Source organism: Chiloscyllium plagiosum, unplaced genomic scaffold (genome assembly GCF_037043375.1).
Source record: "Chiloscyllium plagiosum isolate Xiang-an unplaced genomic scaffold, Cpla_swu_hap1 HiC_scaffold_31, whole genome shotgun sequence".
Classification (NCBI taxonomy): Eukaryota; Metazoa; Chordata; class Chondrichthyes; order Orectolobiformes; family Hemiscylliidae; genus Chiloscyllium; species Chiloscyllium plagiosum.
In genome coordinates, this window is record NW_028270169.1 from 3,576,846 (window position 1) to 3,646,893 (window position 70,048).

Sequence of the window (70,048 nt, forward strand, 5' to 3'; positions counted from 1 at the left end):
ACCCGTGGAAACAGGGGATACCTGTAATTCCCAGAGGCATATCCTGGGTGCACCATGTACAATTCTCCATATTGTGGTGTGGCACATTGATCCCATTCCATTACGAGGTCACCAAATTCAGGAGGATGTAGTTGGAGAAATAACTCCACAGAGGCCAGTTTCCCATCACCTGGTCACCCTTTATTTATCCATGGAGACTCCTTGACACTGATCCAGCTCCGTCAGAGCCAGCTCTCAGAGAACACAGAACGTGGACACTCATGTTTATATCTGTCAGCCAGGGCTCCTGATTGGAAACAGGTTAACAGCCCCAATCGGGGAACTCATATTCTATGAGGTCTATCTGGCTGACCTCGTTACAATCACTGCATCCCTCCGCCCTGAATCCCAGGACATAGACTGGTCCTTTCTTTTGTAGATCCTCCTGCTGTGTTTTAGCACCAGGTCAGCCTCTGATACGGGGCGGTGCATGTAAGGCACAGGAGCTGGCCTGTTACACCTGGAGTGTCTCAGAAGGAATTCGTTCTCCTCTTCAGGTGGCAAAGGCATCGAAGCGGCAACATCCACTGTGTCCATCTCAGATTCCGAGGTATCCTCAACGCTTGACAGAAAGGGAAAACCCATAGGTTCCAGGACAGTTGGAAAGGCTGTCGCGGAGCCGGACACATTTTTCTCCCTCACCGTTTCCAAGTTTCCAGCTTTCATATGGTCCACGTGCTTGTTAAGGACCGTCACACCAACCTGAAGTTTACACATCACCAGACATGACCTTGCGTTGACCATGCCTCATACCTATGTAAGACCACTCTCATGATTCCTGCACCGAACTTTGTCCCCTGAAGAAACTGTCTCTCTTGCTGAGTGGTGTCTTGTGTCCAGCAATGATGTTCCTGATGCCATTTCACCGTCTGCCCCCCCTCCCAGGTCTGGGAAGATCAGATATAACCTGGTACAGAGTCTTCCCTCGACTTCCTACTCTGCTGGAGCTATCTTTGTAGTTGCATGCGGGCTAGTCTGATAATCAAATAGGAACCGGGAGAGATTTGTATCTAGTGAAGCTGTAACCTTCAAAGTTTGGACTGCACTTTCTGCCAGATCATTGGATGATAGATGGTATGGAGCTGTCCTTAAATGACGAATAACATTTGACTATAGGAAATACCCAAATTCCCAGCTGATAAACAATGGCCCACTATCTGTGACCAACACTTCTGGGAGTCTGTATATTGCAAAAGATGCATACAACTTTTCTATCGTCATCCCCGTATTTGAAGAATGAACTCTCTGCATATCCAGCCACTATGAGTGGGTGTCTACAATGACGAAGAACATTGAGTCCATGATACTCAACGTGTAACAGAATCTAGGATTAACCCAGCCATTCCCATGAATATGGGGGAGCTGCTAGCATAGTTTTTCTCCTTGTTAGTACTCTGGGCACTACCCCACCAACACAGCCATGTCTGCATTCATACCTGGCCACCAGATATAACTTCTCGCCAATGTTTTCATTTTGGAAACCCTTAGATGACCCTGGGGGAGCTCAGCCAGTACCTTTGCCAGGATCTTTGCTCGAGCCAATCACTCTTCCTCCCCATAATAACATGCCATTCTCTACTGTGATCTGGTCTTTCTGGGTCCAAAAAGGGTTTCAGTTCTGGTTGTGATGGCCCTTTGGTTTCCCCCATCACCATGCAGGACCAGATCTTTGTGCATACGTGGTCTGATATTGAAAGCTAGTGTGCTTCCAATTAAACCTGTTGGACTATAACCTGGTGTTGTGTGATTTTTAACTTAGTCTGATATTGGAAGGATGTCAGAAAATTTAAAATCATCACGGAATCTTCCAGTGGTGTATCTATCAGTGGGAGGTGGCTGGATACATCCACATACATACCTGACCTCCCAGATGGTGTTCCAAGTTGTAATTACACACATTTAGTATTAGAGCCCACTGTTGAATTCAGCTTGAAGCTATGGGCAGCACTGCCTTGTCCTCTTTAATTGAATTGAATTGAATTTATTGTCACATGTACTGAGGCACAGTGAAAAGCTTTGTCTTGCAGCAATACAGGCAGATCACAGAGTTAAATAGCACAGATAAGTAAATAATAGGTAAACAGCGGCAAAAACAAGAAAAGATACGGGCGAATGTTAAGAATTTGTGAGTCCATTCAGTATTCTAATAACAGTAGGGTAGAAACTGCATGTGTTCAGGTTTCTGTACCTTCTCCCCGATGGTAGAGGCTGTAGAAAAACATTGCCAGGGTGGGATGGATCTTTGAGAATGCTGGCGGCCTTTCCTTGACAGTGAGCCTGGTAGATGGATTCTATAGGTGGGAGGTTGGCCTTTGTGACTATCCGGGCCGAGTTCACCACTCTCTGTAACCGTCTCCGATCTTGAAAGGTACAGTTGCCATACCAGGTAGTGATACATCCAGACAGAATGCTCTCGATGGCGCACCTATAAAAGTCGGCAAGGGTATTCACCGTCATGGCAAATTTCCTCATCTGCCTGAGGAAGAAGAGACATTGTTGGGCCTTTGTAACCAGTGCGTCCACATGAAGAGTCCAAGAAAGCTTGTTGTGGATGACCACTCCCAGGAGCTTGACACTCTCCATGCTGTTAATGTGTAGGGGGGCATGAGTAACATCCCACCGAACGTCAATAATGAGTTCCTTGGTTTTGCTAGCATTGAGGGCTAGGCTGTTCTCAGTGCACCATTTTTCCAGGTCTTCCACCTCCCATCTGCAGTCTGCTTCATCGCCATCTGAGATTCGACTGACTATGGTGGTAAAGATTTGACCAAGTTCTCGAAGTGCTCCTTATTAGACTTTCCTTTTATTATCATGTCATTTACATAAATGGTGACCTGTGGTAGACTTGTAAGATGCTCTCCATCATCCGCTGAAAATTGCACAGGCTGACAAAACCCCAGTAGCAGTCTCATGTCTATTGGTACAAGCCCTTATGGGTATTAATTGGAACTTACTTCTGGGAAGCCTCATCTAATCACAATTGCAACTATGTCCAGCTTCATGAAAGACAGCTTTGCATATAAATCCTCTAAGTGAGGGATTGAGTGCCTATCCACCTGCGAAAAGTTGTTCACTCTTTGTTTAAAATCCACACAAGGGCAAACCAAACAATTGGTAAGACTCAGGGCTGCCCACTCCACAAACTGGGCTGGTTTGATGATTCCTTCACTTTCCAGTCTCCTGGTTTCTGCCTCTACTTTTCCGCATTAGGCAAATGGCACTGGGCAGGCCTTGCAGAATCATGGAATTGTTTCTTGGTCAATATGTAAGGTGGCCTTCACTCCTTTGAGAGTCCCTTGACCTTTCTGAGAAATTTCTGGATATTTAATTAGGACTTTACTCAGGCGAAATATTCATTGACTATCTCACCTACCTCCTGAGATTCAAGACAAAGAAAACGTCGCTGATCTTTAAGTGATCCTACTCTCTTTCTAGTTGCTCTCTTGCCCTTAATGAAGTTGTAGAATCTCTTTGAATTATCCATACCCATATTTGCTGAGGCTATCTCATATCCTCTCTTTGCTTCCTGATCTCCCTCTTAAGAATGCCCTTTGTACTGTTCAAGAGATTCATTTGAACTCAATTGTCAGGCATTGCTGGCTGGGCAGCATTTATTGCCCATCCCTAGTTGCCCTTGAGAAGGTGGTGGTGAGCTGCCTTCTTGAATCAGGTTGATCCATAATGCCATTAGGGTGGGAGTTCCAGGATTTGGACCCAACAACATTAAAGGACCAATGATATATTCTCAAATCAGGATGGTGAGTGGCTTGGAGAGGAACTTGAAGGTGGTGATGTTCCCATTTATCTGCTGCCCTTATACTTCTAGATGTAAGTGGTTGTGGGTTTGGAAGGTGCTGTCTGAGGATCTTTGGTGAATTTCTGCAGTGCATCTTGTGGATGGTATACACTGTTGCTACTGACCGTCAGTGGTGGAGGGAGTGGATGCTTATGGACGTGGTGCCAATCAAGCAGGGCCTGCTTTGTCCTGGATGGTGTCGAGCTTCTTGAGTGTTGTTGGAGCTGCACCCATACAGGCAAATGGGCAATATTCCATCATACTCCTGACTTTTCCCTTGTAGATAGTGGACAGGCTGTGGGGAGTCAGGAAGTGAGTTACTCGCTGCAATATTCCTAGCCTGTGACCTGCTGTTGTACCAATAGTGTTTATGTGGTGAGTCGAGTTAAGTTTCTGGTCAATGATAACCCCTAGGATGTTGATAGTAAGGGAGTCAGTGATGGTAACACCATGGAATGTCAGGGGCCAGTGGTTAGATACTTTCTTATTGATGATGGCCATAGCCCGGCATTTCTGTGGCACAAATGTTACTTGTTATTTGTCAGTCTAAGTCTGGATATTGACCAGATCTTGTTGCATTTGAATATGCACTGCTTCAGTATCTGAGGAGTTAGGAATGGTACTGAACATTGTGCAGTCATCAACCAACATCCAACTTGTAATCTTGTGATGGAAGGAATGTCATTGATGAAGCAGCTGAAGATGGTTGAGCCTAGAACACTACCCTGAGGAACTCCTGCAGAGTTGTCCTGGAGCTGAGATGAGTGACCTCCAACAACCACAACCATCTTCCTCTGTGACAGAAAGTGAGGACTGCAGATGCTGGAGAAATCAGAGTCGAAAGTCTGACGCTGGGAAAGTTCAGCAGGTCAGGCAGCATCTGGGCAGCAAGAGAATCGATATTTTGGGCATAAGCCTTTCATCACATTCCTGATGAGTTTGCCCCCTATACCCATTGATTCCAGTTTTGCCAGGGCTCCTTAATGTCACACTCAGTTGAATGCAGCCTTGATGTCAAGAGCTGTCACTCTCACCTCCCCACTGGAATTCAGCTCTTATGTCCATGTTTGAACCAAGGCTGTAATCATAGAATCCCTACAGTGTGAAAGCAAGCCCTTTGGCCCATCAAATCCACACTAACCCTCCAAAGAGCATCCTTCCCAAACCCAGGCACCTACCCTATCCCCGTAAACCTGCACTTCCCATTGGAAAACCACCAAACTTACACATCTCTGGACACTATCAGCAATTTAGAATAGCCAATCCACCTGACCTGCATATCTTTGGTCTGTGGGAGGAAACCGGAGCACCCAGAGGGAAACCCATGCAGACATGGGGAGAACATACAAACTCCACACAATAACCCCAGGGTAGAATTGAACCTGGGTCCCTGGCGCAGTAGTGGTAACCACTGAGCCACTGTCCTGCCCAGTTGTTTACATCTAATACATGATTCCTTTTTATTTTTGATGAGAACTTCAATCTCTTTATTCATCCACTATTTTCTAATCCTACCTTACCTTACTTTGCACTCTAACAGGAACATAATGACTCTGATCAGCTACCTGGAGTGTAATTTTTTTTAATGTTTACAATAATTGAGCTTTATGATACGGAAACAAATGATCGGGAGCACGAGCAGATTGAGTTCAGAGGAGAGGTCACCCTAGTAGAAGAACAGATTTTACTTTGCAGAAGACTCCAAGCTGGGAGAATTAGAAAGAAACCTCCAGGAGATCAGAGCTGAAAATCAGTCTCAATTTGTTTTAGCAGTCTAAGGAGGAGGGCTGATAGAGTCAATTAATTAGTCTGTACTTCTGTGTGTCTGGGACAGACGACTGAATCATATCTGATGAATATGCATAAATCAATTGAATAAGAAATTTTAAAGTGAAAGTCCTTTCTTGGAGTTGTGTGTCTGGAGTTTAGAAGGTTGAAGGGGTATCTCAGAGAAACATATAAAATCCTGATGGGACTGAACAGGCTAGATGCAGGAAGAATGTTCCCAATGTTGGGAAAATCCAGAACTGGGGTTCACAGTCTAAGAGCAAGGGGTAAGCCATTCAGGACTGAGATGGGGAAGAACGTCATCACTCAGAGAGTTGTGAAACTGTGCAATTCTCTGCCACAGGAAGTTGTTCAGGGTCAGTTCATTAGGTATATTCAAGAGGGAATTGGACATGGTGCTTGCAGCTAAAGAGATCAAGAGGTATAGGGAGAAAGCAGGAGTGGGATACTGAGATTGCATGATCAGCCAGAATCATATTGAATTGTGGTGCAGACTCAAAGGGCTGAGTGGCCTACTCCTGCATCTACCTTCAATGTTTTTAAAAGATACTGCTGAATTTTAACTTGTCCTGTGTTAACATCTGCTGGGATCATAACTCCTCCCAATTACCAGCCAATTTATAGACTGTTGAAGGTCATTGTCTCTATTTATTAAATCTAATCCTTCTGATGATTCAATTGTTTTGGACACTGGAATATATATCAAAGATTTTCATGGCTTTGTTGTAAGAAGGTGAAGTCTCATCCACCCTTTGGTCAACACATCATCTGCAATGGTTCTGATTACATACGTTAAGAGTACTAACCTTATCGTACTAGTCTTTTCTGTGTAACCACAAACCTTTTCCATACTTGGCAAATGTTTTCTCCAGTTGTCTGTCTGCTGACTGCACACTTTTATTATCAGGACTGGTTCTGGTAGATGCTTCCATTCCTGTGTATACTCAAAGCTCGACTGCAATCCAGGGATCTTATCCTGCTGCCAGACCACTGGTGAGTAGAGCACTTTCATTACATTGTTCTCTCTTTGATCTAGTCAAACATTTCGCTATGATTTTTCATGATTGCAGTCTTTTTAAAATTTCTTTGTGCTTTCAGATTCTTTTCTGTAACACTTTAGTTTCATATGTTGCCACCTTATTGCCAACATATTTCATCTTTTGTAAGTGTAATGGAAGTCTTGTTACTCTTCAATAATTCAGCAATACTCGAAAAAGCAGAACTAAAAAGGTAATAATCTCTGGATTACTGCCTGAGCCACGAGCTAATTGGCACAGAGTCAGTAAGATTAAACAGGTAAATGCGTGGCTCAAAGATCAGTGTGGGAGAAATGGGTTTGAATTCATGGGACATTGGCACCAGTACTGGGGAAGAAGGGACCTGTTCTGATGGGACAGTCTTCATCTGAAGATTCATTCAGAGTCCTAGCCAATCACATAACTAGGGCTGTAGGCAGGGATTCAAACTAAATGGGCGGGGGGGGAGCGTGCAGTTATATGGGAAATTCGAAAACCCAAATTAAAGGACGAGGTAAGAGTGCAGAACTCAGGAGAGGTTATTAAAATCTCCAGCACAGACACAAATAGGACAGAGTGTGTGGAAAGGGTGAGAATCAAACTTCAAGCACACTGGACAACGTTAGTGGGCGGCACGGTGGCACAGTGGTTAGCACTGTTGCCTCACAGCGCCAGAGACCCGGGTTCAATTCCCGCCTCAGGCAATTGACTGTGTGGAGTTTGCACGTTCTCCCCGTGTCTGCGTGGGTTTCCCCTGCGTGCTCCGGTTTCCTCCCACAGTCCAAAGATGTGCAGGTCAGGTGAATTGGCCATGCTAAATTGCCCATAGTGTTAGGTAAGGGGTAAATGTAGGGGTATGGGTGAGTTGCACTTCGGCGGGTCGGTGTGGACTTGTTGGGCCGAAGGGCCTGTTTCCACACTGTAATGTAATCTAATCTAATCTAAAACCAATATCACTGAGAAGAGGGACAGTTAATACAGGACTGAAGGTGTTATATCTGAATGCACCCACTATAAGGAATAAGGTAAATGAGCTTGTGGCGTAGATTGAAGTTGGCAGGAATGACATGGTGGGCATCAGGGAGACATGGCTGCAAGGGCATCAGGATTGGGAGCTAAGTATTCAAGGATATACATCCTATTGAACAGATAGGCAGGTGGGCAGAGGTGGTGCAGTTACCTTATTGGAAAGAAATGAAATTAAATCAAAAGTAAGAAACGAAGTAGGGTCAGATGGTGTAGAATCTGTGTGGGTAGAATTGAGGAACCGCAATGGTAAAAAAACCATAGTTGGAGTTTTGTACAGACCTCCAAATAGTAGTCAGGAGCTGGGGTGCAAGATACACCAGGACATAGCAAAAGATGTGTAGGAAAGGCAAAGTTACAGTGATCATGGGGGATTTCAATATGCAGGTGGACTGGTAGTGGATTGTAAGAAAGGGAATTGTGGAATGTCTACGTGATAGCTTTTTGGAGCAGCTTGTGGTGGAGCCCACGAGAGAACAGGCAATACTGGATTTTGTGTTGTGCAATAGAACAATGCGTAGAACAGAACAGCACTGTACAGACCCTTCGGCCCTCGATGTTGTGCTAGCCTTCTATCTACTCTAAGATCAGACTAACCTACATACCCTTCATTTGTACTAACTTCTATGTGCCTATCCAAGAGTTGCTTAAATGTCCTTAATGTTTCTGATTCTACTATCACTGATGGCAGTGCATTCCACGCACCCACATAAAGAACCTACCTCTGACATCTCCCCTATACATTCCTCCAGTCACCTTAAAATTATGCCATCTTGTGATAGCCATTTCCACCATGGGAAAATGTCTCTGGCTATCCACTCTATCTGTGCCTCTCATCATCTTGTACACCTCTATCAAGTCACCTCTCATCCTTCTTCACTCCAATGAGAAAAGCCGTAGTTCCCTCAATCTTTCTTTAGAAGACAGACTCTCCAGTCCAGGCAGCATCCTGGTAAATCCCCTCTGCACCCTCTCTACAGCTTCCACATCTTTCCTATAATGAGGCAACCAGAAATGAACGCAATATTCCAAGTGTGATCTAACCAGGGCTCTACAGAGCTGCAGCATAACCACATAGCTCTTAAACTCAATCCCCCTGTTCATGAAAGCCAACACATCAAACGCCTTCTTAACAACCCTATCAACTTGGGTGGCAACTCTGAGGGATGAATGGACATGGACCCCAAAATCCCTCTAGGGTCTGCCTTTAACCCTATATTCTGTATTCAAATCCGACCTTCCAAAGTGAATGACTTCATACTTTTCCAAATTGCGGTGGACTTGATAAGGGAGCTTAAGGTGAAGGAACCCTTAGGAGGCAGTGATTATAATATGATTGAACTTACTCTGCAATTTGAAAGGGAGAAGATAGAATCAGTGATAACAGTATTACAGATGAATAAATACAACTACAGAGGCATAATGGAGGAACTAGAAGAATTGACTGGGATAGAGGCCGAGCAGGAAAGACAGTGGCAGGAAATTCTGGGAGTAATTCAGAAAACACAGCAGAGATTCATTCTGAGGGAAAGGAAGCATGGTACAGAGAGGATGAGGCAACCATGGCTGACTATAGAAGTCAGGGATAGCATAAAAGCAAAAGAGAAAACATATAATGTGGCAGAGAGCAGTGGGAAACCAGAGGATTGGGAAGCTTACAAAGACCAACAGAGGGCAACAAAGGAGATAAGGAGGGAGAAGATTAAACATGGGCATAAGCTAGCCAGTAATACAAAGGAAGACTGTAAGAGTTTCTTTAGATATATAAAGGGCAAAAGAGAGGCAAAAGTCGACATTGGGCTGCTGGAAAATGATGCTGGAGAGATAAGCATTGAGGAACAAGGAAATGGCTGAGGAACTGAATAATTACTTCACATCAGTCTTCACAGTGGAAGACATGAGTAATATCCCAAAATTCAAGACAGTGAGAGGGCAGAGCTGACTGTGGTGACCATCACCAAGGAGAAGGTGCTAGAAAAACTGAATGGCCTGCAGGTGGATAAATCACTAGACCAGATGGATTCAATCCCAGAGTTCTAAGGGAGATAGCTGAAGAAATAGTAGAGGCATTAGTGGTGATCTTTTAGGAAGAGAACTGGAATTTCCTGTTTAAAAAGTGAGTAAGGCAAAAGTCAGAAAATTACAGACCGATTTCCCTAACCTCGGTCATGGGTAAGATCTTGGAATCCATTGTGAAGCATGAGATTTCTAATTACTTGCAAGTGCATGGTAAAATAGGGCAAAGTCAGCATGGTTTCATCAAGAGGAGTCATGCCTGATAAATCTGATTGAATTCTTTGAGGGAAGTAACAAACAGGTTAGACCAAGGAGAGCCAATGGATGTTCTCTACCTGGACTTCAGAAGGCCTTTGACGAGGTGTCACACAGAAGGCCCGTGGTGTCAGAGGCAAGATGCTAGCATGGATAGAAGCTTGGCTGTCTGGCAGAAAGCAGAGAGTGGAGTCATAAAGTCATAGAGATGTACAGCATGGAAACAGACCCTTCGGTCAAACCTGTCCATGCCGACCAGATATCCCAACCCAATCTAGTCCCACCTGCCAGCACCCGGCCCATATCCTTCCAAACCCTTCATATTCATATACCCATCTAAATGCCTCTTAAATGTTGCAATTGTACCTGCCTCCACCACATCCTCTGGCAGTTCATTCCATACACGTACCACCCTCTGTGTGAAAAAGTTGCCCCTTAGGTCTCTTTTATATCTTTCTCCTCTCACCCTAAACCTATACCCTCTAGTTCTGCACTCTCCGATCCCAGGGAAAAGACTTTGTCTATTTATCCTATCCATGCCCCTCATAATTTTGTAAACCTCTATAAAGTCACCCCTCAGCCTCCGACGCTCCAGGGAAAACAGCCCCAGCCTGTTCAGCCTCTCCCTGTAGCTCAAATCCTCCAACCCTGGCAACATCCTTGTAAATCTTTTCTGAACCCTTTCAAATTTCACAACATCTTTCCGATAGGAAGGAGACCAGAATTGCACACAATATTCCAACAGTAGCCTAACCAATGTCCTGTATAGCTGCAACATGACCTCCCAACTCCTGTACTCAATACTCTGACCAATAAAGGAAAGCATGCCAAACGCCTTCTTCACTATCCTATCTAGCTGCGACTCCACATTCAAGGAGCTATGAACCTGCATTCCAAGTTCTCTTTGTTCAGCAACACTCCCTAGGACCTTACCATTAAGTGTATAAGTCCTGCTCTGATTTGCTTTCCCAAAATGCAGCACCTCACATTTATCTGAATTAACTCCATCTGCCGCTTCTTAGCCCATTGGCCCATCTGGTCCAGATCCTGTTGTAGTCTGAGGTAACCCTCTTCACTGTCCACTACACCTCCAATTTTGGTGTCATCTGCAAACTTACTAACTATACCTCCTATGTTCACGTTCAAATCATTTACATAATTGATGAAAAGCAGTGGACCCAGCACCGATCCTTGTGGCACTCCACTGATCACAGGCCTCCAGTCTGAAAAACAACCCTTCACCACCACCCTCTCTCTTCTACCTTCGACCCAGTTCTGTATCCAAATGGCTAGTTCTCCCTGTATTCCATGAGATCTAACCTTGCTTATCAGTTTCCCATGGGGAACCTTGTCGAATGCCTTACTGAAGTCCATATAGATCACATCTACTGCTCTGACCTCATCAATCTTCTTTGTTACTTCTTCAAAAAACTCAATCAAGTTTGTGAGACATGATTTCCCACGCACAAAGCAATGTTGACTATCCCTAATCAGTCCTTGCCTTTCCAAATACATGAGGAGAAAGTGAGGTCTGCAGATGCTGGAGATCAGAGCTGAAAATGTGCTGCTGGAAAAGCGCAGCAGGTCAGGCAGCATCCAGGGAATAGGAGAATCGACGTTTCGGGCATAAGCCCTTCTGCTCATTCCTGAAGAAGGGCATATGCCCGAAACGTCGATTCTCCTGTTCCCTGGATGCTGCCTGACCTGCTGCGCTTTTCCAGCAACACATTTCCAAATACATGTACAAGGATCTTTCTCGGAATGGCAGCCGGTGACAAGTGGTGTTCCACAAGGCTCAGTGTTGGGACCACAACTTTTCCTTTTATACATTAATGATCTGGATGAAGGAACTGACGGCATTCTGGCTAAGTTTGCAGATGATACAAAGATAGGTAGAGGGACAGATAGCATTGAGGAAGCAGTGAGGCTGCAGAAGGATTTGGACAGGTTAGGAGAATGGGCAAGTGTGAGGTCATGCACTTTGGCAGGAGGAATAGAGGCATGGACTATTTTCTAAATGGGGAGAAAATTCAAAAATCTGAAGTGCAAAGAGACTTGGGAGTTCAAGTCCAGGATTCTCTCAAGGTAAACTTGGAGGTTGAGTCAGTAGTTAGGAAGGCAAATGCAATGATGGCATTTATTTTGAGAGGACTTGAATATAAAAGCAGGGATGTACGTCTGAGGCTCTATAAGGCTCTGGTCAGACCACATTTGGAGTATTATGTGCAGTTTTGTGCCCCATATCTCAGGAAGGATGTACTGACCCTGGAGCGTATTCACAGGAGGTTCACGAGAATGGTCCCAGGAATGAAAAGCTTAACATATCAGGAATGTTTGAGGACTCTGAGTCTACATTCAATGGAGTTTAGAAGGATGAGGGGGAATCTGGTTGAAAAATATGGAATACTGAATGGCCTGGACAGAGGAGATTTTGGGAAGGTGTTTCCATTGGTAGGAGAGACAAGGATCCAAGGGCACAGCCTTAGAGTAGAGGGAAGGTCTTTTAGAATGGAGATAAGGAGAAACTTCTTCAGCCAGAGAGTGGGGAATCTATGGAATTCATTGCCACAGAAGGCTGTGGGGTCACTGAGTATATTTAAGACTGAGAGAGATAGGTTCTTGAAAGCAAGGGTTACGAGGAGAAAGTGGGAGAATGGGGTTAAGAAACTTATCAACCATGATTGAAGGTGGAGCAGACTTGATGGGCTGAATGGCCCTATTTCTGCTCCTATGTCTTATGGTCTTATGAGTACATTTTTAAAAAACCTTTATTTATATGAAGACTTTGATCTACACTAATTCTAAGTGTCTCCTCGATGAGATGTGTTTAGGATAGTAATGCAATCTATACAAACGTGCCTGTTGGCTTGCCATAGTACTGACTAGACGGGGCTTTTGCACAAAACGTGGATTTTGCTGCTACTCGGATGCTGCCTGAACTGCTGTGCTCTTCCAGCACCACTAATCCAAAATCTGGTTTCCAGCATCTGCAGTCATTGCTTTTACCTTGTACATAGTACTGACTAGGTTCTGCTACCTTGCACTCATTTCCATAAAATCATAGTGCAGGCCAAACTATTGTTTTCTGAGCTTTAAACATTGTAGGAGCTGAGATTGAGCACTGAAGAACTATTAAAAAGCACAGCTATTGACAGAGATACAGGAATGTTCAAAGCTATGAAAGCTGCTTCAAACTGAAAGAAACTGTAAAAGATCAAAATAAAAAGGCCACAGCTGAAACTGTAAAAGACCAAGAAAATAGGCTCCAACTTTTCCTGTCTGAACTCTGATCAAAATAGATTAGATTCCCGACAGCATGGAAACAGGCCATTCTGCCCAACAAATCCACACTGACCATCCGAAGAGTAACTCACCCAGCCCCATTCCCCTATCCTATATTTACCCCTGACTAATGCACCTAACACTATGGGCAATTTAGCATGGCCAATTCACCTGACCCGCACATCTTTGGATTGTGGAGGAAACTGGAGCACCCGGAGGAAACCCACGCAGACACGGGGAGAATGTGCAAACTCCACATAGACAGTCACCCAATTCGGGAATTGAACGCAGGTCCCTGGTGCTATGAGGCAGTAGTGCTAACCACTGAACCACCATGCAAATAAATGCAGCAGAACGAGCAATAGAAGTCTCAACCAGAATGGATCAAGGGGAATCAGTAGACATGTTGTATTTAGACTTTGAGAAGGCATTCATCAAGCTTCCTCACTAAAGGTTAATTCATTAGAGCCCATGGCGATGGAGGTGGTATTTTGTCATGGATAGAGAATTGGCTAATTAGCATGAAACAGTGAGTGGGAATAAGGGATCCTTTTTCAGGTTAGCAGCCTGTGGCCAGTGGAGTGTCACAGGGATCAGTGCTGAGGCTGCAATTTTTATTATATATTTATGACTTGGAGGAAGGAAGTGAATGTGCTATAGCCTAATTTTTAGACAATATGAAGATAGCTTGAAAGACAGGTTGTGAAAGAGATACAGCCAGTTCACAGAGAGATTGTAAGATCTTGATAGGTTAAGGTGATGGGCAAATGTTGGAAAATGTGAAGTTGTTCATTTTAAAAGCAGAACAAAAGAACAGAATAATACTTAAATGGAGAAAAACTGTAGAAAGCTGCAACACAAAGAGACTAGGGGATACTTGTGGATAAAACAGAAAACTAGTACACAGATGCAGCAGGTAATCAGAAATGTTAATAGAAGATGCAATTTCTTTCCCACTCAAACTGATCCAGCTCCCTCTTGAAGGCAGAGAGTCTGCTCCCAGGGTACCAGCTGGCAACACATTCCAGTGATTCATTACTCACTGGGAAATGATAATTCTCCTAACATATTCTTGGTTCTACGTAATCTCATCCCTTGACCTCCTAAATCTGTCAAACTGAATCAAATTCTACCATGTTAAATACTGATATGGTACTGATGTACACCCTGCAAGTGTGCAGCCAGATGTTATGCCAGTAGTATGGATTTATAAAATTACCCCTTTTACCAGTTGCTGTGGATGACTGTATGAGAAGTCTCTGAAAACATTGTATCAGATAGCTTTACGTAGGATTTCATTGTACGTTTTCCCAGTGTTAAAGAGTGTAACATTGCTTAATAGATATTTACAGGCCAAGAGAAATTGAGAGACAATGTCTCAATATCAAGAAGCATAAATCAGAAATAAAACATAGATTGATCTTTTGGTGTGATTTTTGCCTTCAATAGAGTCCTTTCACCTGATGCAGTGGGTGTGCATATCATAGTACTGAAGAATGAAACAGGCAATGACTACATCTACTTATTATCTACAAGCATTACATTCCTCAGGAATTTATGAGACAGGCCTAATGTTGAACTATAAGATTACAACAGTGAACCATGCTTCTAATGAATTGTCATGCTTCAAGTGATCCCAAGTAAGGTGGAATATGAGATCTGTATACTTCAGGCCACAGGCTACACATGCCATCTTGAATACATCTCTTAAAGACATACTGGCATACTCACTGTGTTACATAATATTCCATCCTCTTTCTTGCCCAAAATTACAAACTTATCCCAAAGAAAGATACATGTTTGTACATAGGCAAGTATTGTCAAATTGATAATTGTACAACAGATACAAAGTTTATATTAGTTTATTTCAAATTTCAATAAACTGCTTTGGAAATTAACAAATTTGCCTTGATCTGGAGAGGAATGCATTTGTCTCTATTGCATTTGACAACTTGGTTGCCTTATTGTTGATTGTTGTGAACCAACATCACCATATCGTTTCATTTCTGGACTGTTCTTCCTCACTCCCTTGTACATGATGCAACAATGTGCATCTAAGGGGCATCAGTTCATCATAGAGTCCCTACAGTGCAGAACGAGGTCATTCTGCCACACTATCCCTCCAAGAGCATCCCACCCCATCCTCATATTTACAATGGCTAATCCACCTTGATTGCACATCTGTGGACCCAACAGGGAAATTTAGCATGGCCAATCCACCTAACCTCCACATCTTTGGGCAGTGGGAGGAAATGAGAACACCTGGCAGAAATCCACACAAACACAGGGAGAACATGCAAACTTCATGCAGTCACCTGAGGTTGGAATTGAACCCAGGACCCTGGCACTGTGCAGTAGCAGTGCTAACCACTGCGCTGTTACGCCATCCTTTGTTTCTCCTTGTGTTCTTTCAATTCCACCACCAAAGAAAGCAACAGTAAGCAGTCTTGGGCCAGTGGGTTCCAGCCTCTGCGCCTACATATCTGTGAGGTCCCAAACATTCCGATCCCTTTCCTGTGAATACCATCGGCTTCATGCTACTCTAGGTCCCCACCCAACCTGGACATATTAACCTACACTTACTTAGCTTCCCTTCAATCAGCCTCTGGTATAGGAGGTGACAAATGCCCCTCCCCCAAATAGTTTCTGTGCACAGACTCTGGTCCTTCACCTTGAGCAATCAACCAGTTTGCCAGGGACAAGTCATGCCAACACCCTTAACTGGTGAATGTATATCTCCCTGACCATCTAAGCTCCATCTGTGCCACACACCCCGACTGTCTTAGGGAGACATAAGACTGGCCATAATCCACTGCTGTAGAGCAGAAGTACAGATCCTCTGACTTTATGTGATTAGATTAGATTACTTACAGTGTGGAAACAGGCCCTTCGGCCCAACAAGTCCACACCAACCCGCCGAAGTGCATCCACCCAGACCCATTCCCCTACATTTACCCCTGCACCTAGCACTACGGGCAATTTAATGTGTCCAATTCACCTAACCTGCACATTTTTGGACAGTGGCAGGAAACTGGAGCACCCGGAGGAAACCCACACAGACACGGGGAGAACGTGCAAACTCCACACAGTCAGTGTGGAGTTGAACCCTGGTCTCTGGCACTGTGAGGCAGCAGTGCTAACCACTGTGTCACCGTGCCGCCCAAGTGAGCAAGTGCTAAGAGAGCAAGTGAGCAGCCCTGAGATACAGAGATGGGTCTATATTCCTGCATGCAAAGCATCCTTGCAGCAGCTTTCAATACTGCATGTCAGTACACCCAGCAGCTTTTTTCAATACTGGATGTCAGTACACCCAGCAATGAATGAGGTAAGTTGTGGTGTTAATAAGGCATTTGACAAGCTATAAAGTGCCTTAACTGGCAACTCACCACTGCCTAGCAAGAAACCTTGAGATTCAGCAATTGTGTAAGAGAATCCGGGAGTTGTTCCTGATGTCAAGACATATCTAAGAATCAGAGAGTCATAGAGTGCAGCAGAGAAACCACCCCTTTGGTCCAACTTGTTCATGTTGACCAGGTATCCCAACCTAATCCAGTCTCACTTGCCAGCATTTGGCCCATAACCCTCCAAACCCTTCCTATTCATATACCCATCCAGATGCCTTTTAAATGTTATAATTGTACCAGCCTCCACCACTTCCTCTGGCAGCTCATTCCATACATGCACAACCCTCTACATGAAATGTTGTCTCTTAACCCCTTTTAAATTTTTCCCCGATGCCCTCTAGTTCTGGACTCCCACACCCCAGGGAAAAGGCCTTGTCTGTTAATCATATCCATATCCCTCATGATTTTATAAGTCTCTATAAGGTCACCTTTCAGCCACCGATGCGCCAGGGAAAACAGCCCCAGTCAATTCAGCCTCTCCCTATAGCTCAAATCCTCCAACCCTGGCAACATCCTTGTAAATCTTTTCTGAACCCTTTCATGTTTCACAACATCCTTTTGATAGGAGGGAGACCAGAATTGCACGCAATATTCCAAAAGTGGCCTAACCAATTTCCTGTACAGTTGCAACATGACCTCCCAACTCCTGTACTCAATACTCTGACCAATAAAGGAAAGCATAACAAACACCTTCTTCACTGTCCTGTCTACCTGTGACTCCACTTTCAATGAACTGTGAACCTACACTCCAAGAACATTTTGTTCAGCAACACTCCCTAGGACTTTACCATTACGTGTCTAAGTCCTGCTCTGATTTGCCTTTCGCAAATGCAGTATCTCACACTTATCTAAATTAAACTGCATCTGCCACTCCTCAGCCCATGGCCCATTTGATCAAGATCTCATTGTACTCTATGGTAAACTTCTTCACTGTCCACTCCACTACCCTTCCAATTTTGGTGTCATCTGCAAATGTAGTAACTATACCTTCTATATTCACGTCCAAATCATGTATATAAATTACGAAAAGCAGTGGACCCAGCACTGATCCTTGTGGCACACCATTGGTAACAGGCCTCCAGTCTGAAAAGCAACTCTCCACCAACACCCTCTGTCTTCTATCTTCAAGCCAGTTCTATATCCAAGTGATATAGTGTGCTTCCAATTAAACCTGTTGGACTATAACCTGGTGTTGTGTGATTTTTAACTTTGTACACCCCAGTCCAACACCGGCATCTCCAAATTATATCCAAGTGGCTAGTTTTCTCTGTATTCCATGAGATCTAACCTTGCTAACCAGTCTACCATGAGGAACCTTGTCAAATGGCTTACTGAAGTCCATATAGGTCATGTCCACAGCTCTGCCTTCATCAAACCTCTTTGTTACTTCTTCAAAAAATTCAATCAAGTTTGTGAGACATGATTTCCCATACACAAAGCCATGTTGACTATCCCTAATCAATCCTTGCCTTTCCAAATGTATTTAAATCCTGTCTCTCAAGATTCCCTCCAACAATATGCAAAGTGATTCATTTTGGAAAGTTGAATTTAAATACTGAATACAGTGTGGAGGAACAGCGGGATCTTGGTGTCCACGAACATAGATCCCTCAAAGTTGTCACTGAAATTGATAGGGTTGTTAAGAAGGTGTGTGGTGTTTTGGCTTTCATTAGCAAGGGAATTGAGTTTAAGAGCCATGAGGTTTTGCTGCAGCTCTATAAAACCTTAGTGAGATCACACTTGGAATACTGTGTCCCGTTCTGGTCGCCTCATTATACGAAGGATGTAGAGAGAGTGCAGAAGAGATTTACCAGGAGAGCTAGTCTTATGAAGAGAGGTTGAGTGAGCTAGGGCTTTTCACACTGGAGTGAAGGAGAAATAGAGGTGACTTGACAGACATGTACAAGATAATGAGAGGCATAGGTAGAGCAGATATCCAGAGACTTTTCCCCAGGGCAGAAATGGTTGTCATGAGGGGTCATAATTTTAAGGTGATTGGAGGAAGGTTTTGGGGAAATGTCAGAGGTAGGTTCTTTATGCAGTGAGTGGTGGGTATGTGGAATGCACGGCCAGCGGTGGTAATAGAGTAGATAGAGACATTTAAACGACTGCTGGACAAGCACATGGACGGCAGTAAATTGAGGGGTGTGTAGGTTAGATAGACCTTAGATTGAGATATACACTCAGCACAACATCATGGGCCAGAGGTCCTGTACTGTTCTATGTTCTGACTTGCCCACCACCAATGTCAGGCTAAACAGTCTATATTTCCCTGGCTTTTCTTCACCAACTTTCTTAAATAGTGGCATCACATAAGCCAACTTCCAATCTTCTGGCACCTCACCTGTGACTATCAATGATACAAATATCTCAGTAAGCTGGCCAGGAATCACTTCCCTAGCTTCCCACAGAGTTTTAGGTTAGACCTGATCAGGTCCTGAGGATTTATCCACTTTCATGTGTTCTAAGACATCCAGCATCTCCTCCTCTGTAATATGGACATTTTTCAAGATGTCACCATCTATTTCCCACATTCTTTATCTTCCATGTCCTTCTCCACAGTAAACATTGATGCCAAAATACTTGTTCAGTATCTTCCCCCATCTCCTGCGGTTCCACACAAAGGTCGCCTTGCTGATCTTTGAGGGGTCCTATTCTCTCCCTAGTTACCCTTATGTCCTTAATGTATTTATAAAATCCCTTTTGATTCTCCTTAACCCTATTTGCCAAAACTATCTCATGTCCCCTTTTTGCTCTCCTGATTTCCCTCTTAAGCATACTCCTACTTCCTTTATACTCTTCTAAGGATTTATTCAATCTCTACTGTCTATACTTGACGTATGCTTCCTCCCTTTTCTTAACCAAACCCTCAATTTCTCTAGTCATTCAACATTCCCTACACTTACCAGTCTTGCCTTTCACCCTAATATTGTCTCTGGAGTCTGGTTTTCTCATTTCTGAAGGCTTCCCATTTTCCAGCCATCCCTTTACCTGCGAGCATCCACCCCCAATCAGTTTTTGAAAGTTCTTGCCTAATATTGTCAAAATTAGCCTTCCTCCAATTTAAGACTTTTTAGATCCGATCTGTCCTTTTCTATCACTATTTTAAATCTTATTTCCCAAGAGTAGGTCAAGTTTTGCACCTTCTCTCATAGGAACATCTACATACTGAATCAAAAATTTTTCTTGTACACACTTAACAAATTCCAACACGTATCACTTTGAATTGATATAGCCCATTTGGGGTTACAAACACAGAAACTTCTTTCATTTTCTCTGATAAAGGTACCTGCCAATAACCACACAGTAAGTCCAACTTTGTGATGTAACTGGCTTGTCCAGCTTTCTGTATAGAGTCCTCCAATCTTGGTATGGGGTATGAGTCCGATTTCATTACAGCGTTGACCTTTCGATAGTCCACACAAAATTATTGAGTCCCTTCAGGTTTGGGAACTAACATGATCAGCAAACTCCACTGGTTCTGACTCAGTTTAATGATATCTTCGTGGCACATCACATCCACTTTCTTCTGGACCTGTGTGGCTTTGAAAGGATTAAATCTGTAGGGATGGTTTCTTTTCAGAGCAGCATTCCCCACTTGCACCTCAGGCACAATAATATTAGTCCTCCCCAATTTATTCCTCCATATGTCCTCATACTGCTGCAACAAAAAAATTCAAATGAGTTCTTTCCTCCTGCAACAGATAGTTCACTAACCTATCCCACTCCTCAAGGGCTTCCTCATTATTTAGCGTATTTTGAGGAACCTCAAAGTCTACAACATCTGGATTTGATTCCTCACTCTGCAGGGCAGTAACTAACACCTGTTTCTCCAACTCCCTGTCTCTTTTATGGTAAGCTTTCAGCATATTCAAAGACATGCCCGATACAGGTTTTTCGATCCAGCATCTTTACCAGATAGTTTACCTGACTCAATGTTTTCTCAGCTGAAAATGTGTTGCTGGAAAAGCGCAGCAGGTCAGGCAGAATCCAGGGAACAGGAGAATCGACGTTTCGGGCATAAGCCCTTCTTCAGGAATGAGGAAAGTGTGTCCAGCAGGCTAAGATAAAAGGTAGGGAGGAGGGACTTGGGGGAGGGGCGTCGGAAATGTGATAGGTGGAAAGAGGTCAAGGTGAGGGTGATAGGTCAGACTGGGGTGGGGGCGGAGAGGTCAGGAAGAACCTGACCTCTTCTTCCTGACCTCTCCGCCCCCACCCCAGTCTGATCTATCACCCTCACCTTGACCTCTTTCCACCTATCACATTTCCGACGCCCCTCCCCCAAGTCCCTCCTCCCTACCTTTTATCTTAGCCTGCTGGACAAACTTTCCTCATTCCTGAAGAGGAATGTCGATTCTCCTGTTCCCTGGATGCTGCCTGACCTGCTGCGCTTTTCCAGCAACACATTTTCAGCTCTGATCTCCAGCATCTGCAGTCCTCACTTTCTCCTCAATGTTTTCTCAATTTGATAGGGACCACTAAACCTGGCTTTGAAGGGATCTCCTTCCACTAGTAATAATACTAATACATCATCCCCACGGGAAAACGTCTGAATTTTAGACTTTTTATCTTCCACCTGCTTCATTCTATGCTGTGCCTTCTTCAGGTACTGTTTAGGTAACTCACCAGCCTGATGTAATTTCTCCCTTATCTCCGATACATAATCCAAGTTTGAGATCTCTGATTTCGGTCCAATCGATTTTTCTTTGATTAATTTCAAAGGCCCTCTACAATTCATGCCCAAATATTAACTCAAAAGGAGTGAACTGAGTAGAATCATTTGGGGCATCTCAAATGTCAAACAACATTAATGGAATACCTTTAACCTAATCATGACAGTATGCTCTTAACATGGTCTTCAGGGTCTGATGCCTCCTTTCCAAAGCTCCCTGGGATACAGGATGGTATGCACTTGATTTAAAGTGCTGTATACCTAAGCTATCCATGACTCCCTAAAACAGCCTAGCAGAAAAATTAGACCCCTGGAATGACTGAATCTCTTTGGGTAGCCCATATCGGGTAAGGAAAGCTACTAACTCCGCTACCACCCTTTTTGCCTTGATACTCTGTAATGGAATTGCCTCCAGACATCTGGTAGACGCATCGAGTATGGTTAGCAAATTTGGTTCCCACTTTTAGTTCTTGGGGACCAACAATCAATCATAACCCTTGTGAAAGGTTCTTCGAATGCAATTTCCCGTAATAGTAGGAAATTGAGATACAAATTTGTAAGGACATTTCCATTATCTGAAAGAATAATAGGGTGGTTATGGGAGGGGATTTTGACTTTCCAAACATAGACTGGGACTGTCATACTGTTAAGGGTTTAGATGGAGAGGAATTTGTTAAGCGTGCACAAGAAAATTTTCTGATTCAGTATGTGGATGTACCTACTAGAGAAGGTGCAAAACTTGACCTACTTTTGGGAAATAAGGCAGGGCAGGTGACTGAGGTGTCAGTGGGGGAGCACTTTGGGGCCAGCGACCATAATTCTATTCGTTTTAAAATAGTGATGGAAAAGAATTGACCAGATCTAAAAGTTGAAGTTCTAAATTGGAGAAAGGCTAATTTTGATGGTATCATACAAGAACTTTCAAAAACCGATTGGGTGCAATCACCTGATGAAGGAGCGTCGCTCCGAAAGCTAGTGTGCTTCCAATTAAACCTGTTGGACTATAACCTGGTGTTGTGTGATTTTTAACTTTGTACACCCCAGTCCAACACCGGCATCTCCGAATCAGGGAACTAAAATTGCCTCAGAAGGCTTAAAAGGCCGTGTGTTTGAAGTGAGTCTAGCTGATTTGCAGAATGATGAAGTGGCCTTCCGCAAATTTAAGTTGATCGTAGAGGACGTTCAGGACAAAAACTGTCTGACCAACTTCCATGGCATGGACTTAACACGTGATAAGATGTGCTCTATGGTTAAAAAATGGCAGACTATGATTGAAGCCCACATTGGTGTCAAAACCACAGATGGATACTTGCTTCGCCTGTTTTGTGTCGGGTTCACTAAGAAGCACAGCAACCAGATTCGTAAAACCTCCTATGCTCAACACCAGCAAGTTCGTACAATCTGTAAAAAGATGGTGGAGATCATGACTCGTGAAGTGCAAACCAATGACCTTAAGGAGATTGTCAACAAGCTGATCCCAGACAGCATTGGTAAGGACATTGAAAAAGCTTGTCAGTCCATTTACCCTCTTAACGACGTTTATGTGCGAAAAGTCAAAATGTTAAAGAAGCCCAAGTTTGAATTGGGCAAACTGATGGAACTGCATGGTGAAGGAGGAAGTGGCTCAGGCAAACTATCAGGTGAAGGAACTGGTGCTAAAGTGGATCGAGCTGATGGATATGAACCCCCGGTTCAAGAAACTGTCTAAATATGTATAATAAAACATTTCTTTGACCATAAAAAAAAGGTAAGGTCCTCAGGAGTGTTGCTGAAAAAGCAGACCTTGGAGTGCAGGTTCATAGCTCCTTGATAGTAGCGTCGCAGGTATTTAGGATAGTGAATAAGCATTTGGTATGCTTTCCTTTATTGGACAGAACATTGAGTACAGGAGTTGGGAAGTCATGTTGCGGCTGTACAGGACATTGGTAGGCCACTTTTGGAATGTTGCATGCAATTCTGGTCTCCTTCCTATCGGAAGAATATTGTGCAACTTGAAAGGGTTCAGAAAAGATTTACAAGGATGCTGCCAAGGTTGGAGCATTTGAGCTGTAGGGAGAAGCTGAATGGGCTGGGGCTGTTTTCTCTGGAGCATCGGAGGCTGAATAGTGACCTTACAGAGGTTTACAAAATCATGAGGGGCATGGATAGGATAAATAGACAAAGTCGTTTCCCTGGGGTGGGGCAGTCCAGAACTAGAGGGCATAGGTTTAGGATGAGACTGGAAAGATATAAAAGAGACCTAAGGGGCAACTTTTTCACGCAGACAGTGGTGCATGTATGGAATGAGCTGCCAGAGAAAGTGGTGGAGGCTGGTACAATTACAACATTTAAAAGGCATCTGGATGGGTATATGAATAGAAAGGATTTGGAGGAAAATGAGCCAGGTGTTGGTAGGTGGGACTAGATTAGATTAGGATATCTGGTCGGCATGGGCGAGTTGGACCGAATGGTCTGTTTCTCTGCTGTACATTTCTATGACTCTATGAGTGATTGCTGGGCCCCCTACTGAGATATTTGAATCATTGATAGCCACAGGTGAGGCGCAGGAAGACTGGAAGTTGGCTAATGTTATGCCATTATTTTCAAAAAGTGGTAAGTAAAATCCAGGGAACTATAGACCGGTGAGCCTGACATTGGTGGTGGACAAGTTGTTGGAAGTAATCCTGAGGGACAGGATTTGCATGTATTTGGAAAGGCAAGGACTGATTAGGGATAGTCAATGTGGCTTTGTGCGTGGGAAAGGGTGTCTCACCAGCTTGACTGAGTTTTTTTGAAGTAACGGATACAATTAGTGAGGGCAGAGTGGGGGATGTGATCTATATGGACCCCAGTAAGGCATTCAACAAGGTTCCTCATGGAAGACTGTTTAGATCACATGGAGTATGGGGAGAATAGCCAATTAGATACAGAACTGACTCAAAAGTAGAACATACAGGGTGCAGTTGACACCAAAATTGGTGAGGGAGTCCAAAATTAGAAGGGATAGGTTTAGGGCGAGAGAGGCAAGATATAAAAAGATCCTAAGGGATAACTTTTTTATGCAAAGGGTGGTGCATGTATGGAATGAGTGGCCAGAGGAAGTGGTGGAGGCTGGTATGATTACAAGATTTAAAAGGCTTCTGGATGGGTATATGAATAGGAAGGATTTTGAGGGATATGGACCAAATGCTTGCAAATGGGACTAGATTTATATAGTGGTTTTTGTGGATAAGGCAGATGAACTTAGGGCTTGGATTGGTGCCTGGGAGTATGACATTATTGCAATCACAGAGACTTGGTTGAAGGAAGGGCATGAATGACAACTAAATGTTCCAGAATATAGACGCTTCAGACAGGAAAGGGTGGGAAGTAAAAGGGGGAGAGGAGTCGCATTGCTGGTCAGGGATGATATCACAGCTATGCTAAAGGAAGACACTATGGAGGGCTTGAGTAGTGAGGCATTATGGGTGGAGCTGTGAAATAAGAAGGGTGCAGTTACACTGTTGGGGCTGTATTACAGGCATCCCTACAGTAAACAGGACGTAGAAGAACAAATAGGTAAACAGATTATGGAAAGATGTTGAGGCAACAGGGTGGTGGTGATGGGAGATTTCAATTTTCCCAACGTTGACTGGGATACACTTAGTGTCAGAGTTCTGGATGAGGCAGAATTTATAAGAAGTGTCCAGGAGAGTTTTCTAGAGCAGTATGTCAATAGTCTGACAAGGGAAAGGGCCATATTAGACCTGGTGTTGGGGAATGAGCCAGGCCAGGTAGTAGAAGTTGCAGTGGGGGATTTCTTTGGGAACAGTGACCACAATTCTGTTAGTTTTAGAATACTCATAGATGAAGATAAGAGTGATCCTAAGGAAAGAGTAGTAAACTGGGCCAAGGCCAATTATATCAAAATTAGGCAGGAACTGGGAAATGTGGATTGGGGGCAGCTACTTAAAGGGAGGTCCACATTGATTTGTGGGAGGCTTTCAAAGATAGGTTAGATAGTGCAGGCGAGGCATGTCCTATTGAAAGCAAAGGATAGGAAAGGCAAGATTTGTGAACCGTGGATGACAGGAGAAATCATATGACTAGCCAAGAGGAGAGGGGAAGTATACATAAGGTCCAGGCAGCTAAGAACAGAACAGGCCCTGGAGAATTATCGGAAGATTAAATAAGGAATCAAACGGGTTAAAAGCGGTCATGAAATAGCTTTGGAAGGCAGAATTAAGGAGAATCCCAAAGCCTTTTATTCTTCTACAAGAAGCAAGTGGGTAACTAGAGAAAGGATTGGTCCACTAAAGGATGAGGAAGAAAGGAAGACTGTGTGTCGAACCTGAGAGAATGGGTGAGATTCTGAATAAATACTTTGCATCAGTGTTCACTGAGGAGAGGGACATGATGAATATTGAGATTAGAGATAGAAGATGGATCCCGTTGACATAAGTAGGGAATATGTGTTGAGTAGTCTAGAGGTTATTAAGGTGGACAAATCCCCAGGACCAGATGGGATCTATCCCGGGTTGTTGAGAGAGGTGACAGAGGAAATAGCTGGGGCCCTGACAGATATTTTTGTAGCATCCTTAAACACAGATGAGGTGCCGGAGGACTGGAGGGTTGCTCATGTTGTCCCCCTGTACAAGAAGGGTAGTAGGGATATTCTGAGTAACTACAGACCAGTGAGCCTGATGTCGGTGGTGAGAAAGTTGCTGGAGAAGGTACAGAGGGATGAAATCTATTTATATTTGGAAAAGAATGGGCTTATCAGTGAAAGGCAACATGGTTTTGTGAGGGGGAGATTGTGCCTTACTAACTTAATACAGTTCTTTGAGGAAGTGACCAAGTTGATAGATGAAGGAAGGGCTGTAGATGTCATATACATGGACTTTAGTGAGGTGTTTGATAAGGTTTCCATGGTAAACTAATGGAGAAAGTGAAGTCACATGGTGTGCAGGATGGATAAAGAAAATTTTGAGCAACAGGAGACAGAGAGTAGTAGTTGAAAGGAGTTTCTCAAAATGGAGAAAGGTGACCAGTGGTGTTCCACAGGGATCAGTGCTGGGGCCACTGTTGTTTGTGATATACATAAATGATCTGGAAGAGGGCACTGTTGGTATGATCAGCAAGTTTGCAGATGACATGAAGATTGGGGGAGTAGCAGAAAGCATAAGGGATTGTCAAAGAATACAGGAGAACATAGGTAGATTGGAAAGTTGGGCAGAGAAGTGGCAGGTGGAGTTCAATCCAAGCAAATGTGAGGTGATGCATTTTGGCAAGTCTGTGGGCGGCACGGTAGCACAGTGGTTAGCACTGCTGCCTCACAGCGCCTGAGACCCGGGTTCAATTCCCGCCTCAGGCGACTGTGTGGAGTTTGCACGTTCTCTCCGTGTCTGCGTGGGTTTCCTCCGGGTGCTCCGGTTTCCTCCCACATTCCAAAGATGTGCAGGTCAGGTGAATTGGCCATGCTAAATTGCCCGTAGTGTTAGGTAAGGGGTAAATGTAGGGGTATGGGTGGGTTGTGCTTCGGCGGGTCGGTGTGGACTTGTTGGGCCGAAGGGCCTGTTTCCACACTGTAAGTAATCTAATCTAATCTAATCTAATCTAATTCTACAGCGAATTATACAGTAAACGGAAGAGCCTTGGGAAAAGTTGATGAGCAGAGAGATCTGGGAGTTCAGGTCCATTGTACCCTGAAGATTGCTGTACAGGTGGATAGAGTGGCCAAGAAGGCATATTGTATGCTTACCTTCATCGGACAGGGTATTGAGTATAAGAGCTGGCAGGTAATGTTAAAATTGTACATGGCATTGGTTCAGCTGCATTTAGAATACTGTTTACAGTTCTGGTCGCCACATTACCAAAAGGATGTGGACGCTTTGGAGAGGGTGCAGAGAAGGTTTCCGAGGATGTTGCCTGGTATGGAAGGTGCTAGCTGTGAAGACGGGCTGAGTAGGTTAGGATTGTTGTCATTAGAAAAAAGGAGATTGAGGTCTACAAAATCATGAAGGATATAGACAGGGTAGATAAAGGTAAGCTTTTTTCCCAGGGTGAAGGATTCAATAATGAGAGGTCACGCTTTCAAGGTGAGAGGTGAAAAGTTAAAGTGGATACACGCAGCAAGTACTTTACACAGAGGGTGGTAGGTGCTTAGAATGCGTTGCCAGCAGAGGTAGTGAAAGCAGGCATGGTAGATTCATTTAAGATGTGTCTGGACAGATGCATGAATAGGTGGGGAGCAGAGGGATACAGATGCTTAGGAATTGGGCGACAGGTTTAGACAGTGGATTTGGATCAGCTCAGGCTTGGCGGGTCGAAGGGCCTGTTCCTGGGCTGTAAATTTTCTTTGTTCTTTGCTTGATATCTTGTCGGCTTGGGCGAGTTGGACCAAAGGGTCTGTATCCATGCTGTATATCTGTATGGCTAGTTCAGAGATAAGTACACTATTTGGATTGGCACTGGGCTCTGTAGAACAGAATACTTTAATGTTCAGTTGGTATCAAGTGTTCTGATCTCTGTCTTGCAACAGAGAAAGAAAAGCAGTTAAATTTCTGTCGCACTTTTCAGGGCATTCTAAAGTACTTTACAGCCAATTCAACTGCTGTAAATGTAGGAAATGTAATGATTAATTTGTACATCGCAAGCTCCCACAAAAGTGAGCTAAGTCCCACCATAACGCTTCTCACCTAACCAGTATAACTCTGTTCCCTTATTTTCAAATACAAATGTAGATTTTGCAAAAATGTATTTATGCTGTTCCCCTTGACCTATGATTGTGAGATCCACGTACCTATCGATTTCTGGAGAACAACTGAAACCAACATTGTCCTGTTGGCAGTGCTACTTTATTCATTTGCTGAGAAGTGTCATTGGTTGAAGTACTGAATTAAAATAAAGAGTGCAGATACCACCCTCTACTGGATCTCACTGTTAACATAAAGTTGTTCTTAAGAGGACAGGGTGAGGGAAGGTGAAATTAAAGTCACACAGCATGGAAGTAGACCCTTCAACTAGTCCACGCCGACCATGTCCCCAAACTAAACTAGTCCCCTTCATCTGCATTTGGCTCATATCCCTCCAAACCTTTCCTATTCATATACTTATACAAATGTCTTTTAAACATTGTAACTGCACCCACAGCCACCATTTCCTCTGGTGGTTCATTCCACATATGAACCACTCTCCGTGTAAAACAAGTTGCCCGTGTTCTTTTTAAAGTATTCTCCCCTCACCTTAAAAATATGCCTCCTAGTTTTCAACTCCCCCATCCTAGGGAAAAGATCCTTGTTATTCACCTTATCTATGCCCCTCCTGATTTTATAAAATTCTATAAGATCACCCCTCAATCTCCTACGCTCCAGTTAAAAAAAACCCAAACTCAAACCCTCCATTTCTTGCAATATCCTGGTAAATCTTTTCTGATCCCTCTCCAATTTAGTTATATCCTTCCTGTAGCAGGGCAAACAAAACTGCACATAACACTCTGAAGAGGCCTCATCAATGTCCTGTAAAACCTCAACATGATGTCCCAACTCTTATACTCAAAGGTCTGAGCAATGAAGGCAAACATGTTAAACAGCTTAACTTCCTGGCCTACCTGTGAAACAACTTTTGGAAAATTATCTTTTTGAATCCCAAGATCCCTCTGTTCTACACCCAAGGCCCTACCATTAATTGTATAAGTTCTGTCCTTGTTTGTATTACCAAAATGCAATATCTCACATTCTCCAAATTAAACTGCATCTGCCACTGCTCAGTCTATTGACCTAACTGATCAACGTCTCTTTGCAAACTTACTAACCATGCCTCCTATATTCTGTTTGTGAGACAACCTGCTGAGTATTTTCAACATTCTCTGTTTTATACTTGTCAGAGAAATTCAGCCCAATGAATCAGAGACCACAAACGAGGATCACGGTGAAATTGACAAGTGGTTTATTAAACAAAGCGATATCGTGCAAGAAAAATTGACCAGGCTGACACAGAACTGATTCTCTGCACAGATGGCCAGAATGCTCTTCCCAGAATAGAAGGTGCAGGCATGCCTTATAGGGGTACAACACAAAGGTGATAATTGTAACGTGATTAAAACAAGAATAAATTGAATGGAAATTAATCAAGCGTCCAGCATTAGCAATTCATTTGTAATTGACACAGGAGATTCCAGCCATCTCTGTGAGTGGGTGAGAATGTCTTCTCGAGGATTCTTCATTGAATTTCCCATCCGCATGAATCATGTGTAAATGTTCCTTCTCCTGGCATCCGGGTCTGTCCATTGTGTTCCACCTGCGAGCAAAGTCTTCTGGGATCTCTTGGTCTGCCTCTTTATAAGAAAATGTTTATATGATATCGGTTTCAATGGGAAATGAGCCTGCCCTTAGGGTACTGGGGCCTAATTGGAACTGGGAACTTACTGTGAAGGCTGTTTGGAAAGTGTATTCTCTGGTCTGGGAGTAGCTTGGCCATGTCTGGTTTCTATGTTAGCCTGTTTGGCCAAGACTGGAGCATTGTAGATGTGTCCCATGTATGTTGGCAGACTTAATTTCTGTTTTTCATAGACCTGCTTCTGTGTTTTTACGTGGTCATGCTGTGGGTGGCAGATTTTTCTCCCACAATATTTCAAGTTTCCTGTATTTCGTTTTTGAGTAAAGATGTGACTGGACAGTTCATATGTGGAAAGAATGTCACTTATAGGTCAATCCTTTTGAAGGAGATAGGAAAGGCTACCTTCTTCCTCTACTCTGCAACATTTAGATTCAAAATGCAGCACCTACCTGCATCATCCGGAATACATAATATTGTCCTGATGGTCATGATTCGGTTTAAAAGATAAAATGAAATTCCATAAGGTGACACAATATCCTCTGTACACCTAACAACACAGTTTAGTTGAGAAATTTTCTGTTTGGAGATAATATTAACACTCCCCTGGAGCAGCTGGAACTTTATTTTACACATATCCAATGTTTTGAATGGTTGGCAGTTTGTGGCTGTTAATTTTGTACATTGAACATCAATCGTGCCCTATTTCCATAAGAAAATTTCTCAGAAATGGTTTTGTCACTTCTCTGGAAATTCTCTCATGGTGTAACAAATCACATTGCAAAGCATTGTTGGATATGAGCACCTGAAAAAATAGGTGTGGCCTGGATTTAACCTGAAACATAGCTGTCCAACATTACAGAAATCCCTCAATACAGTGCTGCAAGGGTCAGGAGCTGGGGTGGCCAGCATGCCCAGAGCACAGCAGGGATGGTCAGCATGCCCCAAGTGGAGTGGGACGGCTTGTGGACTGGAGGCCGGAGTAGAGCTGAGACAGCCAACGTGATCAGAGGGGGCAGACCATTGTTGGACCTGGGACTGGTGCAGATGGTTAGGGGCTTGTGAGCCTGTTCAGACGATATATGGAAGCTCCCTGAATTGATCTACTGCAGGCCCTTTATAGAAAGACTGCAATGTTTATCTTTTTAACTTTAGTTGTTATTTTTCTAACTTACACTATTAATAACTGTAAGGTAATGTAACTTTATCTCTCTATTTTGTATTTTGAACCTAAGATGGCACCATATGGGGCAACATTGCAAATTCTTCACTGTATTCCTGTACTTGAGTAGATGTGACAATAAACCTAATTCAATCCTACTTCTTATTATGAAGTGTTTGGCATGAGACTTCGATCCTACAATATTCTGAGTCAGAAATAAGCCATTGACCTTTGAGTGATAGCCACAGTTCCTGACCTCATTACAGGTACAAACATGGACAAAAGACCAATATTCCAGATGTGAGATGTGAGTGACTGCCCTTGACATCAAGACTGCATTTGACCAATTGTGGTATCAAGGAGCCATGGCAGAATTAGAATCAATGGGAAGCAGTGGAAAAACTCTCCATTAATTGGAGTAATTCCTGGCACAAAGGAAGATGGTTGCAGTCGCTGGAGGCCAATAAACTCAGTCCTAGCCCACACAAAAAATGAAATAGCTGGAGAAACTTAGCAGGTCTGAAGAGAAACAGAGTTCACGATATGATTCCAATGAAGATTCTTTAGAACTCAAGAACCTTCATCAGTAAGCTTTGCACAGTCAGGAAGGAGAGACCACATCTAGAGTGAGGCACAACCTGTGAATATATAGTTTGGGAAATTTGGAGGCAGCGTGGGAATTCAATAGAGAGGGGAAGAGATGCTTCATGTTTGCTTTTTTGACTCTCAGTTTGTAAACATTCGTTTTCCACAAGATAAACTGAATCTCAGGATCAGGGCCCCAGCACAATAGAGAGACACTATAGGTAAAATATAAGTTCATTGGTTGGTGATGACTACTAATTTAGACTGTAAGAGACCATAAGACAAATTAGGCTATTCAGCCCATCAGGTCTGCTCTGTCATTCAATCATGGCTTATAAGTTTCTCAACCCCATTCTCCCACTTTCCCCTCTAACCCTTGATACTCAGGAACCTATCTATCTCAATCTTAAATATATTCAATGCTTGGCCTCCACAGCCTTCTGTGGCAATGAATTCCATAGATTCACCACTCTCTGGCTGAAGACGTTTCTCCTTATCTCCATTCTAAAAGGTCCTCCCTTTCTTAAAGCTGTGCTCTCGGGTCCTGGTTTCTCCTACCAAGGAGATACCCCCTCATCCTTCTAACCTCCATCAAGTAAAGTCCCAGAGTCCTTAAACATTCCTCATATGTTAAGTTTTTCATTCCTGGTACCATTCTCATGAACCTCCTCTGAACACGCTCCATGGCCAGTACATCCTTCCTGAGAAATGGGGCCCAAAACTGCGCACAATACTCCAAATGTGGTCTGACCAGAGCCTTATAGAGCCTCAGACGTACATCCCTGCTTTTACATTCAAGTCCTCACAAAATAAATGCCATCAGCAATTTTTGAGAAGATTTGTAGCTCAGGTTGATGATAAGTATACAGGTTAGCTCGCTGTGCTGGAAGATTTGTTTGCAGACATTTCATCACCATTACTAAGTAACATCATCAGTGAGAGTCTCCAGTGAAATGGTGGTGGTATGTTCCACCTCTCTATTTAGAAATCTTGGTTTCGTAAGGTGGGTAATGTCATTTCTGGGTTTCTTTTCAAGGAAAGCTAGATGGGATCTAAGTCAATGTGTTTATTGATGGAGTTCTGATTAGAATGCCATGCTTCTAAGAATTCTCGTGTGTATCTTTGTTTCACCTGTCCTAGGATATGTGTGTTTTCCCAGTTCAAGCGGTGTCCCTCTTTGTCTGTATGTATGGAAATTAGTGATAGTGGGTCGTGTCTTTTGGATTTCACTTTCTTGAAGTTCCATTGAATATTCGAATTGGCAGAATGATTCTGTGATGCCAGGGACCACAGGAGGATTCCAAGTTGGATCATCATCTCAGCATTCCTGGCTGAAGATTGCTGTGAATGCTTCTGTCTTATCTTTTGCATTGGTGTGTGGCCACTTCCATCATTGATAATGGGGATATTTGTAGAATCTCCTCCCCCAGTGAATGAAATTCAATCGATAGCAAGAATGATAAAGAGTCAGAAGGTGTCAAATCTGTGTGGGTAGAGTTCAGGAGCCACAAAGGAAAAACGATCCTGATGGGGCTTGTGTACAGGCCTCATAGCCAGTAGTCAGGACATGAGGAAGAAAACATATATCAGGGTAGAGAAATGGCCAGTAAGGGAGGCACTATCACAGCGCCAGAGACCTGGGTTCAATTCCTGCCTCAGGCGACTGACTGTGTGGAGTTTGCACGTTCTCCCCGTGTCTGCGTGGGTTTCCTCCGGGTGCTCCGGTTTCCTCCCAGAGTCCAAAGATGTGCAGGTCAGGTGAATTGGCCATGCTAAATTTGCCCGCAGTGTTAGGTGTTAGGTATGGGGGTAAAATGTAGGGGTATGGGTGGGTTGCGCTTCGGCTGGTTGGTGTGGACTTGTTGGGCCAACGGGCCTGTTTCCACGCTGTAATGTAATCTAATCTAATCTATTACAATAATCATGGGGTGATTATTCAATATTCAGATGGACTGGGAAAATCAGGTTGGTAGCAGATCTCAAGAAAAGGAATTCATGGAATTTCTACACATTTTTCTGGAACATGTTGCAATACAGCAATTCTAGATTTTGTGAAGTGTAATGAGGCCGACTTAATTAGGGCACTTAAGATGAAAGAACCCCTGGGGAACAGTGACCAAAATATAGGAGAATTCACCTTGCAGTTTGAGAGGGAGGAACTGGAATCAGATGTAACTATTACAATTAAATAAAGGTAACTACAAAGGCTTGTGGAAGGAGCTGGCCAGAGTTGGTTGGAAGGGGAGCCTAGCAGAGGAGCAGCAATGACAGGAGTTTCGGTGAATAATTTGGGAGGCACAGCCAAAATTCATGCCAAGGAAGAAGAAACATATTGTGGGGTGGACAAGGCAACCATGCTGACAAGGCAAGTCAGGGACTGTATAAAAGCTAAAGAAAAACCATACAATGCGATGAAGATTAATGGGAAGCAAGAGGCTTGGGAAGCCTTTGAAAAACAGCAGAGAATAATTGAAAAAAAACAATAAAAAAGAATGTAAGAACAGAAGAACTAGGAGCAGGATTAGGCCATCAGGCCCTTCGAGCCTGCTCCACCACTCAATAAGATCATGGCTAATCTTTTTGTGGACTCAGCTCCACTTACCTGTGTTTACACCATATCCCTTAATTCCTTTATTTTTCGAAAAAGTATCTACCTTAGCTTTAAAAGCGATTACTGAAGTAGCGTCAACTACTTCCCTGGGTAAGGAATTCCATCGATTAACAACCCTCTGGGTGAAGAAGTTCCTTCTCAGTTCAGATCTAAACCTGCTTCCACTAATCTTGCGGCCATGCCCTCTTGTCTTAGTTCGACCTACCAGTGGAAACATCCTATCTATTTCTATTTCATCGATTCCCTTTTAATTTTATATGTTTCTATAATATCCCCCCTCATTCTTTTGAATTCCAATAAAAATAATCCGAATCTACTTAGCCTTTCCTCATAAGCCAACCCCCTCAACTCTGGAATCAACCTAGTGAACCTCCTCTGCACCCCCTCCAGTGCCAGTACATACTTTCTTAAAGAGACCAAACCTGCATACAGTACTCCAGGTACAGCTGTAACATTACCTCTCTGCTTTTAAACTCAACCCCTTAGCAATGAAGGACAAAATTCTATTTGCCTTCCTAATTACTTGTTGTACCTGCAGACCAATTTTCTGCAATTCACGCACAAGGACACCCATGTCCCTCTGCCAATCAGCATGCTGCAACTTTTTACCATTCAAGTAATAACCTATTTTGCTGTTACCCTCCTACCAAAATGTATGACTTCACACTTAATAACATTGTTTTTCATCTGCCAGACCTTTGCCCACTCACTCAATGTACATATGTTCCTCTGCAAAGTTTCACAGTCCTCTGCACACTTTGCTCTGCCACTCATCATAGTGTCAGGGGCAAATTGTGACACCGTACACGTGGTCCCCAACTCCCAAATCATCCATATAAATTGTAAATAATTGTGATCCCAACACCGATCCATGAGGCACACCACTAGTCACTGATTGCCAGCCAGAATAGCACTCATTTATCCCCACTCTTGGCTTCCTGTCAGTCAACCAATCCTCTACCCACGCTAATACTCTACCCCAACACCATGCATCCTTATCTTATGCAGTAGCCTCATGTGCAGCACTTTGTCAAAGGCCTTTTGAAAATATGGGTACACCACATTCACTGGGTCCCGTTGTCCACCTTGCTTGAAATGTCTTCATAGAATTCCAAAAGATTTGTGAAGCATGACCTGCCCTTTATGAACCCATGCTGCATCTGTACAAGGGGACAATTTCTTCCTTGATAATAAACTCAAGCATCTTCCCTACTAAAGAGTTTAAGCTCACTGGTCTATAATTCCCCATCTTTTGTACACTTCCCTTTATAAAGAGTGGCATCACATTTGCTATTTTCTAATCTGCTGGGACTGCCCCAGAGTCCAGCGAATTTTGGAAAATTACTGCCAATCCACCTATTGTTTCTCCTGCCATCTCTTTTAGTACCCTGGGATGCATTCCATCAGGGCCAGGAAACTTATCTATCCTTAGCTCCATTAGCTTACCCAACACTAGCTCTTCCGTAAGAATAAGTGTTTCCAGGTCCTCACTTACCTTTGTCTCTATTACTTTCTGGCGTGTTATTAGTATCCCCCACTGTGAAGACTGATGCAAAGTAGTTGTTCAATGCCTCAGCCATTTCATCCTATCCCATAACTAACTGCCCCTTCTCATCCTGTAAAGGACCAACATTTACTTTAGTCACTCTTCTTTGTTTTATAATAATAGAAACTTTTTCTATCAATCTTTATATTCTGTGATAGTTTTTCTCATACTCTATCTTATTTTTCTTTATAGCTCTTTTTGTGGCTTTCTGTTGATCTTTAAAGTTTTCCCAATCTTCTAGATTCCTGCTGTCTTTGGTCACTTTGTAAGCCTTCTCTTTCACTTTGATAGCCTGCCTTATTTCCTTTGACACCCATGGCAGATTACCCCTCCTCTTACAGTCCTTCCTTCTCACCAGAAAAAGATGAAATATGAGGGTAAGTTAGCTTATAATATAAAAAAAATTGCAGGGATTAATTTTAGATATACGAAAGCTAAGAGTGGACTTTGGACCAGTGGAAAATGAGGCTGGAGAAGTAGTAATGGGGAACAAAGATGTGGCAGAGGAACTAAATAGGTACTTTGTATCAGTTTTCACAGTCAAACACACCAGCAACATACCAGAACTTCAAGAGATCAGGGGTGGTGATCTTGCATGAATCAATGGAATCTGGCAGGGTCCCAGAGGACTGGAAAATGGTTGATATATCACCGCTGTTTAAGAAGGGAGGGAGGCAGAAGACAGGAAAGTAAAGGCCGGTTTGCCTGACTTCGGTCATTATTAAGATTTGAGTCCATCATTAAGGGTGAGGTTAAAGAGTACTGGGCTCTATGTGGTAAAATAAGGCTGAGTCAGCACGGCTTTGTCCGGGGGGGGGGGCATGTCTAACAAATCTGTAAGAATTCCTTGAGGGGGTAACAAGCAAGATACTCAAAGGAGAGCAAATGACGTGATTTGTTTGGATTTCCAGAAGGCCTTTGACAGGGTGTCACATAGGAGGCTGCTAAACAACAGCCCAAAATGTCTGGGGCAATATTTGAGCATGGATAGAGGATTATCTGAATGGCAGAAAGCAGAAAATGGGTATAAAGGGTTTTTACAGGATGTCAGCCAGTGACTGGTAGAGATCTGTAGGGTTAAGTGTTGCAGCTACAACTATTCACATTATAACATTAATGATCTGGATGAACAAACTGAGAGCATTGTTTTCAACTTTGTCAATGATACAAAGAGACGGGGAAAGACAGGTAGTGAAACAGGTAGTGTACAAGGTAATGAGAGGCATAGATAGAGTAGATAGCCAGAGACCTTTCCACAGGGCAGAAATGGCTGTCACGAGGGGTCATAATGTTAAGGTGACCGGAGGAAGGTATAGGGGAGATGTCAGAGGTAGGTTCCTTAAGCAGAGTGGTGGATACGTGGAATGCACTGCCAGTGATGGTAGTAGAGTCAGAGACATTAGGGACATTTAAGTGACTGCTGGACAAGCATGTGGACTGCAGTAGATTGAGGGCTGTGTAGGTTGGGTTGATCTTATATTAAGGTAAGTGCTTGGCATAACATTGTGGACCAAAGGGCCTTTACTTGATGTACTGTTCTATGTTCTATGTAGTGCTTAGGAAGCAGGGAGGCTGCATAAGGACCTGGGAGAGCTAGGAGAGTGGGCAAAGAAGTAGCACATGGAATACAATGTGGGAAAATGTGAGATTATGCACTTTGGTACGAACAATAAATATATAGACTATTTTCTAAATGGGGAAAGGCTTTGGAAATCTGTGTACAAAGGAACTTGGGAATTCTAATTCAAGATTCTCTTAAGGGTTAAGATGCAGCTTCAGTTAGCAGTAAGGAAGGCGAGTGCAATGTTAAGCATTCTTTTCAAGGGGTCTCGGTTAAAACAGCAGTACTACTGAGGGTATAAATGCTGTGGTCAGACTGTATTTGCAATATTGTGAGCAGTTTTGGACCCCAGTCAAAGTAAGGATGTGCTGGCATTGGAGGGGGTCCAGAGGAGGTTTATATGAATGATCCCAAGGACGAATGGTTTGTCATATGTAGAGTAGTTGAGACTCTGAGTCTGTACTCAGTGGAGTTTAGACGAATGAGGGGGATCTCACTGAAACTTATAGAATATTAAGAGGTCTGGATAGAGCAGATGCAGAGATGTTTCCACTAGTAGAACAGACTAGAACCCAAGAGCACAGCATCAAAGAGAATGGACGGCCTCTTAGAACTGAGACAAAGAGGAATTTCTTTAGCCAGAGGTGATGAATCTGTGGAACTCATTGTCACAGACAGGTTGAGGCCAAGTCATTGAGTGCATGGAACACAGAGATAGATAAGATTCTTTAGTAACATGGGGATCAAGAATTACAAATAGATAGCAGGAGAATGGGGTTGAGAAACATATCAACCATGATCGAAAGGCGGAGCAACCTTGATGAGCTTAATGGCCCAATTCTTTTCCTATATCTTATGATCAAGGACTTCAGTCTAAGGACATGTCTGCAAGAGGTCCTCATTGTGACATCCTTGGTCCAACCATCTTCAACTACTTTGTCAAATATCTTCCTTCAATTCATTAGCTCAGAGATGGGAATGTTCAATGTACAATTATCAATTTTCAGCACTACTCATTACTTCTCAAGTATTGAAGCTGTCTGCGACTTTACACAGTGAGGCTTGGATAATGTTCAGGTTTGGGTTGATAGGAAATAACATTTGCACCACCTAAGTGACAGGCACTGGTCATCTGCAACAAGAGAGAACCTAACTATCACCACTTGACATTCAATGGCATTACCATCACTGTTTACCCTATCACAAACACTTATGGGGATTAGCACTGACCAGTAACTGAAATTGACCAGCCATATAAACACAGATTACAAACTCATCTTGATAACAACTACAATAAGAGCTCAAAGGCTGCGAATCCTGCAGCAGATAACTCTTGCCTGACTCTCCACTTGCCTTAATGAGTACAGCTTCAACAACACTCAATATCAATCAAGACAAAGCAGTCTGCTTGGTATCATATCCACCACCTTCAACATTCTTTCAATTCAACACAATGGCAGCAAGGTGTACCATTTACAAGATGGACTGCACAACTCATCCAAGTAACGTTCACAGCTCCTTCCAAATCCATATCCTCTACCACCTAGAAAGATAAGGACAGCAAATGCAAGTGCTCTCCAAGCTACACACCATCTTGACTTGGAACTGTATTGTCGTTCCTTCACTAGCTTGAACTTCTCTCCTTAACAGAACTGTCAATGTGTTTCACCAGTTCAAGAATGCAGCTTGTTTAAGGACAATTAGGGATGGATAGTAAATGTTGACCTTAACAGTGACCCATTAATGAACAAAACAAATTGGGAAAACAGTGTCACTTTTCATCATAAACAATGTTGCAAATTACTTCTGATTTAATTTGTGACATCCACATTACCAGAGCAGCCATTTAGAAAAAATACTTCATTTAGAGCCATAGAGATGTACAGCATGGAAACAGACCCTTCGATCCAACTCGTCCATGCCGACCAAATATCCCAGCCCAATCTAGTCCCTCCTGCCAGCACCCGGCCCTTATCCCTCCAAACCCTTCCTATTCATATCCCCATCCATTTGTTATACAGAATTTTTAAACATGAGGTCACAAATGACACTGTGACAATTGTATGTTCACATTCTAGAAGGAAATGAGAAAATGGTCAATTAAGATAATGACTTGTTACTGCAGCCTATTTTCAAATATTTAATTGAAATTATATTGTTATACAGTGTGGCTCATAACTTGTATTTAGTAAATGCATTTAAGATTGTAAAACATCTTGAGACACTTTACAAGGGCTTCATCACACAAAATCTGACTCCAAAATCTAGGAGAAATTAGGATAAGAGACATAAAAAGCTATTGTTTATCCATTTATGGAATTGGGCGTTGTTGGCTGGCCAGCATGTATTGTCCATCAATAGTGCCCTTAAGGTGGTGGTGAGCTGCCTTCTTGAAGCTTTGCTGTCCACATGCTATGGATTGACCCACCATGCCATTAGAGAGGGAATTCCAGGATTTTGATCCAGTAACAGTGAAGGAACAGCGATATATTTCCAAGTCAGGATTGTGATTGGCTTGGAGCGGAACTTGCAGGGAGTGGTGTTCTCATGTATCTGATATCCTTGTCCTTCTAGGTGGAAATGATTATGGGTTTGAAAGGTGCTATCCAAGGATCATTGGTGAACCTCTGCAGTGCATGCTATAGGCAGTACACACTGTTGCTTCTAACCGTCGGTGGTGGAGGGGGTGGTTGCTTGCAATGTGGTGCAAGTGGGCTGCTTTGTCCTGGATGGTTGAATTGAGTTGAATGGTTTATTGTCACTTGTATTTTACAGTGAATAATACGGTAAGGTACAGTGAAAAGCTTCAACACTTACCATAATCTGGCACCACTTTGAATAGCCTAAGAATAAAAAGATATAGCTGAAAGAGTCCATCTTTGTTCCAGTGCCTCCACCACGAGTCCTGAGCCAGCTCACTAACAATACCCCTGTAAGCACCACCTGCACCAAACCCACTGTCAGAGTCAGCACTCTTTAGATGCCATCTCTTCACTTCTGGCCCACCTCTCTGATGATACTGTTGATGTTGGGTCCTGTGCTGGACCCATACATGCCCCATAACCAGAATTCCTCTGTTCTGAGCCTACCACATCAGAATCTGCTGCATAGCTGATAACCAGAGTTCCTCGCTCTGGGCCTACTGCAACCAGGAGTCCCTAGCTCCACTGCTGCCTAAAAGAATGCCTTGAATCCCTGTCTCAGGCATAACAGACTGATATATGAGAAGAGATTGACTAGGTTAGGATTGTTTTCACTAGAGTTCAGACAAATGAGGGAGGATCTCATAGAGACGTATAAAATTCTAAAACTACTAGACAGATTAGTCACAGGGAGGATGTTCCCAATGGTGGGTGTGTCCAGAACCAGGGGTCAGAGTCTGGGGATTCGAGGTGGGCCATTTAGGACGGAGGTGAGGAAACATTTCTTCACTCAAAGAGTGGTGAGCCTGTGGGAATTCATTGCCACAGGATGTAGTTGATGCCAAAATATTGAATGTATTCAAGAAGTAGCTAGATATAGGACTTGGGGTGAATAGGATCAAAGATTATTGAAAGTAGGATTAGGCTATTGAGTTGGACAATCAGCCATGATCATGCTGAATGGTGGAACAGGCTCGGAGGACAGAATGGCCCCTTCCTCCTCCTATGTTCCAAGACACACCAACACCACTACAGCCGATGCTTAGAGTTTCCTTTCTATGTCCAGCTCAACCAGGAGTCCCCAGCTCTGCTATCACCAGTGCTTCATAAGAGGCCCAGTCTGGCTAACCTCCACTGCCGACAGGATGATGATGAGGAAAAAGAATATGAAAAGGCACTTGCAGCGGTGGTTATAGCAGTGTTGGCATGGTGGTAACGTGGAGGCTTTGGGTGGAGACAACTTCAGCGTCTGCAGCTTGCTGGGTCCAGTTTGTCTGTCCTTGCTATGGCAGCAATGCAATGTCTTTGGTGTTGGCTTCAGTGGTGGCAGTATGGTGTGTCTGGTCCGGAAATCCTTGCATTGGTGGCCTTGTTGGCAGTCTCCTGTGGCCACTCCAGAAACCCAGGAGCCATGGAGGGAACAATAAATCAACTTTGCCCCAGCTTTGTTTTAATGGTTTATTTTTATAATTTCTGCAATTAAAATGGCACCAAATTGTGGTGACTTATTTTCATATATACAATTGACAATAAATTGCTATTTTATTCAGTGGTGCAATGACGAAAGTCAGGGAGTCATAAGAAGGCTAAAATGGAGGACTTTTAGATTTTGATTTAGGTTTTATCATCATGTGTACTCAAATATGAGTTACTTGTAAGATGACAGAAAGTTATAGAGTTAAAACTCAATCAACACAGGGTTCTGGTCCAAAAGGTTTGTTTGGAAGCACTAACTTTTGAAGCGCTGCGTCCAGAGTGAGACTGCAGAATAATTACTTTGTTTTTTTTTCCTTTTTTTTCCACCTAACAGTGGTAGTGCTTATTTTTCCCCAGCATCCATGTCCTGTATGCAGGTGTTGGACACAGTGAAGCACAACAAGTGTGTAAATATTTATATTCTACCAAGAGGAAGAAGGGAAACACCCGAGTGGTCAGTGACAAGCAGTGTTGTGTGATCAAAAGGCAGAGATTAAATCAAAATAGAGTTGGAGAGGGAAATAAAACAGTCACCCCATGCAGTGCCCACCTCTCCCTGAAATCTCGGGTATGTTGGTGGGCACCGTGTGTTCCTTCACCAGGAACACCTCGGCTCTGACATAACCGCAGAAGATGGGCAGGCAACCTGCCATGACATGCCCAGTGCATGGACCCTTTCCTGAAGAAGGGCTTATGCCCGAAACGTCGATTCTCCTGTTCCCTGGATGCTGCCTGACCTGCTGCGCTTTTCCAGCAACACATTTTCAGCTCTGATCTCCAGCATCTGCAGTCCTCACTTTCTCCTCATGGACCTGTTTATGGCCAGTATGGCCAGGAGCAGGAGCATGAGGAGATCCTCTGACTACCCTCCCCTCTGTGCACCGGGCGCCCAAAGACAATGATGAATTTGCATTAGGAGAACACTGGTAGTCTAATATAGTAAACTAAAACTAACACTAAATTGTCAAGTCGCAGGAGCGTTTGAAAACATGGCGTGGTTAGTGAGCAGCATTGTGGGAGTTGTAGTTTTTCGGGAGGCCTAGTTTCTATTTGATCAAAGACTGGAACACAACAGAAAACTACAGTGAGCCAGCAGCCAGCGGGGATAATCTGGTTTCAGATTCCAGCATCCGCAGTAATTTGCTTTTATATAGTCTGAACAAGATTAAAAATCACACAACACCAGGTTAACTGGGGTATAACTTTGTACACCCCGGTCCAACACCGGCATCTCCAAATCATGAACAAGATTCGGTTTCGTTAGAAAAATTAGATGAACACAGTGAAAATTAAACTTCTCATGAACACTGTCGACTTATGATTTGGAGACGCCGGTGTTGGACTGGGATGTACAAAGTTAAAAAAATCACCCAACACCTGGTTATGGTCCAACAGGTTTAAATGGAAGCACTAGCTTTCGGAGCGTCGCTCCTTCATCAGCCGGTCGCTCTGAAAGCTAGTGCTTCCATTTAAACCTGTTGGACTATAACCTGGTGTTGGGTGATTTTTAACTGTCGACTTAGACTCAGTCAACTATTTTCGCAACCTACCATAAAATAAACCGGTGACTGACTAACGACAACTGGTCACTCCCGCCGCCCCTGGGTCCAGAGAGAGACGCTCCAGCTGCGCACGTGCCCAGAGCGGCCACGCTCCCGCCTCGCGCACCACGTGATACAAAAAAACAACCGTTATTTTCAAATCTGAGAGAGAGATAGAGGGTGAGAAAGCAAGAGGAAATAAAAGAGGAGAAACAATGAATAGAGTGTGGGAGATAGAAGAAAAAGGGGGTGTCAAGGAAGTGTTGGTCAGAGGGGTGCAGGGGGTTACAGGGTTGGGGGAGATGGGGTAGAGGGATGAAGGGGGTTTGGGGACTGAGAGGGGTTGAGAGAAGGAGGAGGAAGAGGGGCAGGGAGTGAGGGGAGGGGTGTGAGAAGAGGGTCGGGAGGGGTGGGGTGTGAGAAGAGGGGAGGGGAGAGGTGTGAAAAGAGGGGAGGGGAGTGAGAAGAGGGGAGGGGTGTGAAAAGAGGGAAGGGGAGTGAGAGGAGGGGAGGGGAGTGAGAAGAGGGGAGGGGAGGGGTGGGGTGTGAGAAGAGGGGAGGGGTGTGAGAAGAGGGGAGGGGTGTGAGAAGAGGGGAGGGGAGGGGTGTGAGAAGAGGGGAGGGGAGTGGAGTGAGAAGAGGGGTGGGGAGGTGTGTGAGAGGAGGGGTGGGGTGTGAGAAGAGGGGTGGGTTGGGGTGTGAGAGGAGAGGAGTGGTTTGAGAAGAGGGGACGGGTGTGAGAAGAGGGGAGGGCTGTGAGAAGAGGGGAGGGGTGTGAGAAGAGGGAAGGGGATGGGTATGAGAAGAGGGGAGGGGATAGGTGTGAGAAGAGTGGAGGGGAGGGGTGTGAGAAGAGGGGAGGGATGTGAGAAGAGGGGAGGAGAAGGGTGTGAGAGGAGGGGAGGGGAGTTAGAAGAGGTGAGGGGTGGGGTGTGAGAAGAGGGGAGGGGAATGAGAAGAGGGCAGGGGTGGGGTATGAAAAGGAGGGGAGTGAGAGGAGAGGAGGGGAGTGAGAGGAGGGGAGGGGTGTGAGAAGAGTGGAGGGGAGGGGTGTGACAATAGGGGAGGGGAGTAAGAAGGGGGAGGGGTGTGAGAAGAGGGGTTGAGGGGAGGGGTGTGAGAAGAGGGGAGGTGAGCTGTGTGTGAAAAGGGGAGGCGAGGGGAGGGGTGTGAGAAGGAGTGGTGTGTGAAGAGGGGAGGGGAGTGACAAGAGGGGAGGGGAGTGAGAAGAGGGGAGGGGATGGGTGTGAGAAAAGGGGAGGGGATGGGTGTGAGAAGAGGGGAGGGGTGTGAGAAGAGTGGAGGGGTTTGAGGGGAGGGGAGGGGTGTGAGAAGAGGGAAGGGGAGTGAGAAGAGGGGAGGGGAGTGAGAAGAGGGGAAGGGAGTGAGAAGAGGGGAGGGGTGTGAGAAGAGGGGAGGGGAGTGAGAAAATGGGAGGGGATGGGAGTGAGAAGAGTGGAGGGGAGGGGTGTGAGAAGAGGGGAGGTGAGGGGTGTGAGAAGAGGGGAGGAGAGGGCTGTGAGAAGACGGAAGGGGAGGGGAGTGGTGTGAGAAGATGGGAGAGGAGGGGAGTGAGAAGAGGGGAGGGGATGAGTGTGAGAAGAGGGGAGGGGATGGGTGTGAGAAGAGTGGAGAGGAGGGGTGTGAGAAGATTGGAGGGGAGAGGTGTGAGAAGAGGGGAGGGGTGTGAGAAAAGGGGAGGGGTTTGAGGGGAGGGGAGGGGTGTGAGAGGAGTGAAAGGATGAGAGAAGTGGGGAGGGGTGTGAGAAGAGGGGAGCCGACGGGTGCGAGAAGAGGGGAGGGGAGGGGTGAGAGAAAAGGGGAGAGGATGGGTGAGAGAAGAGTGGAGGGGAGGTGTGTGAGAAGAGGGACGGGTGTGAGAAGGGGGGAGGGTGGGGAGTGAGAAGAGGGGAGGAGTGGGGTGTGAGAAGAGGGGAGGGGAGGGCAGGGGAGGGGTGTGAGAAGAGTGGAGAGGAGGGGTGTGAGAAGAGGGGAGGAGAAGGGTGTGAGAGGAGGGGAGGGGAGTTAGAAGAGGTGAGGGGTGGGGTGTGAGAAGAGGGGAGGGGAATGAGAAGAGGGCAGGGGTGGGGTATGAAAAGAGGAGGGGAGTGAGAGGAGGGGAGTGAGAGGAGGGGAGGGGTGTGAGAAGAGGGGAGGGAGGGGAGTGAGAAGGGAGAGGGGAGGGGTGTGAGAAGAGGGGGGAGGGGAGGGGTGTGAGAAGAGGGGAGGTGAGCTGTGTGAGAAAAGGGGAGGGCAGGGGTGTGAGAGGAGGGGAGGGGTGTGAGAAGAGGGCAGGGGTGTGAGAAGGGAGTGGTGTGAGAAGAGGGAAGGGGAGTGAGAAGAGGGGAGGGGAGTGAGAAGAGGGGAGGGGTGGGGTGTGAGAAGAGGGGAGGGGCGGGGAGTGAGAAGAGGGCAGGGGAGGGGTGTGAGAAGAGTGGAGGGGAGGGGTGTGAGAAGAGGGGAGGAGAAGGGTGTGAGCGGAGGGGAGGGGAGTTAGAAGAGGTGAGGGGTGTGGTGTGAGAAGAGGGAGGGGTTTGAGGGGAGGGGAAGGGTGTGAGAGGAGTGAAAGGGTGTGAGAAGTGGGGAGGGGTGTGAGAAGAGGGGAGCCGAGGGGTGCGAGAAGAGGGGAGGGGAGGGGTGTAAGAAAAGGGGAGGGGATGGGTGAGAGAAGAGTGGAGGGGAGGTTTGTGAGAAGAGGGACGGGTGTGAGAACGGGGGAGGGGAGGGGAGTGAGAAGAGGGGAGGGTTGGGGTGTGAGAAGAGGGGAGGGGAGGGGAGTGAGAAGAGGGGAGGAGAAGGGTGTGAGAGGAGGGGAGGGGAGTTAGAAGAGGTGAGGGGTGGGGTGTGAGAAGAGGGGTGGGGAATGAGAAGAGGGCAGGGGTGGGGTATGAGAAGAGGAGGGGAGTGAGAGGAGAGGTGGGGAGTGAGAGGAGGGGAGGGGTGTGAGAAGAGTGGTGGGGAGGGGTGTGACAATAGGGGAGGGGAGGGGTGTCAGAAGAGGGGAGGGAGGGGAGTGAGAAGGGGGATGGGAGGGGTGTGAGAAGAGGGGGGAGGGGTGGGGTGTGAGAAGAGGGGAGGTGAGCAGTGTGAGAAAAGGGGATGGGAGGGGTGTGAGAAGAGGGGAGGGCTGTGAGAAGAGGGGAGTGGTGTGAGAAGAGGGGAGGGGAGTGAGAAGAGGGGAGGGGATGGGTGTGAGAAAAGGGAAGGGGATGGGTTTGAGAAGAGGGGAGGGGTGTGAGAAGAGGGGATGGGTGTGAGAAGAGGGGTGGGGAGAGGTATGAGAAGGGGGAGGGGAGGGGAGTGAGAAAATGGGAGGGTATGGGAGTGAGGAGTGGAGGGGATGGGTGTGAGAAGAGGGGAGGGGAGGGGTTTGAGAAGAGGGGAGGTGAGGGGTGTGAGAAGAGGGGACGGGAGGGGTTTGAGAAGAGGGGAGGTGAGGGGTGTGAGAAGAGGGGAGGAGAGGGCTGTGAGAAGACGGAAGGGGAGGGGAGGGGTGTGAGAAGAGGGGAGGGGCTGAGTGTGAGAAGAGGGGAGGGGATGGGTGAGAAGAGTGGAGTGGAGGGGTGTGAGAAGAGCGGAGGGGAGAGGTGTGAGAAGAGGGGAGGGGTTTGAGGGGAGGGGACGGGTGTGAGGTGAGTGAAAGGGTGTGAGAAGTGGGGAGGAGTGTGAGAAGAGGGGAGGGGAGTGAGAAGAGGGCGGGGGTGGGGTGTGAGAAGAGGGGAGGAGAGTGAGTAGAAGGCAGGGCTGGGGTATGAGAAGAGGGGAGGGGAGTGAGAAGAGGAGAGGGGAGTGAGAGGAGGGGAAGGGTGTGAGAAGAGTGGAGGGGAGGGGAGTGAGAAGGGGAGGGGAGGGGTGTGAGAAGGGGGGGAGGGGAGCTGTTTGAGAAGAGGGGAGGGGAGGGGTGTGAGGCGAGGGGAGTGAGAAGGGGAGGGGAGGGGAGTGAGAAGAGGGGCGGAGGGGTGTGAGGGGAGGGGAGCTGTGTGAGAAAAGGGGAGGGGATGGGAGTGAGAAGAGTGGAGGGGAGGGGTGTGAGAAGAGGGGACGGGAGGGGTTTGAGAAGAGGGGACGGGAGGGGTTTGAGAAGAGGGGAGGTGAGGGGTGTGAGAAGAGGGGAGCAGAAGGGTGTGAGAGGAGGGGAGGGGAGTTAGAAGAGGTGAGGGGTGGGGTGTGAGAAGAGGGGAGGGGAATGAGAAGAGGGCAGGGGTGGGGTATGAGAAGAGGAGGGGAGTGTGAGGAGGGGAGGGGTGTGAGAAGAGGGGAGGGAGGGGAGTGAGAAGGGGGAGGGGTGTGAGAAGAGGGGGGGAGGGGAGTGGTGTGAGAAGAGGGGAAGTCAGCTGTGTGAGAAAAGGGGAGGGGAGGGGTGTGAGAAGTGGAGGGGTGTGAGAAGAGGGGAGGGGTGTGAGAAGAGGGGACTGGTGTGAGAAGAGGGGAGGGGTGTGAGAAGAGGGAAGGGGAGTGAGAGGAGGGGTTTGAGAAGAGGGGAGGTGAGGGGTGTGAGAAGAGGGGAGGAGAGGGCTGTGAGGAGATGGGAGGGGAGGGGTGTGAGAAGAGGGGAGGGGATGAGTGTGAAAAGAGGAGAGGGGATGGGTGTGAGAAGAGTGGAGGGGAGGGGTGTGAGAAAAGGGGAGGGGTTTGAGGGGAGGGGAGGGGTGTGAGAGGAGTGAAAGGATGAGAGAAGTGGGGAGGGGTGTGAGAAGAGGGGAGCTGACGGGTGCGAGAAGAGGGGAGGGGAGGGGTGAGAGAAAAGGGGAGGGGATGGGTGAGAGAAGTGTGGAGGGGAGGGGTGTGAGAAGAGGGGAGCCGAGGGGTGTGAGAAGAGGGGAGGGGAGGGGTGTGAGAAAAGGGGAGGGGATGGGTGAGAGAAGAGTGGAGGGGAGGTGTGTGAGAAGAGGGACGGGTGTGAGAAGGGGGAAGGGGAGGGGAGTGAGAAGAGTGGAGGGGTGGGGTGTGAGAAGAGGGGAGGGGAGTGAGTAGAGGGGAGGAGAAAGGTGTGAGCAGAGAGGAGGGGAGGGGTGCGAGAAGAGGGGAGGGGAGTGAGAAGAGGGGAGGGGATGGGTGTGAGAAGAGGGGAGGGGATGGGTGAGAGAAGAGTGGAGCGGAGGTGTGTGAGAAGAGGGGATGGGTGTGAGAAGTGGGGAGGGGAGGGGTGGGGTGTGAGAAGAGGGGAGGGGAGTGAGTAGAGGGGAGGGGAAGGGTGTGAGCAGAGGGGAGGGGTTTGAGAATAGGGGAGGGAAGTGAGAAGAGGGGAGGGGAAGGGTGTGAGCAGAGGGGAGGGGAGGGGTGTGAGAAGAGGGGAGGGGAGTAGGAAGAGGGGAGGGGTGTGAGAAGAGGGGATAGGAGGGGTGTGAGAAGAGGGGAGGGATGTGAGAAGAGGGGAGGGGAGGAGTGTGAGAAGAGGGGAGGGGAAGGGTGTGAGAAGAGTGGAGGGGAAGTGTGTGGGAAGAGGGGAGGGGTGTGAGAAGGTGGAAGGGGAGAGGAGGGGTGTGAGAAGAGTGGAGGGGTGTGAGAAGAGTGGAGGGGAGAGGTGTGAGAAGAGGTTAGGGGAGGGGAGGGGTGTGAGAAGAGGTGAGGGGTTGGAGGGGAGGGGTGTGAGGTGAGAGGAAGGGTGTGAGAAGTGGGGAGGGGTGTGAGAAGAGGGGAGGGGAGTGAGAAGAGGGCAGGGGTGGGGTGTGAGAAGAGGGGAGAGAAGTGAGAAGAGGGCAGGGGTGGGGTATGAGAAGAGGGGAGGGGAGTGAGAAGAGGGGAGGGGAGTGAGAGGAGGGGAAGGGTGTGAGAAGAGTGGAAGGGAGGGGAGTGAGAAGGGGAGGGGAGGGGTCTGTGGGGAGGGGAGGGGTGTGCGGCGAGGGGAGTGAGAAGGGGGAGGGGAGGGGTGTGAGAAGAGGGGGGGTGGGAGTGAGAAGAGTGGAGGGGAGGTGTGTGAGAAGAGGGACGGGTGTGAGAAGGGGGGAGGGGAGGGGAGTGAGAAGAGGGGAGGGTTGGGGTGTGAGAAGAGGAGAGGGGAGTGAGAAGAGGGGAGGGGAGTGAGAGGAGGGGAAGGGTGTGAGAAGAGTGGAAGGGAGGGGAGTGAGAAGGGGAGGGGATGGGTGTGAGAAGGGGGGAGGGGAGGGGTGTGAGGGGAGGGGAGGGCTGTGAGGCGAGTGGAGTGAGAAGGGGGAGGGGAGGGGTGTGAGAAGAGGGGGGGGATGGGAGTGAGAAGAGTGGAGGGGAGGGGTGTGAGAAGAGGGGACGGGAGGGGTTTGAGAAGAGGGGAGGTGAGGGGTGTGAAGAGGGGAGAAGAGGGCTGTGAGAAGACGGAAGGGGAGGGGTGTGAGAAGAGGGGAGGGGATGAGTGTGAGAAGAGGGGAGAGGATGGGTGTGAGAAGAGTGGAGGCGAGGGGTGTGAGAAGAGAGGAGGGGAGAGGTGTGAGAAGAGGGTAGGGGAGGGGAGGGGTGTGAGAAGACGGAAGGGGAGGGTGTGAGAAGAGGGGAGGGGATGAGTGTGAGAAGAGGGGAGGGGATGGGAGGGGTGTGAGAAGACGGAAGGGGAGGGTGTGAGAAGAGGGGAGGGGAGAGCTGTGAGAAGAGGGTAGGGGAGGGGAGGGGTGTGAGAAGAGGGGGACGGGAGGGGTTTGAGAAGAGGGGAGGTGAGGGGTGTGAGAAGAGGGGAGGAGAGGGCTGTGAGAAGAGGGAAGAGGAGGGGAGGGGTGTGAGAAGAGGGGAGGGGATGAGTGTGAAAAGAGGGGAGGGGATGGGTGTGAGAAGAGTGGAGGGGAGGGGAGTGAGAAGAGGGGAGTGGATGGGTGTGAGATGGGGAGGGGATGGGTGTGAGAAGAGGGGAGGGGAGTGAGAAGAGGGGAGGTGTGGGGTGTGAGAAGAGGGGAGGGGAGTGAGAAGAAGGGAATGGAAGGGTGTGAGCAGAGGGGAGGGGAGGAGTGTGAGAATAGGGAAGGGGAGTGAGAAGAGGGGAGGGGTGTGAGAAGAGAGGAGGGGAGGTGTGTGAGAAGAGGGGAGGGGTGGGGTGTGAGAGGAGGGGAGGGGAGAGGATGGGTGTGAGATGGGGAGGGGATGGGTGTGAGAAGAGTGGATGGGAGGGGTGTGAGAGGAGGGGAGTGGTATGAGAAGAGGGGAGGGGAGGGGTGTGAGAAGTGGGGAGGGGAGTGAGAAGAGGGGAGGTGTGGGTTGTGAGAAGAGGGGAGGGGAGTGAGAAGAGGGGAATGGAAGGGTGTGAGCAGAGGGGAGGAGAGGAGTGTGAGAATAGGGAAGGGCAGTGAGAAGAGGGGAGGGGAGGGGAGTGAGAAGAGGGGAGGGGTGGTGTGTGAGAAGGGGTGTGTGAGAAGAGGGGAGGAGTGTGAGAGGAGGGGAGGGGAGTGTGAAGAGGGGAGGGGTGGGGTGTGAGAAGGGGGCGGTGAGGGGAGGGGAGGGGAGTGAGAAGAGGGGAGGGGATGGGTGTGAGAAGAGGGGAGGTGAGGGGTGTGAGAAGAGGGGAGGAGAGGGCTGTGAGAAGACGGGAGGGGTGTGAGAAGAGGGGAGGGGATGAGTGTGAGAAGAAGGGAGGGGATGGGTGTGAGAAGAGTGCAGTGGAGGGGTGTGAGAAGAGTGGAGGGGAGAGGTGTGAGAAGAGGGAAGGGGAGGGGAGGGGTGTGAGAAGGGGGGAGGGGTTTGAGGGGATGGGACGGGTGTGAGGGGAGTGAAAGGGTGTGAGAAGTGGGGAGGGGTGTGAGAAGAGGGGAGCCGAGGGGTGTGAGAAGAGGGGAGGGGAGGGGTGTGAGAAAAGGGGAGGGGATGGGTGAGAGAAGAGTGGAGGGGAGGTGTGTGAGAAGAGGGACGGGTGTGAGAAGCGGGGAGGGGAGAGGAGTGAGAAGAGGGGAGGGGTGGGGTGTGAGAAGAGGGGAGGGGAGTGAGTAGAGGGGAGGGGAAAGGTGTGAGCAGAGGGGAGGGGAATGAGAAGAGGGGAGTGGATGGGTGTGAGAAAAGGGGTGGGGATGGGTGAGAGAAGAGTGGAGGGGAGGTGTGTGAGAAGAGGGGATGGGTGTGAGTAGGGGGGAGGGGAGGGGTGGGGTGTGAGAAGAGGGGAGGGGTGTGAGTAGAGGGGAGGGGAAGGGTGTGAGCAGAGGGGAGGGGTTTGAGAATAGGGGAGGGAAGTGAGAATAGGGGAGGGAAGTGAGAAGAGGGGAGGGGAAGGGTGTGAGCAGAGGGGAGGGGTTTGAGAAGAGGGGAGGGGAGTAGGAAGAGGGGAGGGGAGTAGGAAGAGGGGAGGGGAGGGGTGTGAGAAGAGGGGATAGGAGGGGTGTGAGAAGAGGGGAGGGATGTGAGAAGAGGGGAGGGTAGGGGTGTGAGAAGAGAGGAGGGGAAGTGTGTGGGAAGAGGGGAGGGGAGGGCTGTGAGAAGAGGGGAGGGGTGTGAGAAGAGGGGAGGGGAAGGGTGTGAGGAGGGGAGGGGAAGTGTGTGAGAAGAGGGGAGGGGTGTGAGAAGAGTGGAGGGGAGAGGTGTGAGAAGAGGTTAGGGGAGGGAAGGGGTGTGAGAAGAGGTGAGGGGTTGGAGGGGAGGGTTGTGAGGTGAGTGAAAGGGTGTGAGAAGTGGGGAGGGGTGTGAGAAGAGGGGAGGGGAGTGAGAAGAGGGCGGGGGTGGGGTGTGAGAAGTGGGGAGGAGAGTGAGAAGAGGGCCGGGGTGGGGTATGAGAAGAGGGGAGGGGAGTGAGAAGAGGGGAGGGGAGTGAGAGGAGGGGAAGGGTGTGAGAAGAGTGGAGGGGAGGGGCGTGAGAAGGGGAGGGGAGGCGTGTGAGAAGGGGGGACAGGAGCTGTTTGAGAAGAGGGGAGGGGTGTGAGGCGAGGGGAGTGAGAAGGGGGAGGGGAGGGGTGTGAGAAGAGGGGGGGAGGGGTGTGCGGAGAGGGGAAGGGAGGGGATGGGAGTCAGAAGAGTGGAGGGGAGGGGTGTGAGAAGAGGGGACGGGAGGGGTTTGAGAAGAGGGGAGGTGAGGGGTGTGAGAAGAGGGGAGGAGAAGGGTGTGAGAGGAGGGGAGGGGAGTTAGAAGAGGTGAGGGGTGGGGTGTGAGAAGAGGGGAGGGGAATGAGAAGAGGGCAGGGGTGGGGTATGAGAAGAGGAGGGGAGTGAGAGGAGGGGAGGGGTGTGAGAAGAGTGGTGGGGAGTGGTGTGACAATAGGGGAGGGGAGGGTGTGAGAAGAGGGGAGGGAGGGGAGTGAGAAGGGGGAGGGGAGGAGTGTGAGAAGAGGGGAGGGGAGGGGTGTGAGAAGAGGGGAAGTGAGCTGTGTGAGAAAAGGTGAGGGGAGGGGTGTGAGAGGATGGGAGGGGTGTGAGAAGAGGGGAGGGGTGTGAGAAGGGAGTGGTGTGAGAAGAGGGGATGGGTGTGAGAAGAGGGGACTGGTGTGAGAAGAGGGGAGGGGTGTGAGAAGAGGGAAGGGTAGTGAGAAGAGGGGAGAGGAGTGAGAAGAGGGCAGGCGAGGGGTGTGAGAAGAGGGGACGGGAGGGGTTTGAGAAGAGGGGAGGTGAGGGGTGTGAGAAGAGGGGAGGAGAGGGCTGTGAGAAGACGGAAGGGGACGGGAGGGGTGTGAGAAGAGGGGAGGGGATGAGTGTGAAAAGAGGGGAGGGGATGGTGTGAGAAGAGTGGAGGGGAGGGGTGTGAGAAGAGGGGAGGGATTTGAGGGGAGGGGAGGGGTGTGAGGGGAGTGAAAGGGTGTGAGAAGTGGGGAGGGATGTGAGATGAGGGGAGCCGAGGGGTGTGAGAAGAGGGGAGGGGAGGGGTGTGAGAAAAGGGGAGGGGATGGGTGAGAGAAGAGTGGAGGGGAGGTGTGTGAGAAGAGGGACGGGTGTGAGAAGGGGGGAGGGGAGGGGAGTGAGAAGAGGGGAGGGGTGGGGTGTGAGAAGAGGGGAGGGGAGTGAGTAGAGGGGAGGGGAAAGGTGTGAGCAGAGGGGAGGGGAGGGATGCGAGAAGAGGGGAGGGGAGTGAGAAGAGGGGAGGGGATGGGTGTGAGAAGAGGGGAGGGGATGGGTGAGAGAAGAGTGGAGGGGAGGTGTGTGAGAAGAGGGGATGGGTGTGAGAAGGGGGGAGGGGAGGGGTGGGGTGTGAGAAGAGGGGAGGGGAGTGAGGAGAGGGGAGGGGAAGGGTGTGAGCAGAGGGGAGGGGTTTGAGAATAGGGGAGGGAAGTGAGAAGAGGGGAGGGGAAGGGTGTGAGCAGAGGAGAGGGGAGGGGTGTAAGAAGAGGGGAGGGGAGTAGGAAGAGGGGAGGGGAGGGGTGTGAGAAGAGGGGATAGGGGTGTGAGGGGAGGAGAGGGGTGTGAGAAGAGAGGAGGGGAAGTGTGTGGGAAGAGGGGAGGGGAGGGGTGTGAGAAGAGGGGAGGGGAAGGGTGTGAGAAGAGTGGAGGGGAAGTGTGTGGGAAGAGGGGAGGGGTGTGAGAAGATGGAAGGGGAGGGGAGGGGTGTGAGAAGAGGGGAGGGGTGTGAGAAGAGTGGAGGGGAGAGGTGTGAGAAGTGGTTAGGGGAGGGGAGGGGTGTGAGAAGTGGTGAGGGGTTGGAGGCGAGGGTTGTGAGGTGAGTGAAAGGGTGTGAGAAGTGGGGAGGGGTGTGAGAAGAGGGGAGGGGAGTGAGAAGACAGCAGGGGTGGGGTGTGAGAAGAGGGGAGGGGAGTGAGAAGAGGGCAGGGGTGGGGTATGAGAAGAGGGGAGGGGAGTGAGAAGAGGGGAGGGGAGTGAGAGGAGGGGATGGGTGTGAGAAGAGTGGAAGGGAGGGGAGTGAGAAGGGGAGGGGAGGGGTGTGAGAAGGGGGGAGGGGAGGGGTGTGAGGGGAGGGGAGGGGTGTGAGGTGAGGGGAGTGAGAAGGGGGAGGGGAGGGGTGTGAGAAGAAGGGGGGGTGGGAGTGAGAAGAGTGGAGGGGAGGGGTGTGAGAAGAGGGGACGGGAGGGGTTTGAGAAGAGGGGAGGTGAGGGGTGTGAGAAGATGGAAGGGGACGGGAGGGGTGGGAGAAGAGGGGAGGTGATGAGTGTGAGAAGTGGGGAGGGGATGGGTGTGAGAAGAGGGTAGGGGATGGGTGAGAGAAGAGTGGAGGGGAGGTGTGTGAGAAGAGGGGATGGGTGTGAGAAGGGGGGAGGGGAGGGGTGGGGTGTGAGAAGAGGGGAGGGGAGTGAGTAGAGGGGAGGGGAAGGGTGTGAGCAGAGGGGAGGGGTTTGAGAATAGGGGAGGGAAGTGAGAAGAGGGGAGCGGAAGGGTGTGAGCAGAGGGGAGTGGAGGGGTGTGAGAAGAGGGGAGGGGAGTAGGAAGAGGGGAGGGGTGTGAGAAGATGGGATAGGAGGGGTGTGAGAAGAGGGGAGGGATGTGAGAAGAGGGGAGGGTAGGGGTGTGAGAAGTGAGGAGGGGAAGTGTGTGGGAAGAGGGGAGGGGTGTGAGAAGAGGGGAGGGGAAGGGTGTGAGAAGAGGGGAGGGGAAGTGTGTGGGAAGAGGGGAGGGGTGTGAGAAGATGGGAGGGGAGGGGTGTGAGAAGAGGGGAGGGGTGTGAAGAGTGGAGGGGAGAGGTGTGAGAAGTGGTTAGGGGAGGGGAGGGGTGTGAGAAGAGGTGAGGGTTTGGAGGGGAGGGTTGTGAGGTGAGTGAAAGGGTGTCAGAAGTGGGGAGGGGTGTGAGAAGAGGGGAGGGGAGTGAGAAGAGGGCAGGGGTGGGGTGTGAGAAGAGGGGAGGGGAGTGAGAAGAGGGCAGGGGTGGGGTATGAGAAGAGGGGAGGGGAGTGAGAAGAGGGGAGGGGAGTGAGAGGAGGGGAAGGGTGTGAGAAGAGTGGAAGGGAGGGGAGTGAGAAGGGGAGGGGAGGGGTGTGAGGGGAGGGGAGGGGAGTGAGAAGGGGGAGGGGAGGGGTGTGAGAAGAGGGGGGGATGGGAGTGAGAAGAGTGGAGAGGAGGGGTGTGAGAAGAGGGGACGGGAGGGGTTTGAGAAGAGGGGAGGTGAGGGGTGTGAGAAGAGGGGAGGAGAGGGCTGTGAGAAGACGGAAGGGGACGGGAGGGGTGTGAGAAGAGGGGAGGGGATGAGTGTGAGAAGAGGGGAGGGGATGGGTGAGAGAAGAGTGGAGGGGAGGGGTGTGAGAAGAGAGGAGGGGAGAGGTGTGAGAAGAGGGTGGGGAGGGATTTGAGAAGACGGAAGGGGAGGGGAGGGTGTGAGAAGAGGGGAGGGGATGAGTGTGAGAAGAGGGGAGGGGATGGATGTGAGAAGAGTGCAGGGGAGTGGTATGAGAAGAGAGGAGGGGAGAGGTGTGAGAAGAGGGTAGGGGAGGGGAGGGGTGTGAGAAGACGGGACGGGTGGGGTTTGAGAAGAGGGGAGGTGAGGGGTGTGAGAAGAGGGGAGGAGAGGGCTGTGAGAAGACCGAAGGGGAGGGGAGGGGTGTGAGAAGAGGGGAGGAGAGGGCTGTGAGAAGACGGAAGGGGACGGTAGGGGTGTGAGAAGAGGGGAGGGGATGAGTGTGAGAAGAGGGGAGGGGATGGTTGAGAGAAGAGTGGAGGGGAGGGGTGTGAGAAGAGAGGAGGGGAGAGGTGTGAGAAGAGGGTGGGGAGGGATGTGAGAAGAGGGAAGGGGAGGGGAGGGTGTGAGAAGAGGGGAGGGGATGAGTGTGAGAAGAGGGGAGGGGATGGATGTGAGAAGAGTGCAGGGGAGGTGTATGAGAAGAGAGGAGGGGAGAGGTGTGAGAAGAGGGTAGGGGAGGGGAGGGGTGTGAGAAGACGGGACGGGTGTGGTTTGAGAAGAGGGGAGGTGAGGGGTGTGAGAAGAGGGGAGGAGAGGGCTGTGAGAAGACGGAAGGGGAGGGGAGGGGTGTGAGAAGAGGGGAGGGGATGAGTGTGAAAAGAGGGGAGGGGATGGGTGTGAGAAGAGTGGAGGGGAGGGGTGTGAGAAGAGTGGAGGGGAGAGGTGTGAGAATAGGGGAGGGGAGGGGTGTGAGAAGAGGGGAGGGTTTTGAGGGTAGGGGTGTGAGGGGAGTGAAAGGGTGTGAGAAGTGGGGAGGGGTGTGAAAAGAGGGGAGCCGAGGGGTGTGAGAAGAGGGGAGGGGAGGGGTGTGAGAAAAGGGGAGGGGATGGGTGAGAGAAGAATGGAGGGGAGGTGTGTGAGAAGAGGGACGGGTGTGAGAAGGCGGGGAGGGGAGGGGAGTGAGAGGAGGGGAAGGGTGTGAGAAGAGTGGAAGGGAGGGGAGTGAGAAGGGGAGGGGAGGGGTGTGAGGGGGGGAGGGGAGGGGTGTGAGGGGAGGTGATGGGAGTGAGAAGGGGGAGGGGATGGGTGAGAGAAGCGTGGAGGGGAGGTGTGTGAGAAGAGGTGATGGGTGTGTGAAGGGGGGAGGGGTGGGGTGTGAGAAGAGGGGAGGGGAGTGAGTAGAGGGGAGGGGAAGGGTGTGAGCAGAGGGGAGGGGTTTGAGAATAGGGGAGGGAAGTGAGAAGAGGGGAGGGGAAGGTGTGAGCAGAGGGGAGGGGAGGGTTGTGAGAAGAGGGGAGGGGAGTAGGAAGAGGGGAGGGGAGGGGTGTGAGAAGAGGGGATGGGAGGGGTGTGAGAAGAGGGGAGGGGAGGGGTGTGAGAAGATGGAAGGAGAGGGGAGGGGTGTGAGAAGAGGGACGGGTGTGAGGGGAGAGGTGTGAGAAGAGGTTAGGGGAGGGGAGGGGTGTGAGAAGAGGTGAGGGGTTGGAGGGGAGGCTTGTGAGGTGAGTGAAAGGGTGTGAGAAGTGGGGAGGGGTGTGAGAAGAGGGGTGGGGTGTGAGAAGAGGGCAGGGGTGGGGTATGAGAAGAGGGGAGGAGAGTGAGAAGAGGGGAGGGGAGTGAGAGGAGGGGGTGGGTGTGAGAAGAGTGGAAGGGAGGGGAGTGAGAAGGGGAGGGGAGGGGTGTGAGAATGGGGGAGGGGAGGGTGTGAGAAGAGGGGAGGGGAAGGGTGTGAGGCGAGGGGAGTGAGAAGGGGGAGGGGATGGGAGTGAGAAGAGTGGAGGGGAGGGGTGTGAGAAGAGGGGACGGGAGGGGTTTGAGAAGAGGGGAGGTGGGTGTGAGAAGAGGGGCGGAGAGGGCTGTGAGAAGACGGAAGGGGGGGCAAGGGGTGTGAGAAGAGGGGAGGGGATGGGTGTGAGAAGAGTGGAGGGGAGGGGTGTGAGAAGAGGGTAGGGTAGGAGGGGTGTGAGAAGACGGAAGGGGAGAGGAGGGGTGTGAGAAGAGGGGAGGGGATGTGTGTGAGAAGAGTGGAGGGGAGGGGTGTGAGAAGAGAGGAGGGGAGAGGTGTGAGAAGAGGGGAGGGGAGGGGAGGAGTGTGAGAAGAGGGGAGGGGAATGAGAAGAGCGGAGGTGTGGGGTCTGAGAAGAGAGGAGGGGAGTGTGAAGAAGGGAATGGAAGTGTGTGAGCAGAGGGGAGGGGAGGAGTGTGAGAATAGGGAAGGGGAGTAAGAAGTGGGGAGGGGAGGGGAGTGAGAAGAGGGGAGGGGTGGTGTGTGAGAAGGGGTGTGTGAGAAGAGGGGAGGGGTGTGAGAGGAGGGGAGGGGAGTGTGAAGAGGGGAGGGTTGGGTTGTGAGAAGAGGGGAAGGGAGGGGAGGGGAGTGAGAAGAGGGGAGGGATGGGGTGTGAGAAGGGGGCGGTGAGGGGAGGGGAGTGAGAAGAGGGGAGGGGATGGGTGTGAGAAGAGGGCAGGTGAGGGGTGTGAGAAGAGGGGAGGAGAGGGCTGTGAGAAGCCGGAAGGGGAGGGGAGGGGTGTGAGAAGAGGGGAGGGGATGAGTGTGAAAAGAGGGGAGGGGATGGGTGTGAGAAGAGTGGAGGGGAGGAGTGTGAGAAGAGTGGAGGGGAGAGGTGTGAGAATAGGGGAGGGGTGTGAGAAGAGGGGAGGGGTGTGAGGGGAGTGAAAGTGTGTGAGAGGTGGTGAGGGGTGTGAGAAGAGGGGAGCTGAGGGGTGTGAGAAGATGGGAGGGGAGGGGTGTGAGAAAAGGGGAGGGGATGGGTGAGAGAAGAGTGGAGGGGAGGTGTGTGAGAAGAGGGACGGGTGTGAGAAGGGGGGAGGGGAGGGGAGTGAGAAGAGGGGAGGGTTGGGGTGTGAGAAGAGGGGAGGGGAGTGAGTAGAGGGGAGGGGAAAGGTGTGAGTAGAGGGGAGGGGAGGGGTGCGAGAAGAGGGGAGGGGAGTGAGAAGAGGGGAGGGGATGGGCGAGAGAAGAGTGGAGGGGAGGTGTGTGAGAAGAGGGGATGGGTTTGAGAAGGGGGGAGGGGAGGGGTGGGGTGTGAGAAGAGGGGAGGGGAGTGTGTAGAGGGGAGGGGAAGGGTGTGAGCAGAGGGGAGGGGTTTGAGGGGAGGGGACTGGGGAGGGGTGTGAGAAGAGGGGAGCCGAGGGGTGTGGGAAGAGGGGACGGTAAGGGTGTGAGAAGAGGGGACGGGAGGGATGTGAGAAGAGGGGAGGGGTGGGGTGTGAGGGGAGGGGAGTGAGAAGAGGGCAGGGGTGGGGTGTGAGAAGGGAGGGGAGTGAGAAGAGGGGAGGGGAGGTGTGTGACAATAGGGGAGGGGAGGGTTGTGAGAATAGGGGAAGGGAGGGGTGTGAGAAGAGGGGAGGGGAGGGGCGTGAGACGAGGGATGGGGAGTGAGAAGAGGGAAGGGGTGTGAGGAGAGGGGATGGGAGGGATGTGGGAAGAGGGGAGGGGTGGTGTGTGAGAAGGGGTGTGTGAGAAGAGGGGAGGGGTGTGAGAAGAGAGGAGCGGAGGTGTGTGAGAAGAGGGGAGGGGTGGGGTGTGAGAGGATGGGAGGGGAGTGAGAAGAGGGGAGGGGAGGGGTGTGAGAAGAGGGGAGGTGTGGGGTGTGAGAAGAGGGGAGGGGAGTGAGAAGAGGGGAATGGAAGGGTGTGAGCAGAGGGGAGGGGAGGAGTGTGAGAATAGGGAAGGGGAGTGAAAAGAGGGGAGGGGAGGGGAGTGAGAAGAGGGGAGGGGTGGTGTGTGAGAAGGGGTGTGTGAGAAGAGGGGAGGGGTGTGAGAGGAGGGGAGGGGAGTGTGAAGAGGGGAGGGGTGGGGTGTGAGAAGAGGGGAAGGGAGGGGAGGGGAGTGAGAAGAGGGGAGGGATGGGGTGTGAGAAGGGGGCGGTGAGGGGAGGGGAGGGGAGTGAGAAGAGGGGAGGGGATGGGTGTGAGAAGAGGGGAGGTGAGGGGTGTGAGAAGAGGGGAGGAGAGGGCTGTGAGAAGACGGAAGGGGAGGGGAGGGGTGTGAGAAGAGGGTAGGAGATGAGTGTGAGAAGAGGGGAGGGGATGGGTGTGAGAAGAGTGGAGTGGAGGGGTGTGAGAAGAGTGGAGGGGAGAGGTGTGAGAAGAGGGTAGGGGAGGGGAGGGGTGTGAGAAGAGGGGAGGGGTTTGAGGGGAGGGGACGGGTGTGAGGGGAGTGAAAGGGTGTGAGAAGTGGGGAGGGGTGTGAGAAGAGTGGAGCCGAGGGGTGTGAGAAGAGGGGAGGGGAGGGGTGTGAGAAAAGGGGAGGGGATGGGTGAGAGAAGAGTGGAGGGGAGGTGTGTGAGAAGAGAGACGGGTGTGAGAAGCGGGGAGGGGAGGGGAGTGAGAAGAGGGGAGGGGTGGGGTGTGAGAAGAGGGGAGGGGAGTGAGTAGAGGGGAGGGGAAAGGTGTGAGCAGAGGGGAGGGGAGTGAGAAGAGGGGACGGGATGGGTGTGAGAAGAGGGGAGGGGATGGGTGAGAGAAGAGTGGAGGGGAGATGTGTGAGAAGAGGGGATGGGTGTGAGAAGGGGGGAGGGGAGGGGTGGGGTGTGAGAAGAGGGGAGGGGTGTGAGTAGAGGGGAGGGGAAGGGTGTGAGCAGAGGGGAGGGGTTAGAGAATAGGGGAGGGAAGTGAGAATAGGGGAGGGAAGTGAGAAGAGGGGAGGGGAAGGGTGTGAGCAGAGGGGAGGGGAGGGGTGTGAGAAGAGGGGAGGGGAGTAGGAAGAGGGGAGGGGAGGGGTGTGAGAAGAGGGGATAGGAGGGGTGTGAGAAGAGGGGAGGGATGTGAGAAGAGGGGAGGGTAGGGGCGTGAGAAGAGAGGAGGGGAAGTGTGTGGGAAGAGGGGAGGGGAGGGCTGTGAGAAGAGGGGAGGGGTGTGAGAAGAGGGGAGGGGAAGGGTGTGAGGAGGAGAGGGGAAGTGTGTGGGAAGAGGGGGGGGTGTGAGAAGAGGGGAGGGGTGTGAGAAGAGTGGAGGGGAGAGGTGTGAGAAGAGGTTAGGGGAGGGGAGGGGTGTGAGAAGAGGGGATAGGAGGGGTGTGAGAAGAGGGGAGGGTAGGGGTGTGAGAAGAGAGGAGGGGTTGGAGGGGAGGGTTGTGAGGTGAGTGAAAGGGTGTGAGAAGTGGGGAGGGGTGTGAGAAGAGGGGAGGGGAGTGAGAAGAGGGCGGGGGTGGGGTGTGAGAAGAGGGGAGGAGAGTGAGAAGAGGGCAGGGGTGGGGTATGAGAAGAGGGGAGGGGAGTGAGAAGAGGGGAGGGGAGTGAGAGGAGGGGAAGGGTGTGAGAAGAGTGGAGGGGAGGGGAGTGAGAAGGGGAGGGGAGGCGTGTGAGAAGGGGGGAGTGGAGCTGTTTGAGAAGAGGGGAGGGGTGTGAGGCGAGGGGAGTGAGAAGGGGGAGGGGAGGGGTGTGAGAAGAGGTGGGGAGGGGTGTGCGGAGAGGGGAGAGGAGGGGATGGGAGTGAGAAGAGTGGAGGGGAGGGGTGTGAGAAGAGGGGACGGGAGGGGTTTGAGAGGAGGGGAGGTGAGGGGTGTGAGAAGAGGGGAGAAGAAGGGTGTGAGAGGAGGGGAGGAGAGTTAGAAGAGGTGAGGGGTGGGGTGTGAGAAGAGGGGAGGGGAATGAGAAGAGGGCAGGGGTGGGGTATGAGAAGAGGAGGGGAGTGAGAGGAGGGGAGGGGTGTGAGAAGAGTGGTGGGGAGGGGTGTGACAATAGGGGAGGGGAGGGGTGTGAGAAGAGGGGAGGGAGGGGAGTGAGAAGGGGAGGGGAGGAGTGTGAGAAGAGGGGGGAGGGGAGTGGTGAGAGAAGAGGGGAAGTGAGCTGTGTGAGAAAAGGTGAGGGGAGGGGTGTGAGAGGAGGGGAGGGGTGTGAGAAGAGGGGAGGGGTGTGAGAAGGGAGTGGTGTGAGAAGAGGGGACTGGTGTGAGAAGAGGGGACTGGTGTGAGAAGAGGGGAGGGGTGTGAGAAGAGGGAAGGGTAGTGAGAAGAGGGGAGAGGACTGAGAAGAGGGGAGGGGTGTGAGAAGAGGGGACGGGAGGGGTTTGAGAAGAGGGGAGGTGAGGGGTGTGAGAAGAGGGGAGGAGAGGGCTGTGAGAAGACGGAAGGGGAGGGGAGGGGTGTGAGAAGAGGGGAGGGGATGAGTGTGAAAAGAGGGGAGGGGATGGGTGTGAGAAGAGTGGAGGGGAGGGGTGTGAGAAGAGTGGAGGGGAGAGGTGTGAGAATAGGGGAGGGGAGGGGTGTGAGAAGAGGGGAGGGATTTGAGGGGAGGGGAGGGGTGTGAGGGGAATGAAATGGTGTGAGAAGTGGGGAGGGGTGTGAGATGAGGGGAGCCGAGGGGTGTGAGAAGAGGGGAGGGGAGGGGTCTGACAATAGGGGAGGGGAGGGGTGTGAGAAGAGGGGAGGGAGGGGAGTGAGAAGGGGGAGGGGAGGAGTGTGAGAAGAGGGGGGAGGGGAGGGGTGTGAGAAGAGGGGAAGTGAGCTGTGTGAGAAAAGGTGAGGGGAGGGTTGTGAGAGGAGGGGAGGGGTGTGAGAAGAGGGGAGGCGTGTGAGAAGGGAGTGGTGTGAGAAGAGGGGATGGGTGTGAGAAGAGGGGACTGGTGTGAGAAGAGGGGACGGGAGGGGTTTGAGAAGAGGGGAGGTGAGGGGTGTGAGAAGAGGGGAAGAGAGGGCTGTGAGAAGACGGGAGGGGAGGGGTGTGAGAAGAGGGGAGGGGATGAGTGTGAAAAGAGGGGAGGGGATGGCTGTGAGAAGAGTGGAGGGGAGGGGTGTGAGAAGAGTGGAGGGGAGAGGTGTGTGAATAGGGGAGGGGAGGGGTGTGAGAAGAGGGGAGGGATTTGAGGGGAGGGGAGGGGTGTGAGGGGAGTGAAAGGGTGTGAGAAGTGGGGAGGGGTGTGAGATGAGGGGAGCCGAGGGGTGTGAGAAGATGGGAGGGGAGGGGTGTGAGAAAAGGGGAGGGGATGGGCGAGAGAAGAGTGGAGGGGAGGTGTGTGAGAAGAGGGACGGGTGTGAGAAGGGGGGAGGGGAGGGGAGTGAGAAGAGGGGAGGGGTGGGGTGTGAGAAGAGGGGAGGGGAGTGAGTAGAGGGGTGGGGAAAGGTGTGAGCAGAAGGGAGGGGAGGGATGCGAGAAGAGGGGAGGGGATTGAGAAGAGGGGAGGGGATGGGTGTGAGAAGAGGGGAGGGGATGGGTGAGAGAAGAGTGGAGGGGTGGTGTGTGAGAAGAGGGGATGGGTGTGAGAAGGGGGGAGGGGAGGGGTGGGGTGTGAGAAGAGGGGAGGGGAGTGAGTAGAGGGGAGGGGAAGGGTGTGAGCAGAGGGGAGGGGTTTGAGAATAGGGGAGGGAAGTGAGAAGAGGAGAGGGGAAGGGTGTGAGCAGAGGGGAGTGGAGGGGTGTGAGAAGAGGGGAGGGGAGTAGGAAGAGGGGAGGGGAGGGGTGTGAGAAGATGGGATAGGAGGGGTGTGAGAAGAGGGGAGGGATGTGAGAAGAGGGGAGGAGAGGGGTGTGAGAAGAGAGGAGGGGAAGTGTGTGGGGGAGGGGAGGGGTGTGAGAAGAGGGGAGGGGAAGGGTGTGAGAAGAGTGGAGGGGAAGTGTGTGGGAAGAGGGGAGGGTTGTGAGAAGATGGAAGGGGAGGGGAGGGGTGTGAGAAGAGGGGAGGGGTGTGAGAAGAGAGGAGGGGAGAGGTGTGAGAAGTGGTTAGGGGAGGGGAGGGGTGTGAGAAGTGGTGAGGGGTTGGAGGCGAGGGTTGTGAGGTGAGTGAAAGGGTGTGAGAAGTGGGGAGGGGTGTGAGAAGAGGGGAGGGGAGTGAGAAGAGGGCAGGGGTGGGGTGTGAGAAGAGGGGAGGGGAGTGAGAAGAGGGCAGGGGTGGGGTATAGAAGAGGGGAGGGGAGTGAGAAGAGGGGAGGGGAGTGAGAGGAGGGGAAGGGTGTGAGAAGAGTGGAAGGGAGGGGAGTGAGAAGGGGAGGGGAGGGGTGTGAGAAGGGGGGAGGGGTGTGAGGGGAGGGGAGGGCTGTGAGGCGAGGGGAGTGAGAAGGGGGAGGGGAGGGGTGTGAGAAGAGGGGGGGATGGGAGTGAGAAGAGTGGAGGGGAGGGGTGTGAGAAGAGGGGACGGGAGGGGTTTGAGAAGAGGGGAGGGGATGAGTGTGAGAAGTGGGGAGGGGATGGGTGTGAGAAGAGGGTAGGGGATGGGTGAGAGAAGAGTGGAGGGGAGGTGTGTGAGAAGAGGGGATGGGTGTGAGAAGGGGGGAGGGGAGGGGTGGGGTGTGAGAAGAGGGGAGGGGAGTGAGTAGAGGGGAGGGGAAGGGTGTGAGCAGAGGGGAGGGGTTTGAGAATAGGGGAGGGAAGTGAGAAGAGGGGAGCGGAAGGGTGTGAGCAGAGGGGAGGGGAGGGGTGTGAGAAGAGGGGAGGGGAGTAGGAAGAGGGGAGGGGAGGGGTGTGAGAAGATGGGATAGGAGGGGTGTGAGAAGAGGGGAGGGTAGGGGTGTGAGAAGAGGGGAGGGGAGTGAGAAGAGGGGAATGGAAGGGTGTGAGCAGAGGGGAGGAGAGGAGTGTGAGAATAGGGAAGGGGAGTGAGAAGAGGGGAGGGGAGGGGAGTGAGAAGAGGGGAGGGGAGGGGTGTGAGAAGAGGGGAGGGGTGTGAGAAGAGTGGAGGGGAGAGATGTGAGAAGTGGTTAGGGGAGGGGAGGGGTGTGAGAAGAGGTGAGGGGTTGGAGGGGAGGGTTGTGAGGTGAGTGAAAGGGTGTCAGAAGTGGGGAGGGGTGTGAGAAGAGGGGAGGGGAGTGAGAAGAGGGCAGGGGTGGGGTGTGAGAAGAGGGGAGGGGAGTGAGAAGAGGGGAGGGGAGTGAGAGGAGGGGAAAGGTGTGAGAAGAGTGGAAGGGAGGGGAGTGAGAAGGGGAGGGGAGGGGTGTGAGGGGGGGAGGGGAGGGGTGTGAGGCGAGGGGAGTGAGAAGGGGGAGGGGTGGGGTGTGAGAAGAGGGCGGGATGGGAGTGAGAAGAGTGGAGAGGAGGGGTGTGAGAAGAGGGGACGGGAGGGGTTTGAGAAGAGGGGAGGTGAGGGGTGTGAGAAGAGGGGAGGAGAGGGCTGTGAGAAGACGGAAGGGGACGGGAGGCGTGTGAGAAGAGGGGAGGGGAGAGGTGTGAGAAGAGGGTGGGGAGGGATGTGAGAAGACGGAAGGGGAGGGGAGGGTTTGAGAAGAGGGGAGGGGATGAGTGTGAGAAGAGGGGAGGGGATGGGTGTGAGAAGAGTGCAGGGGAGGGGTAAGTGAAGAGAGGAGGGGAGAGGTGTGAGAAGAGGGTAGGGGAGGGGAGGGGTGTGAGAAGACGGGACGGGAGGGGTTTGAGAAGAGGGGAGGTGAGGGGTGTGAGAAGAGGGGAGGAGAGGGCTGTGAGAAGACCGAAGGGGAGGGGAGGGGTGTGAGAAGAGGGGAGGGGATGAGTGTGAAAAGAGGGGAGGGGATGGGTGTGAGAAGAGTGGAGGGGAGGGGTGTGAGAAGAGTAGAGGGGAGAGGTGTGAGAATAGGGGAGGGGAGGAGTGTGAGAAGAGGGGAGGGTTTTGAGGGGAGGGGTGTGAGAGGAGTGAAAGGGTGTGAGAAGTGGGGAGAGGTGTGAGATGAGGGGAGCCGAGGGGTGTGAGAAGATGGGAGGGGAGGGGTGTGAGAAAAGGGGAGGGGATGGGCGAGAGAAGAGTGGAGGGGAGGTGTGTGAGAAGAGGGACGGGTGTGAGAAGGGGGGAGGGGAGGGGAGTGAGAAGAGGGGAGGGGTGGGGTGTGAGAAGAGGGGAGGGGAGTGAGTAGAGGGGTGGGGAAAGGTGTGAGCAGAAGGGAGGGGAGGGATGCGAGAAGAGGGGAGGGGATTGAGAAGAGGGGAGGGGATGGGTGTGAGAAGAGGGGAGGGGATGGGTGAGAGAAGGGGGAGGGGAGGGGTGGGGTGTGAGAAGAGGGGAGGGGAGTGAGTAGAGGGGAGGGGAAGGATGTGAGCAGAGGGGAGGGGTTTGAGAATAGGGGAGGGAAGTGAGAAGAGGAGAGGGGAAGGGTGTGAGCAGAGGAGAGGGGAGGGGTGTGAGAAGAGGGGAGGGGAGTAGGAAGAGGGGAGGGGAGGGGTGTGAGAAGATGGGATAGGAGGGGTGTGAGAAGAGGGGAGGGATGTGAGAAGAGGGGAGGAGAGGGGTGTGAGAAGAGAGGAGGGGAAGTGTGTGGGGGAGGGGAGTGGTGTGAGAAGAGGGGAGGGGAAGGGTGTGAGAAGAGTGGAGGGGAAGTGTGTGGGAAGAGGGGAGGGGTGTGAGAAGATGGAAGGGGAGGGGAGGGGTGTGAGAAGAGGGGAGGGGTGTGAGAAGAGAGGAGGGGGGAGGTGTGAGAAGTGGTTAGGGGAGGAGAGGGGTGTGAGAAGTGGTGAGGGGTTGGAGGCGAGGGTTGTGAGGTGAGTGAAAGGGTGTGAGAAGTGGGGAGGGGTGTGAGAAGAGGGGAGGGGAGTGAGAAGAGGGCAGGGGTGGGGTGTGAGAAGAGGGGAGGGGAGTGAGAAGAGGGCAGGGGTGGGGTATAGAAGAGGGGAGGGGAGTGAGAAAAGGGGAGGGGAGTGAGAGGAGAGGAAGGGTGTGAGAAGAGTGGAAGGGAGGGGAGTGAGAAGGGGAGGGGAGGGGTGTGAGAAGGGGGGAGGGGAGGGGTGTGAGGGGAGGGGAGGGCTGTGAGGCGAGGGGAGTGAGAAGGGGAGGGGAGGGGTGTGAGAAGAGGGGGGGGATGGGAGTGAGAAGAGTGGAGGGGAGGGGTGTGAGAAGAGGGGACGGGAGGGGTTTGAGAAGAGGGGAGGTGAGGGGTGTGAGAAGACGGAAGGGGACGGGAGGGGTGTGAGAAGAGGGGAGGGGATGAGTGTGAGAAGTGGGGAGGGGATGGGTGTGAGAAGAGGGTAGGGGATGGGTGAGAGAAGAGTGGAGGGGAGGTGTGTGAGAAGAGGGGATGGGTGTGAGAAGGGGGGAGGGGAGGGGTGGGGTGTGAGAAGAGGGGAGGGGAGTGAGTAGAGGGGAGGGGAAGGGTGTGAGCAGAGGGGAGGGGTTTGAGAATAGGGGAGGGAAGTGAGAAGAGGGGAGGGGAAGGGTGTGAGCAGAGGGGAGTGGAGGGGTGTGAGAAGAGGGGAGGGGAGTAGGAAGAGGGGAGGGGAGGGGTGTGAGAAGATGGGATAGGAGGGGTGTGAGAAGAGGGGAGAGATGTGAGAAGAGGGGAGGGTAGGGGTGTGAGAAGAGGGGAGGGGAGTGAGAAGAGGGGAATGGAAGGGTGTGAGCAGAGGGGAGGAGAGGAGTGTGAGAATAGGGAAGGGGAGTGAGAAGAGGGGAGGGGAGGGGAGTGAGAAGAGGGGAGGGGAGGGGTGTGAGAAGAGGGGAGGGGTGTGAGAAGAGTGGAGGGGAGAGATGTGAGAAGTGGTTAGGGGAGGGGAGGGGTGTGAGAAGAGGGTGGGGGTGTGAGAAGAGTGGAGGGGAGAGATGTGAGAAGTGGTTAGGGGAGGGGAGGGGTGTGAGAAGAGGTGAGGGGTTGGAGGGGAGGGTTGTGAGGTGAGTGAAAGGGTGTCAGAAGTGGGGAGGGATGTGAGAAGAGGGGAGGGGAGTGAGAAGAGGGCAGGGGTGGGGTGTGAGAAGAGGGGAGGGGAGTGAGAAGAGGGCAGGGGTGGAGTATGAGAAGAGGGGAGGGGAGTGAGAAGAGGGGAGGGGAGTGAGAGGAGGGGAAAGGTGTGAGAAGAGTGGAAGGGAGGGGAGTGAGAAGGGGAGGGGAGGGGTGTGAGGGGAGGGGAGGGCTGTGAGGCGAGGGGAGTGAGAAGGGGGAGGGGTGGGGTGTGAGAAGAGGGCGGGATGGGAGTGAGAAGAGTGGAGAGGAGGGGTGTGAGAAGAGGGGACGGGAGGGGTTTGAGAAGAGGGGAGGTGAGGGGTGTGAGAAGAGGGGAGGAGAGGGCTGTGAGAAGACGGAAGGGGACGGGAGGCGTGTGAGAAGAGGGGAGGGGATGAGTGTGAGAAGAGGGGAGGGGAGAGGTGTGAGAAGAGGGTGGGGAGGGATGTGAGAAGACGGAAGGGGAGGGGAGGGTTTGAGAAGAGGGGAGGGGATGAGTGTGAGAAGAGGGGAGGGGATGGGTGTGAGAAGAGTGCAGGGGAGGGGTATGAGAAGAGAGGAGGGGAGAGGTGTGAGAAGAGGGGAGGGGAGGGGTGTGAGAAGACGGGACGGGAGGGGTTTGAGAAGAGGGGAGGTGAGGGGTGTGAGAAGAGGGGAGGAGAGGGCTGTGAGAAGACGGAAGGGGAGGGGAGGGGTGTGAGAAGAGGGGAGGGGATGGGTGTGAGAAGAGTGGAGGGGAGGGGTGTGAGAAGAGTGGAGGGGAGAGGTGTGAGAATAGGGGAGGGGAGGAGTGTGAGAAGAGGGGAGGGTTTTGAGGGGAGGGGTGTGAGAGGAGTGAAAGGGTGTGAGAAGTGGGGAGAGGTGTGAGAAAAGGGGAGCCGAGGGGTGTGAGAAGAGGGGAGGGGAGGGGTGTGAGAAAAGGGGAGGGGATGGGTGAGAGAAGAGTGGAGGGGAGGTGTGTGAGAAGAGGGACGGGTGTGAGAAGGGGAGAGGGGAGGGGAGTGAGAAGAGGGGAGGGTTGGGGTGTGAGAAGAGGGGAGGGGAGTGAGTAGAGGGGAGGGGAAAGGTGTGAGCAGTGGGGAGGGGAGGGGTGCGAGAAGAGGGGATGGGAGTGAGAAGGGGGAGGGGATGGGTGTGAGAAGAGGGGAGGGGAGGTGTGTGAGAAGAGGGGATGGTGTGAGAAGAGGGGAGGGGAGTGAGTAGAGGGGAGGGGAAGGGTGTAAGCAGAGGGGAGGGGTTTGAGAATGGGGGAGGGAAGTGAGAAGAGGGGAGGGGAAGGGTGTGAGAAGAGGGGAGGGATGTGAGAAGAGGGGAGGGGTGTGAGAAGAGAGGAGGGGATGTGTGTGGGAAGAGGGGAGGGGAGGGGTGTGAGAAGAGGGGAGGGGAAGTGTGTGAGAAGAGTGGAGGGGAAGTGTGTGGGAAGAGGGGAGGGGTGTGAGAAGATGGAAGGGGAGGGGTGTGAGAAGAGGGGAGGGGTGTGAGAAGAGTGGAGGGGGGAGGTGTGAGAAGAGGTTAGGGGAGGGGAGGGGTGTGAGAAGAGGTAAGGGGTTGGAGGGGAGGGTTGTGAGGTGAGTGAAAGGGTGTGAGAAGTGGGAAAGGGTGTGAGGGGAGGGGAGTGAGAAGGGGGCAGGGGTGGGGTGTGAGAAGAGGGGAGGGGAGTGAGAGGAGAGCAGGGGTGGGGTATGAGAAGAGGGGAGGGGAGTGAGAAGAGGGGAGGGGATGGGTGTGAGAAGAGGGGAGGGGATGGGTGAGAGAAGAGTGGAGGGGAGGTGTGTGAGAAGAGGGACGGGTGTGAGAAGGGGGGAGGGGAGGGGAGTGAGAAGAGGGCAGGGGTGGGGTGTGAGAAGAGGGGAGGGGATTGAGTAGAGGGGAGGGGAAGGGTGTGAGCAGAGGGGAGGGGATGGGTGCGAGAAGAGGGGAGGGGAGTGAGAAGAGGGGAGGGGGTGGGTGTGAGAAGAGGGGAGGGGTGTGAGAAGGGGGGAGGGGAGTGAGTAGAGGGGAGGGGAAGGGTGTAAGCAGAGGGGAGGGGTTTGAGAATAGGGGAGGGAAGTGAGAAGAGGGGAGGGGAAGGGTGTGAGAAGAGGGGAGGGGTGGGGTGAAAGAGGATGGGATGGGAGTGAGAAGAGGGGTGGCATGTGAGAAGAGGGGAGGGGAGTGAGGAGGGGAGGGGCTTGAGAAGAGGGGAGGGGAAGGGGTGAGAAGAGGGGAGGGGAGGGGTGAGACAATAGGGGAGGGGAGGGGTGTGAGAAGAGGGGAGGGGAGTGAGAAGAGGAGGGGAGGGGAGTGAGAAGAGGGAAGGGGAGGGGTGTGAGAAGGTGGAATGGGAGGGGATGTGAGAAGAGGGGAGGGGTGTGAGTGGAGGGGAGAAGTGTGAGAAGAGGGGAAGGGTGTGACAATAGGGGATGGGAGGGGTGTGAGTAGTGGGGAGGGGAGGGGAGTGAGAAGAGGGGAGAGGTGTGAGTAGAGGGGAGGGGAGGGATGTGAGAAGAGGGGAGGGTAGGGGAGTGAGAAGAGTGAAGGGGTGGGGTGTGAGAAAGGATGGGATGGGTGTGAGTAGAGGGGAGGGGAGGGGTGTGAGAAGAGGGGAGGTGTACGACAATAGGGGAAGGGAGGGGTGTGAGAAGTGGGGAGGGGAGGGGAGGGGAGTGAGAAGAGGGGAGGGGATGGGTGTGAGAAGAGGGGAGGGGTGGAGTGAAAGAGGAGGGGAGGGGAGTGAGAAGAGGGGTGGCGTGTGAGACGAGGGGAGGGGAGTGAGGAGGGGAGGGGTTTGAGAAGAGGGGAGGGGAAGGGGGTGAGAAGAGGGGAGGGGTGTGACAATAGGGGAGGGGAGTGAGAAGAGGAGGGGAGGGGAGTGAGAAGAGGGAAGGGGAGGGGTGGGAGAAGGTGGAATGGGAGGGGATGTGAGAAGAGGGGAGGGGTGTGAGTGGAGGGAAGGAGTGTGAGAAGAGGGGAGGGGTGTGAGAAGTGGGGAGGGGAGGGGAGTGAGAAGAGGGAGGGTGGGGAGGGGAGTGAGAAGAGGGGAGGAGTATGAGAAGAGGGGAGGGGTGTGAGAAGAGGGGAGGGTTGGGGTGTGACAAGAGGGAAGGGGAGTGAGAAGAGGGGAGGAGTATGAGAAGAGGGGAGGGGTGTGAGAAGAGGGGAGGGTTGGGGTGTGACAAGAGGGAAGGGGAGTGAGAAGAGGGGAGGGGAGTGGGGAGAGGGGTGGGGATGGGTATGAGAAGAGTGGAGGGGAGGGTGTGAGAAGAGGGGAGGGGAGTGAGAAGAGGGGAGGGGATGGGTGTGAGAAGAGGGGTATGAGAAGAGGGAATGGGAGAGGTTTGAGAAGTGGGGATGGGTGTGAGAAGAGGGGAAGGGTGTGAGAAGAGGGGAGGAGTGTGAGAAGCGGGGAGGGGAGGGGAGTGAGAAGAGGGGAGGGGATGGGTGTGAGAAGAGGGGAGGGGATGACTGGGAGGGGAGGGGTGTGAGAAGACGGGAGTGGTATTAGAAGAGGGGACGGGTGTGAGAACAGGGGAGGTGAGGGGTGTGAGAGGAGGGGAGGTGAGGGGAGTGAGAAGAGGAGAGGGGCGGGGAGTGAGAAGAGGGGAGGGGAGTGAGAAGAGGGGAGGGGTGGGGTGTGAGA

The 70,048-nt window shown here is 50.7% G+C and overlaps 1 pseudogene; it reads left to right on the top strand.

Moving 5' to 3' along the window:
- Window positions 1–6,015: 6,015 nt before the first annotated feature.
- Window positions 6,016–23,040, top strand: LOC122564207 (small ribosomal subunit protein eS1 pseudogene; annotated as a pseudogene).
- The last annotated feature ends 47,008 nt before the right edge of the window (window positions 23,041–70,048 follow it).